At 38.6% G+C, this 72089-nt stretch overlaps 1 protein-coding gene across 1 annotated transcript; it reads right to left on the bottom strand.

The window, feature by feature from the left end:
- Positions 1-29557: 29557 nt before the first annotated feature.
- Positions 29558-45919, bottom strand: stc1 (stanniocalcin 1). The gene is made up of 4 exons (XM_081348994.1): positions 45635-45919; positions 31823-31965; positions 31090-31301; positions 29558-30231 (listed from the first exon to the last, which is right to left on the bottom strand). Exons 1-4 carry the CDS (start codon positions 45747-45749, stop codon positions 29949-29951), a joined length of 753 nt encoding a protein of 250 aa, XP_081205120.1. The 5' UTR covers positions 45750-45919; the 3' UTR covers positions 29558-29948.
- Positions 45920-72089: the final 26170 nt, after the last annotated feature.

The following is a 72089-nucleotide window of genomic DNA, read 5'->3' as shown; positions in this document are numbered from 1 at the left end:
TAATTCACTATCAACAAACAATGAGCAATATATTTTATTTAACCTTTGTTCATTTTAGTCAATAAAAATGTTCATGATAGGTCACGGTGCATTAATTACTGTTAACAGATACAACATTTGATCTTAAAATTGTATTAGTTTACGCTGAAATTAACATTACCTAAGATTAATAAATGATTGATAAGTATTGTTTATTGTTCGTTCGTGTTAAACAATGCAGTTAACTAATATGAACAAATTTACAAAAATCATTGTTGCCAAATAAAAAATAGAAATATTAAATGGGATCTACGCTACATTTGACAATCCAAAAGCTTTTTTTTCTTGACAATCTTGTCTTAGCTGTGGAAAATATGAACAAAATTAATTTTAAACCATGTATTAGGGATACTTGCATGAAATGACGCACTGTGGTATACTTTTATGAGTTTAAAACATGACTCCTGCTGGTGAGAAGAAAATGCGCTGAAACTGCTAAAGATAAAGATGTGTGAAAACCTTACATTCCTGTACTTTTTTTTCTGAACTCAATGATAAAAACAAAAACTTTCTTCCAAAAAGGTTCTATAGTAGGAGAAATGTCTTACATAATTGTTTAAGGTTATTTAAGTATGTTTACAGGCTGTATAATTCATAAAATGTATTTAAAATTAAACAGATTATTAAAACAAAATTAATTAAAGTTACACAATGTAACAGCCAAACTTCAAGCATTCTTGCGGAAGAACACTGTTTTAGATGTGCTTCGGCTCTGTATGACTGTGAAGATGAATATGACCCTTCACAATAGATAATGCTTTACAATGAACTCTGTTAGAGATACTACATATAACAATATCTGTTCAATAACACACCTAACTCTCCTGTTGAGTAATAAAAACACCATCATCTCTGTGTCGCTTTTACAACATTTCAAATCCCTCAGTTCTTGCAATCTCTCAAAGGCCAAGCTGATGTTGATTCTTGTTTTATTACGAGCTCTGTCTCGTTCCCTTTTCTCCTGCAGACTCTCCTGTGTTCGTGTTTGTTTAAAACGGGTGATTCTCCGGAGGTTGGAGATTTAACTGCTCCATGTCAACCTTTCTCACTCATTGTGACGACTAACCTCTGCCACACACACACACACACACACACACACACACACACACACACACACACACACACACACACACACACACACACACAATCAACTAATCCTGCCACTCTCACACCAGACACACATCAAAGTAGCTGGAGCAACTTTTCTCTATTTACATATATGACGAGACACGCACGGGCGAGTGACGTTTGTTTGCAATTTCCTGGCAAAAACCATCCTAGATCTGTACATAAATTTTTTCACAATTTAAAGGGATACTCCACTTTTTTTGGAAATAGGCTCATTTTACACCTCCCCCAGAGTTAAACAGTTGAGTTTTACCGTTTTTGAATCCATTCAGCCGAACTCCGGGTCTGGCGGTACCACTTTTAGCATAGCTTAGCATAGATCATTGAATCAGACAAGACCATTAGCATCTCTCTCAAAAAAATGACCAAAGAGTTTCAATATTTTTCCTATTTAAAACTTGACTCTTCTGAAGTTACATCGTGTACTAAGACCGACAGAAAATGAAAAGTTGCGATTTTCTAGGCTGATATGGCTAGGAACTATACTCTCATTCCTGCGTAATAATCAAGAAACTTTGCTGCCGTACCATGAGTGAAGCAGGAGTAATGATCATTACGTGTCATATCAAAAAGTGGAGTATCCCTTTAAATAGATAATTGTCATGTTACTAAGAGAAACAATGTGAAGTTGACCGTTTAGTCTCTGGCTTGATTTGCTGATGCATGAACAGCAATAAATGATTTTGAGACAAAGAACATCTGACTGTACAATAATCATTAAATCACTGGTCACAGATCAGGCATTAGAATTAACAAAGTTACTTACAATATATTACTGTCGAGTCCATATCTTACAGTAAAAGTCAAAGCATGCACCGAAATTGCGACTAATTTACCAAAGAATTCACAGCTGAAATGTACGGAACAAACAAATAATGTTCTACTGAGACGTTCACATAGCTGAAAATAAATCACCTCTTTCATAGCATTAGGATCCTTTGGAAGGTAATGTTATTCTTAGTCCAGTGATCCTGTCTCTCTCTTCTCTTCTTCTCATCTCACTAATGCTCCAGTGGGCGGCGCCAAACATGTGATGATGTCGAAGTAGGCGTTGATTTTCGATTGCAGAGGTGGTCTTTCGTCGCTCTATAACATCATAATATGACAAAATCCAAAACTAGCCGTTTTCTGAGCTTGGTTTCAATAAAAGCTGTTTTTGGACTAAAGAGGATTTTTGAGTTTTGAGTTTTGAAACTTACTGGATGTTTTTATTGTACAATGACCTTGTACATGTCAAAAGATCCATGGAAATTTGATTTCTCAACTCATGTCCCCTTTTTTTTCTACGAATGTGCTGTATTATGTATTGTTACAACATATTTCAAGCTGCATAACCGCATTCTGCATAGATCAGATCATTGCCTAGAGCTGCAGTGACTCTAGCTTGTGTCTTAACCACTGACAGCAGTTTGTCTCTTAACCACTGACAAGACATTCTTGCAGAGATTAACCACAAGCACGATACACACCACACTATTCACCACAGTAAAGAGACAGAGTGTGGCAAAACATAATATCATAATTTAAAGTCAATGTGGACTGACATAATGTGACATAAACTAACGTTCTAACATTCAATACATATAATATAACCTTTTCCACAAAAATATGAAGCAGCACAACTGTTTTCAAACTGATAAAATGTTTCATCAGATCATCATATTAGAATGATTTCTGAAGGATCATGTGACACTGAAGACTGGAGTAATGATGATGGAAATTCAGCTTTGATCACAGGAATAAATTACATTTAAAGGGTAACTAAACCCCTGGTCAGAGCCTGACTCCACCCACTGGCAAATTTGAAAAATGCTAGAAAAGTAGGCAGAGCCCAGTGGAGAGGGGGCGTGTATCTGAGACGTATCTCTTTGCAGGCAAGGGCGTGGTTAGCTGGTACCCTCTGACATCACCGGCCACCATAACTTCCAATAGGAAAATTCAACTGCAGTAGCCACTGTTCAACCTGAAGAGGGCAGCACTCAGACGTTTTTACACCATATTTTGTAAAATTAAAACACTTTAAACACAAATGTCAAAAAAATTACTTGAATCAATGAACAGCACTAATAAAGCCCCATTCTTACAGATCATTAACTAAAAAAAGTTGGTTTAGGCTTTAGTTACCCTTTAATGTTATTTTAATATCATTGAGATACTATTATAGTTTTTATTCATATTTTGAGTTAGTTTATGTTTTATGTTGTAATTTTAGTTAATACATTTTGTCTATATAGTTTTATTTTTTATTAAACAATATTGGTGTTTTTACTCTTTTTTTATCAAATAAATGCATAAAAGACTTATTTCAAAAACAAATCAAACAGAAAAAAGTTGTTGAATTTCTGAGTGAAACACATGGATATTCAATGAAAAAATGTTTCAAGACTTAATTTTATCCATCAGAATTGTATTACATTGGAAAAGGTGAGCATTCTCATCCTTTTTGAGCCACGGCAACAAAATGTCAAAATTGGTTATAACTTTACACAGAAAAGTGTTTTTTACAGTAAAATCAGGTTGTTCAGGTCTTTTATTGAAACAACGAGTATTGTAATGTTTACCTTTTAAAGTGCCTCAACAATGTAACCCAGGATTTTGCTTTCTTGAAAGAAAAGGAGGGACAAGTTGAATTTCTATTTTATTTATTTATTTAATTTGCTGGTAATCAACATTATGTCACACATGCTGTTGATTGAGCTCACCTTATTGAACTTGCATTTAAAAACTGCTGAAAGATTGGATCACCGTTCATATTTCGAGGGATTCTTTTACGGTTGTTTGCAGCTTTGTAATGCTTTATGTTTGTGAAGATTTTCAGTAAATACAACCCCAAAACGCCCTCACTTATTCTTAAGAACTTAACACATTTGCATTGTTTATGCACCGTCCTCAGCACTCAAAGCCCTTTCACTTACTGGTGTTAGTGCTCTAATTTAGTGCTGTAAGAGCCACAAGCACAGATTAAGTGTGGCATTGTCATGAGTTTAAGCCAAGCTGAGATGCTTGCCAGTGTTACAGAAAGTATAACGTGTCAAAAAAAGAGAGCAATTGAGGAGATAAGGAGAACGCTTGAGAAATCCTCTCTCCAGTTTCAGGCAGATGCCAGTGATTTAGCAGATAACAAAACATTATCTCTCATTACGGTTCTTGTCTGTCTCCCCTGCGGCTGACTCCTCATTGCTGCGGATCTGCCTCCATTTACATTACAATATCTGTGCAGACGGACTCTTAGTCATGTTGCTGCAACCATATATGTCACACCTCTTTTTATTTTCGTTTTTTGAGGCTGCATCCTCACCCGTTCAGTCTGAAAAGGCATGACACTTCTGGTTGCAGTTGTGTGAATTATGGAGGTCTCGTCAATATCTCAATTGGGTAAGCCTTTAGTTTAGGGTTTAATTCTCACTAGTTGCTAATTATGATGCATATTACGATGCATATTACTAGGATATCGGCTGTTTATTAGTACTTATAAAGCACATATTAATGCCTTATTCTGCATGATCATATTCTACATCCCTTAATCCTACACAATACCTAAACTTAACCACAACCTATCTATTAATAAGCAGAAATCAGGAGTTTATTGATGCAAAAGTCATAGTTAATAGTGCGAATTGTACCGTAAACTAAAGTGTGACTCAATTGTTTATCCTAGACAGCAATAGGATTAAATGGGGGTATTGCTTGCGTCTCCTGGTTCTCAGATTTTTCTGATAAGAGATTGAGATCTTAACAGTGTCTCAGACTGTGATCAGATTTGCTAAGACACTAAACCCAAGCTAACAAAATTTTTTTCTAACATTCCTATTAAGTTACGAAAATGTTATTTCTGAATGTTCCTTGGACGTTTGAAAACTTCCAGTTTTTTCTTGGTTATAGAAATGTTAAGAAAACACTCCAATTTATTTTTTCTGTAAACACTATGGGAACATTACTGTTGAACTTTCTATAAACGTTCTAAAACAAACGTTTCATGAACATAACTTTGAGAGAATCTTGCCAGAAAGTTAAACAAACGCTCAAACTTTTCAGGAAAAAAAACTTTCCATGAACGATTTTTTTGTGATAACATTTTGAGAGAAACCTTTGAATGAACGTACCATTAATGTTACAGAAAGAATGTTTGTTCATAACAGAGAACCTTGTCGGAACGTAAGCCAGAGTTCTGAGGATGTTCCCATGTTAACTGGGAAATTTAGAAATTTTGAACTCAAACATTTCTCATCAAATTCTTCTAAGAGCCAAATGATTTGACCTTTGCCATCTACAATCATTTTAAACGTTTACATTTAAAGGGATAGTTCACCCAAAAATTACAATTCTGTCATCATTTACTCACATTCATGTCACTTCAAACCTGTATGATTTTCTTCCTTATGTGAAAAAATTAGCATTTTTGGGTGAACTATCCCAAAAAGCAGTTGCTTGTATCAAAAGCTACTCACAAAATGTTTTAGTTGTATTTTAGCATAGACATTTTTTACTGTACAAATACAAACGCTAGTACAATTCATAGTTTTCACGTGACGTCACATCCACATGGGGGGGAAAATACAAGACTTCTCTATTGTCCGATGGTTATCTTTCCCAGCTTGTACTAAGTAATTTAGTAAGACAATGATTTTAAAAGACACATTATTAACAATGCAGACTATGTACAGGCGAGCAGATGATCCTAGAAGATAAACGCAACACGTGGTTTCTCATTAAGCGCTTTCCCGTAGAAAACCATTATAAAGAAATCGTAAACCTTTCAGCGGGTTGCGTTCATATATTGGGCTCATCTGTTCGCCTGTATATGATGTGCATCATCAATAAGATGTATATTGTAATGATGTATTCACTGGAGGCAAGCTGGTTGAGAACCCAAATGCAACTTTAATAACAATTCAAAAACAAGATCAAACATAAAACAAAAGCATGGCGTGGCATAGCATAAAACTAGAAAACAGGAAACTGGAACCGAGACATAGAACAAACAATACTCGACAAAGACACAGGGCAAACATGAGGGCTTAAATACATAGACTAATTACAAGACAAGGAACACCTGTGAACAATGATCAAACGATTAACCAACGACAAGACACATGACAAACAATGAATCACATGACAAGACACAGAAACATGACAATGACAAGAAAACCCAAACCGTGACACAGGCCCGTGCAGCGGAAGAGGGCCTGGAGACTGCGGCAGGACGGGAGGCCAGGGCGGAGCAGGTGGCCAGGGCGGTGCAGGTAGTGCAGGCGGCCAGGGCGGAGACGGCCCTTCAGGTGGCCAGGGCGGAGCAGACGGTTCAGGAGACCATGGCGGCACGGCCTCCATGGTCCTATCAAGGGACCTCCTGCCCCCCCCAAAAATTTTCTTGGGGGCGGCTATGAGGTTATGGTCAGGAACAGACAGCGGCTCAGGAACAGGAACAGACACCGTGGTCGGGCCATTTTTGCTGAGGGCTCAGGTTCAGGCTTGGTGGCGGCCATCTCTGCTGAGGGCTCAGGTTCAGGCATGGCGGCGGCCATCTCTGCTGAGGGCTCAGGCGACGTGGCGGCGGCCATCTTGTCCAGAGACACTGGCTGGGCGGCGGCCATCTTGTCTGGAGACACTGGCTGGGCAGAGGCCATCTTGTCCGGAGACTCTGGCTCGGCAGACGCGACGTGAACAGTCTCTGGCTCGACAGACGTGACATGAACAGTCTTTGGCTCGGCAGACGTGACGTGAAGAAGCTCAGGCTGAGGGGATGCTGTGAGCTCGTGGGACCCCTCATCCACAACACCCACACGCCACTTATCCGAAGGGCGATGTCAATATATTGGCTTAAGGTCCATTGAGGGGTGTTATCAGGCATGAGGTAATCAAGAATGTCCGTAAGCCCATAGCGGAACATGTCCTTTAAGACACTCTCATTAAAGTCCACCCCCTGGCAGAGCTCACAAAACTCCTCCACATTCCTCTCAATAGGGCGGTCACCTTGGCTGAGACGGAACAGGCGAATTGCTGGGTCCATGTTTGGTCGAGTATTCTGTTATGATGTATTCACTGGAGGCAAGCTGGTTGAGAGCCCAAACGCAACTTTAATAACAAAACAATTCAAAAACAAGATCAAACATAAAACAAAAGCATGGCGTGGCATAGCATTAAACTAGAAAACAGGAAACTGGAACCAAGACATAGAACAAACAATACTCGACAAAGACATAGGGCAAACATGAGGGCTTAAATACATAGACTATACAAGACAAGGAACACCTGTGAACAATGATCAAACGATTAACCAATGACAAGACACATGACAAACAGGGAATCACATGACAAGACACAGAAACATGACAATGACAAGAAAACCCAAACCGTGACAATATACTAAATTTGATCTTTTAATATCACTGTTTTAGTACATTAAAGCATTTTATGTGTTTTTCACGTTATGTGTTTTAGAACGTCCTTCTGTTTTTAGTGTTTGAAATGCTGCATTTTGTTCATCTGTTGAGATGAGAAAATTGACAGGCCTGTGCTGCAGTTATGGATGTCACATGACTGAAAACTATGAATAGGCCTAATAGATACGATACAACCTAGCCAACGTAAGATTATTTTGTCCTGCAGGAGGAACCGGCATGTCTTGACTGTGGTTAGTGAGTGGGGTGCAAATGACAGCTTGTTGTCCAGTGTGACACCAAGGTTTTTGGCTTTCTGTGTGGGTGAAATGGTTGAGTTGTCTATTGAAATGACAAGGTCTTGGCAAGGCTAGTTCTTGGCTGGAATGAGCGGTTGTTGATATTTTCCGCTTCAGGTGATGCCTGTTCATCCAGGCAGAGATGTTTGCCATACCGGGATTTGTGATTATACCTAGTTGTCAGAAGTTGGAAAGGAAAATATCCGCAATAGTCAATGATGCTGCTTAATGTTTTACTGTTTGTCAATAATTATCACATTTTTGTCTATTTTTATTTGGAATTTTAGGATAAATATATAAGAAATTGGCCAATGCTTTTATGACACATAACTGGGAACTAAAAAACAGTATGTTGTTCCATGAGTAATTGCTCGCTGACCCATGAAGGTCTGAAACTGAGACATCAGAAGCAGTAAGAGTCACAATAATGAAGGCTGCCCTCGACTAAAGATTTCTCTATGTGTAATGTAATGTGTGCTGTATGTGTGAAACTTTTAGGAGTCTTATCCAAGATGTTGGCTACTCAATACTGGTCAGTCGTATCCGACATGAAGGATCAGCGAATGAAACTTTGACCACAAACACCGTTGACTTGAGTGAATAAAAGGCAATAATCAGCAATGTGCAAAATAACTTTATTTAAATGGTTCAATATGCGTTGACATGAATGACTTTATTCGAATGTATCATTGATATAACATGACACTGAGCTGTTAGAAAAGAAATGCGTAGTGACATCAAACAGTTCAGCTATGTAATATTCCTTAAATAGGAAGAAATGTCCTATTACAGGCATTTCAACACCTGTGAATTGCATCATTCCTACACTACAAACTTTTCTCAGTTACAGTCCCAAGAACAGAGAAATAACAAAATAATGTACTTGCTGTTTTTCCGGTATTAAATGTATTTGTTTGTGGAGACATGCCAGTGTGGACACAGATCACAGCTTGTGCGTATGTAGGCTATGTTGTTTTTGGAGTTGGGTTCAGTTACTGGAGAGAGCATCACATGGCCTCTGCAATATGTAATACTACAGGAGCCGTCACATTAGATTTGGACAGCTGAGGACCAAGAGCTTTTGTTTAGACAGTTTAACCACAAATAGCAGTGTGGTAATGATGGTCCAGTCAGGAACTGTGACTGCACCCTGGACTGAACTACTACTGCCCTCCATGCATTCTTCCTTTCTCTTTATAAATCACGGCTTGTGCTGTTGCCAATTTTAGCCTTTTTGTTTTGAATAGAGCAACTCACTTCCCTTGAAATGGCGCATGAGAGACGATGTAGACATACAGTGCTGAAATGAAGATTAAACCACTTGTGTGCATTAGCTTTGTGTTGTATTAATACAAAGCTGTAATAACGTGGTAAATTAAAGTTTATGTCCGCCTCTTCGTCTCTCAGGCACACGCGTCCAAACCACTGTAGCCTTCTTTTCCTCATCAGATCTTGTATTGGCATTACTTACAGGGTGTTGGCTGTTATTGCATTATTATAATTCATCTGCTAAGAAAGTACATTCTGTTCAAACCCTGGCCTGGCCTCTTTTCTTATAATTAGGAACATATTTTGTGCTGATTGAAGAGGAACTGCTCTTTTATGTGTCTTTGTTAAATGTCTTAGCTAGTTCTATTTGCAGTTCATTCTTATCAACTCAAATTTGATTTCCAATCAAACAATAATTGGTGTTTTCTCAGCAATACCACCCCTGAATCACTAGGGGGTTGCAGACCCCCTTTTTAAAGACCGCAGAAATAATGCAATGCTGAGGTCATGGGTTCGATTCTCAGGGAAAGCAAGAATTGATAAGAATGTAAATGTGTACCTTGAAATGCAATGTAAGTCGCTTTGGATAAAAGCATCTGCCAAATGCATGAATGTAAATGCAACCCCAGAAATAATATTTAGTTGTAACTTTTAATATCAAGTGGTCAGTTGTCATCTTAAATATTCACCTAAAATAAGATGTACGCAGTCGGCCATGTTTATCTCCTCACCAGAGCATTTAAAAGCAGAATTCAAGAAATGTATTCTTATTAAAGCTACTAAAGTTATTCACTCAAGAGCAGTGAGTGATTTTCTGTTTTTCTTTTGTTGTTTGATTCATATTGACAGCATATGGTACTTTTAGATCTGAGTGCTGCCTTTGATACGATAGACCACAATGTTCTTTTGTCCTGCTGGCTCAGGTGGTGGGCATAAGTGGTTCTGCCCTAAGCTGGTTTCAATCGTACCTTACAAACTTCAGTCAATATTGGGCAGTTTCACTCTGGTTCTCTTCCTTTGACTTGCGGTGTCCCCCAAGGTTATATTCTAGGCCCCATTCTGTTCTCTCTCTATATGCTTCCACTTGGTGCTATCTTTGAGAAGTATGGTATATGTTACCATTGTTATGCAGATGACACAACTGTCTCTTCCTTTGAAACACAAGAATGTTTTACACCCCATGGCAGTTTTTGGGGCAATAAACAAAACATATCTCAAGAGCGATTTTTGAAGGGGACACTAATACAGCCAAAATTTGACTTGTAGCTTAAGAGATAGTTGTTTAAATATGAGTTAGGTTCATAGTTTCACCACATGGTCATGTTATAATTATCTTGTGTCCTCCAGATAGTATTTTAGGTTTGTCTGGGACAGACAAGCCCACTTATCTTCCACTTAACATCATATTGAGCAAATCCCAACACAACCGTATACACTCTTAAGAAAAATGGTTCTGAACTGTACCAAATTAGGGTTCTTCGGCTTGTAACAATATCAGAACCCTTTTTGGTGCTAAGTAGAACCCTTTTTATAAGCTTCCATAAAGAACCATGCTTTAAATTTGCTATATAGGACCTTAATGGAGTTATAAATAACCTTTTCAGCAATATTTATTTTCATTAATATTAGTATATAGTATCTTCACATTATTATTATTAATATTATTTTATAAATTATTTATTAATATAGTTTTTTTAGTCTTCTATGCCTGGTCTCATACAACGCTATCTCACGACCAATTCGTACGAATTCGTACGAGTGATAAAAAAGTGGCTAATTCGTACGAATTTGTACGACCTCACTCGTACGAATTTGTACGATTTGTCTAAACCCACGTGATGGGTAGGTTTAGGGGCGGGGTCAGGGGTAGGTCATTCGTATGAATTCATACGAATTGGGCAATTCGTAAAATATGTACGATTTAGCAAAAATCGTACGAATTCGTACGAGTGAGGTCGTATGAATTCCTACGAATTAGCCACCTCGTAGAATTCGTACGAATTGTCGTTAGATCAGGGCCGGGTTTCCCGATAACGATGTATCTTAGCTCTTAAGAGCGCTTTCTACGTGCAAGATTACGAACGCTCGCAGCAATTCCACGAGCGTTTCCCAAAAATGCACTTAACATGAACGCGCGAGAACGCGCTCTACGTGCTACTTAAGAGTCGCTGTCCATTCGCGAAGTTCTGAAACATAACCTTATATGGAATCGTATTCTGAACGTTTAACCTAATAATTGTCATCTGTTGTGGATTAGCAATCAAGACAAGTCTATATAAAGCACCTACAGGCGGAGGCACTGACAAAATGGCTGAAAAAAACACACACGAAAAGATACCTTTCAAAAAGATGAAATTAATGTCCTTTTAGAGGAGATAGAGCGAAACAAAGATGCAATTTTTAGCAGATTTAAAGGATTTCTTTTATTTATTTTTTTGTTCATTCATTTAATTTTGATTAAAATTATTAGATTAAATTTTTTCTATTTTTTTGTTTTGTTTTCTGACCTTTTTAATTATTTAATTTATACATTCATTTAACCAACAACAAAAAAGAGTAATAAAGTGTACAATAAAGTACAATCAAAACCTTATATTATAATCGCATTGCATTTGAATAAAGTTAAAGGTGTAATCTGCCGGTTGTCCTGCAGGTGTCCTCATAAATCTGTCTTCTTACGATGAACTTGAGGATGTACGATTACTCCAGAGCACTCGTAGATCTACGAAGATCTTCAAGTGCAACTTAAGCTACGATGCTTTTGGGAAACAGACCGTAATATTAAGATCAGTCGTACGATCGTTTTTACGATCAACTTAGTCTTACGATGCTTTTGGGAAACGCAGCCCTGGCTGTCTCATATCTTCTTGCCTCTACTTGGGTTTTACATAAAAAAAAAAAGTGATAAAGTCAGAGGATAGCTTAAATATTTTTTGTGACTGGGTATGTTTAGGTATAAAGTCATAATTTAAAAATATCATACATTTTATATCTCTGTTACTTTCTTTGTGGAGAAGAGAAGATGAGTATCCTTAACTGAACAGTGCTCACACTTACATGTTAAACTAAAAACAGAAAAAGACATGATTGTTAGGAAGTGATTGTTACAATTTTAACAATGAAAGTTATAATTTATAGACATTTTAAGAAATAAATCATTTACCTGTTGAGAGTATTCTGACATGTGTAGTAACTGTACCTGTGTCTATGTTAAGCCTAATGTGAAAAATGGAGTCCTACTGGACAGTGCTCTAAAACTTGACAGACAAGTTAATCAGGTTGTAAAATCAAGCTTCCATCAATTGTGAGTCCTGGTGAAAATGAAGTCTTTTCACTCTTTTAAGAATTTTGAAAAAGTGATCCATGCTTTTATCACCACTAGGCTTGACTACTGCAACTCTCTGTACTTGGGAATTAGCCAGTCTTCTTTAAACCACCTTTAGATGATCCAAAATGCGGCTGCCAGAGTTTTAATGGGGGCTTGAAAGCGTGAGCATTTTACCTCTGTTCTATCATTCTATCAATCTTTACATTGTCTATACCTGCTGTAAAATACATATTTACGGTGATCTTATTGGTTTTTAAGTCTCTAAATGGATTAGCACCCTCAAACTTCTCTGATCTGTTGATAGATCATCACCCAGTGAGAGCTCTTTGGTCTGCCAATCAGAGGCTTTTAGTTGCTCCAAAAACCAGGCTAAAGTCTCGGGGCGATCAGGCATTTGCCGCAGCCACTCCTAAACTTTGGGACAGCCTGCCAATTCAAATCAGAACTGCCCCTACATTACCCACTTTTAAATCTAAGTCATAGTTTCTATTTGATCTGGCTTACAATCTGTGATGTGATACCTCTCTCTTTTATGCTCTTTTTGTCCACTTGTGCACTTTGTGCCTGCCTGAATGCATTTCATGGTTATGTTTGTTAATTATGTCCTCTTGTACAGAACATTTGTCAATGGCAGTTGTTTTTAATTTTGCTTTATAAATAAATTAAACAGAAAGCTTCATTTGCTTTCATTTTTGCAGCTTTTCTAAAAATATCAATCATTGACCTTTTGATTTTCTTACTTTCCCTTCAGTTCTATAAACCATGAATTCAGTTAATGCAAACCATACCTATGATGTCAGATTCACATAAATATATAAAATGTCGGATTTAGATAGTAATTAGCAGAGTCATATATAGTATTCAAAATGTCAGATTTAGGTATATAGAAATTGTCAGATTCACATACAGTATATAAAAAATGTCCGATTTAAATATGAAAAGCCAGATTGATATATAGAAAATATCAGATTTGCATACAGTATAAAAATGTCAGGTTCACATATATACAAAATGTGAGTTTCAGTTATATAGAAATTGTCAGATTCACATAAAAAATGTCAGGTTCAGATACATAGAAATTGTCTGATTCAGACATTCAAAAATTGTCAGATTCACATACAGTATATAGAAAATGTCTGATTTAAATAGGAAATGTCAGATTCAGATACAAAAAATGTTAGATTCAGGTATGTAGAAATTGTCCGATTCAGCCAAATAGAAATTGCCAGATTCACATATAATGCATAGAAAATGTCAGTTCACATACACAATCATTTTGTCAAATTTAAATATGAGATGTCAGATTGATATATAGAAAATGTCAGATTCACGTATATAAAAAATAGCAGGTTCAGATATATAAAAATTCAGACCTACAGAAATGGTCAGATTCACACACAGTATATATACTGTATGTGAATCTGACAATTTTTGTAGGTGTGAATCAGACAATTTCTATATATATGTACAGATTTATGTACTATATACTGTTTCTTATAGAAAATGTAAGATTTAAATAGGAAATGTCAGATTAAATTATACAGAAAATGTCATATTCGCATAAAGTATAAAAAATATCAGATTCCCATATATATGAAATGTTAGTTTCAGATATATAGAAATGGTCAGATTCATGTATATAAAAAATTGTCAGGTTCACATATTTAAAAATAGTCAGATTCACATACATAAAGTCAGATTCAGATGGTCAGATTCAGAAATATATAGAAAATACCAGATTCGTATACAGTATACTGTCTAAAAAAAGTCAAGATTTTTTTTATCTTTTCAATAAATTGTCTGGACTGCCTGGAGAATGCACTCTCCATTTTGAACAAAGTATAAAAGAGCAAGGGTAAATCTTTTGTGAAAAACATGTCCGTTTTTAAAACCATTGACGACCCCCTGCCAGCTCTTCACTTCACCTGACAAGAGCGTCCACTTCTCACCCAACTTTCTGGTTTCACTGATCCTCACTTAACCCTAGAAGCAGCATATAAGTGGCCAATTAAAGTGTGTGTGTGCAAGGCCATTGCTAGTCCATGTGTGTGGTATGTACTAGATACAGCGTTTATTTTTCTCTGTGAGTGTTTGGTACGTTCTTAAGCACTGGCTTGCAGATCCAGATGTGTTCTCCTTATAAGAAAATATCTGTTTCCCGGGTACTGTTGACTAGAAATACAAAAGGACACTGGTTCTCAACTGCTGTTTTTTTCAGATCCTAGACATTATAATTGGACATAAAGCTAAAGCGGCAACCAATTATCATACAAAAGCAATATTATTGAAATAAAACATTCAAAACAGCAAAGTGAAATAATCTGATGTTGCAGCAAGAAAGGCAGAGCAGGAGAGGCTACAGGCTCATCTCAATCATGTGATGTTTTCTTCGACCAACAGAGGGCGCTGCTTGCCATTGCAGCTTCAAAACATCCATCCTCTTCCTCTACTTATTACTTTCTTGTGCTAGTTTTCCCATTGAAAACCAGACTAGAGTGAACAATGATTTCATTTAGTTTCATTATGTAGTACAGTACGTTATCTATCCGTGCTCACTTGTTTTATTGGACTATAGCATTAGTTTGGGGAGAACAAGAGTGTTGGAAGTTTTTACAGTTCATTACATTTAAGTGTGTTGATGATGTGTAAATGTTATTTAGAGTAGTAAAACAAAGTATGAATTACCATAGTTTATAAAACAATGTAGTATATTTACCATGGTAAAATAACCGTAATTGTCCCCCATATTTAATAACAATGTGGGTATCATGGATGGATGTATGGATATTCATTGCTGAAGAAATGCCCCATTTTTCATTTAAGCTTCTTAAAAATATCATTATCATTGAACTTTAAATTTCATTTTCTCTTGCTTCAGTTGTTTACAAGCAAACCAGGTTCATGATGTCACATTCACACATATAGAAAATGTCAGATTCACAATGAGGCCTAACACGAATGGATATCTAACTGTCACACTAGAATAAAACTCTTGTGATATTTTAATAACAATTAGAAAATAATAGAATAATTCATGTTTCATTACCTTTTGGAACTGGGAAGGGTTCAATTTGAGCAGATTTTTTTTTTTATTTATTTTTTTTTTTTTTTTTAACCATCATCACTGTCCTCATCAGAGCTCATTTCACAGTACATTCATATTCGTCATCTCAACCATATTCTTAAAACTATAGTTTTCAACATCTTCAAAATCAGTATTTTGATCACTGACAGCTTCTTCACCAGATCCACCATCAAGTGACAGTGAGACTAATACTTGATTGCGTTCAGTACTGGCTCTGCAGTAAATCGCTGAGCCATGTCAAGTTTTGCTGATGATATTTGTGTATTCTTTCGTTTGTGGTAATTACGAGTGAAATATCACGTCATCATTGTGCATCGCTTCACTTCAGAAGACCTTTATTAACCCCTGCAGCTCCGTGTTGAGCACTTTAATCATGAATAGATGCGCTTTAATGTACTTCCAAAGTCAAACAGCCATTAACTCTCATTATCAAGCTTGGAAGATCCAGGGCATTTTGTAATATAACTCTGATTGTATTGGTCTGAAAGAAGAATGTCATATACACCTAGGATGGCTTCAGGGTGAGTAAATGGACTAATTTTCATTTTTGGGTGAACAATTCCTTGAAGTCATGTGACCCTGGTGGAGTTTGTTTATAGCCTACATTATTCAGCTTTTTACTTTTGCAGATTGTATTTAGGCTTCAGTTGGCTTGGTTCTTTTGGTCCAGACAAAAAACAAGGAATGCTTGAGCATTTTGTCCTTTTTAGAGTCGCATCTTGTGACATCATGTCCTGTTTTTGGTTCGTTTACATGTCTTTGGTCCGTGTTGCGTTCAGATTTCATTCGAACTGCACCAGAGTTCATTTGTAAGCGGAGACTCATCTTTTCAGCGGTCTCAGTTCGCTTGTTTGGTGGCATCAGGATTCAGATGGCAGCGTTCACACTTATTCAAATGAACCGCACTAACAGAGCAATCGCACCAGAGTTCGTTTTCATCCAACCAAACATGCCAAGTGTGAACACACCCTAATAAAAGTTATGTTCATTTGTGACCCTGAACCACAAAACCAGTCACATGGGTCAATTTTATGAAATTTAGATTTATACATCACCTGAAAGCTGAATGAATAAGCTTTCTATTGATGTATGGTTTGTTAGGATAGGACAATATTTGGCCGAGATACAACTATTTGAACATCTGGAATCTGAGGGAGCAAAAAAATCGAAACATTGAGAAAATCTCCTTTAAAGTTGTTCATTTATGTTCACGATTGTGCAGCATTCACTCACAAAAATAAATGTTTTATATATTTGCGGTAGGAAATTGACTAAATATCTTCATGGAACATGATCTTTACTTAATATCCTAATGATTTTTGGCATAAAAGAAAAATTGATCATTTTGACCCATACAATGTATTGTTGGCTATTGCCACAATGTCACAATGCCCAATTGTCACTGGTTTTGTGATCCAGGGTCACATTTGTGAAGATTATCATGATGAACCAAACGTGTAAGAATCATAAACCTTTTATGGTCACAGAGCTTATTTTTTTTAGCGATAATCCAAAAGCCATTATTTTTTTGAGGGGACCTGATGCTGACTACAAAAATATGTCATCATTGCAATGCCCTATAGTTGTCACATAGACAACCACCTGTCAAGTTACTGAATTAGCACAATCACATGTTAAAGGGGTGGTTGAATATGATTTCTCTTTTGTAATTTTAGTTAGTGTGTAATGTTGCTGTTTGAGCATAAACAACATCTGCAAAGTTACAACGCTCATAGTTCAAAGCAAAGGGAGATATTTGCTTTTAAAGAAATCGCTTTTTTAAGGACTACAACAAACGGCTGGTAGAGACTACACAATATTCCTCCCGGGTTAGTGACATCACTAACCTTAAAATTTACATAAACCTCGACCCCGGGAACGCGATTTATAGATTATGATGACAGAATATGGTAATCAATGACTAGAAGATAACTACACATCAGCTACATAAATTCACCAACTAACAATTCAGAACTGTTGTCTACATGTTGTCACTTCTTCTTGAGTCTCTCCATCTTTCTGACTTCGGTTTGAACATAAAAGGCTAAAGGTTTTTGAAATTTCCAGTGCGTGTCTGTGTGAGGTAAAAGGACAAGCTCTTGAAGCTCCTCCCTCTGTGCCGGGAGCAGCAGCTCATTTGCATTTAAAGGAACAGACACAAAAACGGTGCGTTTTTGCTCACCCTCAAAAAGTGGCAACTTTAACATGCTAAATAAAAATATCTGTGGGGTATTTTGAGCTAAAACTTCACATACACACTCTGGGGACATCAAAGACTTATTTTACATCTTGTGAATTATACCACCCCTTTAAGATGTTAATGGGTTTGACATCAATATTTGATGATGGACAAACACAAACCAAAGTTTTCATTTCAGCAATGTGGACTCCAATTTTTGCGTCATGACCCACTAGTTGAGACTGCAATACACATACGCTGTAATGAAAGTCAGTGCTGGCGGGGTTAAAAGTCGACCATATTCCAGCTGGAAGAACATCCGTGATCCTGAAAATCAAATGCATGCAGCAGCTTTCATGATGCTTGAGTCGCTGCTAACAGTTGTCGCTCCTGGCATGATAATCTACTTGGGGCGTTTGCAAGTGAGTGAGTTGAGTGAATGACTAAATAAGTGGAACATGACTGAATCAATGTTGAGCCCGAGCTGCCGCATCACCTACTCCTGAGCTTGTGCAGAAAATGAGAAAAACCCTTCAGGACTCGTCCAAATTACCATGAAATTATCTCCCTCCCCACTGCTAGAGATAGCTCTGCCTCGCTTCAGCTCGTCTCCCTCGCACGACTCACTTCCTTTCCTCAGGCCTCTTTACAGAACAGAACCCAACCACTTTGCAGTTTCAGCGTGTTTGTGAAGTGAGTTTAAGAAAGTTCATATCTGAAGGCATGAACGCCCCTTGTCTCTCTTTGGGGACAAGGGCCCTGTTGCAGATTGGTCACACTCAAGCATGTATTTTAAGCATCTTTAGGACTGTCAAGCTGAAGATCATTCCATAACTTCCATAAAGCATGACTCTGTTCATCTATTTATCCTACTCTACATGGACACCAGACCAATATGTCCTTGTTGAACATTTCATTTAAAAACCAAATCTATTAATCCTTCCCTTAATCATTATAACAGCTTCCAGTCTTCTGAAAAGGCTTTCCAGATCCTTTTCAGATCTCGGCTTTGCGCAGGCCAGTCAAGTTCTTCCACAATAAATCATTTCTATATGAATCTCGCTTTGTGCACAGGGGTATAATTGCCCTACTGGAAAAGAAAAGTGCCCTTTTTTCAAATTGTTGCCGGGACAAAATAATCATAAGCCTATAGAGACAATTGGTCCCAATGGTTTCTAGAATCTACTCAGGCTTACACATATTAATGCAATACCCACATGCAAAGACTCAACCTCTTTTGCCATGAGCACATTTTTATTTTCTAAATTAAAATGTATCAAAAGGATGAAAATCTTGAAAATTCCCTTTTTTTCCTTTTTCAAAGTCTTGATTTTTTATGCTTGATTTTAAAAAAAAGAAGCATTTTTTCCCCACATATTTGACATTGTTGCAACACCTCTCTTCTCAGTCTGTCAGAAACGCTCTGGGTTGCGTTTCTCAAAAGCACCAATGCACTTATGATGAACTAAGCTCACTATGTTTTGAGAACATTGAGCAGTGCTCTTTATGCTGTTAGGAAGACAAAAAGGTTTAAAAGTTAAATTTTCTGTCTCAGTGGTCCGCCTGTGCTTCTCAATGCCAAAATGATTGAGATGGCCAATCAAATCAAAGTAGGCAGATTGTGAATTCCAGCATGAAGCGTCAGTTTGATGCTGAAAAAGAGTGAGGTAAGATGTAAATAGCGAAACATGTAATACACGCCAACCGTTTTGCGACAGAAATCTTAACCAGCTGAAGACAAATTTTTTATCTTTTAATATATTTTCATTATTTAATATTATGTATCTGTATTAGTATTCTTAATCAGTTGTATTATCTTATGAAGCTTAAAATGCATGAGTTAGACTATAGATTGCATGGACACGTGTTTAAGGATCATATTTTAGACACAAGGATGGGAGCTGGGAGAGTTATATATATTTTGCTTAGAGGTATGTGTGCAATGCAACGTTCACTGAGCAGAGATGTTCCAATGATGATGATACATCAAATGTGTGCAATTGGCATGTTCTTTACAAGGAAAGGAATGTTTTTCAACTGATGCAAATGTACTACAAATGTATACACTGAGAAATATTTTTTAAAGATGGAAAGTGGATTGTACCATGTCAAATCAAATCAAATCAAGTTTATTTATATAGTGCTTTTCACAATACAGATTGTATCAAAGCAGCTTCACAGTATTAAATTAAAATAATACATCAAAGTTTGTTTCTAGTGGAAAACGTCCACGTTTGGTAATGCTGATCAATAGTATTGTTGATTGATTAATTCAATTAAATATCCCCAAATATCCCCAACTGAGCAAGCCAACAGTGGCAAGGAACTGAAAAAAACTCCATCAGGTGACCTAATGGAGAAAAGTCGGGGGCCAGTTCTCCTCTGGCATTTATGAACTAGAGGTCAGATTTAACTGTAAGATTAAAAGTATTATATGAATGCCTGGCTGAAGAGATGTGTCTTTAATCTAGTTTTAAACTGGGAGAGCGAGTCTGAGCAACGAACAGTATCAGGAAGACTATTCCAGAGTTTTGGAGCTAAATGTGAAAATGCTCTCCCTACTTTGGTGGACCTAGATATCCTAGATATGACCAAAAGCCTCGAATTTAGTGATCTTAAAGAGCGCGATGGATTATAGGGCGATAGAAGATCCGTTAAATAGACTGGAGCTAAGCCGTTTAGGGCTTTATAAGTCAGTAGCAATACCTTGTAATTAATACGGAACTTTATAGGTAACCAATGTAGTGATGATACAATTGGTGTTATATGATCATATTTTCTTGATCTAGTAAGAACTCTAGCGGCGGCATTTTGGACTAACTGTAGCTTGTTTATTGAGGATGCAGGACAACCAACTAATAAAGCATTACAGTAATCTAGTCTCGAGGTCATGAATGCATGAACTAACTTTTCTGCATCAGAAACTGATAGTATGTTACGTAGCTTAGCAATGTTTCTAAGGTGGAAAAAGGCTGTTCTTGTAACATATGAAATAAGATTTTCAAAAGACAGGTTGCAGTCTAGTATAACACCCAGGTCTTTTACTGTAGAGGATAAAGTAACAGGACATCCTACTATGTTAAAGTTGTATTGTGAGAGGTTTTGTGGGCGGTTTTTTGAACCGATGATTAGTACCTCTGTCTTGTCTGGATTTAATAAAAGAAAATTGCACGTCATCCAATCTTTTATTTCTTTAACACACTCTGTCAATTTGGATAATTTAGCGTTTTCATCTGGCCGTGATGAAATATAGATTTGAGTGTCATCAGCATAACAATGGAAACTAATTCCATGTTTCCTTATAATATTTCCAAGTGGCAGCATATATATTGAGAATAACAGAGGGCCTAACACAGATCCCTGCGGCACTCCATAGTTTACTGGAGTTATGATAGATTTTTCTCCATTTAAATAGACAAAATGGTAGCGGTCAGATAAGTATGATCTGAACCAGCTTAATCCTTGTCCTTGAACACCAGTATAATTTTGTAGTCGATCTAAGAGTATTGTGTGATCTATAGTATCGAACGCAGCACTAAGATCAAGTAAAACTAGTATTGAGATACAGCCTTGGTCAGAAGCTAATAGTAAATCATTTGTGATTTTAACAAGCGCAGTTTCAGTGCTATGATGCGGTCTGAATCCAGACTGAAACTTTTCATAGATGTAATTTTCTTGCAAGAAAGAGCCCAGTTGGGCGGATACAACTTTTTCTATTATTTTAGACATAAAAGGAAGATTTGAAATGGGTCTATAATTAGATTATGTGGGTCTAATTGTGGTTTCTTAATGAGAGGTTTTATAACTGCCAGTTTAAATGTTCTTGGAACATGACCTAAAGATAAAGATGAGTTAATAATATTGAGGAGAGGCTCTTCCACTATAGGTAACACTTCTTTCAGTAGTTTAGTGGGTATAGGATCTAATAAACATGTTGTTGTTTTAGATGAAGTGATAAGTTTGTTTAACTCTTTTTGTTCTATAGTTGTAAAGCACTGTAATTGTTCTTGTGGGGTGATAATTGAGGCTGAATTATAAGGCACGATTGAGGATAGAATGTTTACAATTGTGGTTCTGATGTTTTCTATTTTCTCAGTGAAGAACTTCATGAAATCATTACTACTAAACTGAAACGGAATATTTTGTTCAGGTGACATCTGTTTATTTGTTAGTCTAGCCACGGTGTTAAATAAAAACCTAGTATTGTTTTGGTTGTTTTCTATTAGTTTGCGGAGGTGCTCAGCCCTGGCCGCTTTTAGGGCCTTTTTATAACGTGACATACTGTCTTTCCACGCGATTCTAAAGACCTCTAAATTAGTTTGTTTCCATTTACGCTCTAAATTACGGGTTTCTCTCTTTAGAACATGCGTAGTATTGTTGTACCATGGTGCTTTACTTTTCTCTCTGACCTTTTTTAATCTAATGGGTGCAACAATATCCAATTTTCCAGAGAGAATGGTGCTCATACTGCTAGTTAATTCCTCTAGTTCATCTGTTTGTTTGGGTTCACTGAGCAGCTGAGACAAATCAAATAAGCAATTTGAAAAATGATCTATGGTGGATGGAAGGATTGTTCTGCCTGATCGATAACGTGGCGCAGCATGACATATCACAGGAGTACGTAATATGCAAGTTACCATGTAATGGTCAGTGACATCACTTTGTGGAATGATATCTATATCGGTTGGATCGGTTCCATGTGATATAATTAAATCGAGTGTATGATTAAAACGATGAGTTGGTCCGGTAACGTTTTGCTTGACCCCAAAGGAGTTTAATAAATCTGTAAACGCACCCCCTAACGCATCATTTGGATTATCTACGTGTATGTTAAAATCTCCAACAATTAATGCTTTATCGACAATGACTAATAGGTCTGAGAGAAAATCTGCAAACTCTTTTAGGAAATCAGCGTAAGGCCCAGGCGGTCTATATACGGTAGCCAAGGCTAGAGATAATAGGGATGTTTTTCTTACATCTGAGAGCGTAACATTTAGTACAAGTACTTCAAACGAAATAAACTTATAACCCGTTTTCTGAGTAACATTGAGAATATCTCTATAGATTGTTGCAACACCGCCGCCACGACCAATCAGACAGGGCTCATGTTTATTGGAGTATCCTGATGGAGTAGACTCATTTAGACCGAAATAATCATTTGGTTTAAGCCAGGTTTCAGTAAGGCAAAGTACATCGAAGCTATTATCTGTGACTATTTCATTTACAATAACTGCCTTAGGTGTGAGTGATCTAATGTTTAGAAGACCTAGCTTTAGAAATTGTTTTTGTTTACTAATAGCAACATTTTCTGTTTTAAAAACAATTAGATCTTCCTAGATCCTGCAGTAGATTTATTATTTGATCTCACTAAACGAGAAATAGACACAGTTTCTATGCAATGTTCTACACTAGTATTTGTATCAGTAAAATTGGTGCAGCAGAGACTATGATTTGGACTTTTGGTTACTAGTCAAAAGGTATTTAACATTTTGGAGATGTTATCCGACAGAAGATCCGCTCCGAATCTGCTTGGGTGTAAGCCATCAGCACGGAAAAGCCTAGGACGCTCCCAAAACAGATTCCAATTATTTACAAAGAGCAGTTTCTGCTCATTGCACCATAATATTAACCATTCTTTTAGCGCGAATAATCTACTAAACTTTTCATGTCCTAGTCGGTATGTGGGAAGCGGTCCTGACACAATGATCGTTGTTTCAGGCGATGTGCTGTGTACCGTATCTATCAGATTCCTGAAGTCTTTCTTCAGAACCTCCGTCTGGCGCAGCCTGATGTCATTCACTCCCGCGTGCAGGACCACAGTTCCGACGCGCTCGCCACCGTTCAGAATCTCGGGAACGCGAGCAGCGATTTCAGAAACACGAGCACCAGGAAAGCAGTGACTGTGCACCTTACTTTTACCTAACGTAGCGTGTATGTGCCGAACGATGGAATCGCTGATGATCACAGCATCGCGTTCTGTTTCGCGAAGAGGGGAGAAGCGGTTTTTGGTGGATATCTCGAAAACCAGGAGGGTCGGAGAGGGTCTTGGTCTAGACCTGACTCGCGTCTTCCGCTGCGGAACCATCCAGGCATCGTGGTGGCGTGTTGGAGCCGGAGTGAACGAGACCATGGCTGATCGCAACCTTGGCGCTCGGGACCGATGCTGAGAAACGCACGGAGTAGACGAGGTTGGAGTCAGCGGGTTAGTAACGTTAATCTCTGATTTGTGTGCATCGGCGCGTGATGTTTCAAGAGCTAAACGCCGGTCTCTCAGCTCGGCTTGTCTCACTAAAAGGTCGTGGATCTGTTTCTCAACAGCTTCCAGCTCAGACTGCAGTGCGTGCAGCTCAAATGTGTCCTCACCTGCACCAAAAGGTAGACTACTTACATCTGATATATTCGCCATTTTAACAGATGGACAGTAAGTTAGCAACGAGCTACCAGTGATGCTATCAATATTAATACTAATTTATGACTGAAGTCTTGGATATAATCCGTCTTTTTAGTGGTACGTGTGTAGAGTAGACGCACGATAGGCGAAAAAATGTTTGTAAGTGAGTGTGGAGAAGACGCGTTCAAAACACACCCATTACTCATTAAAAGAAAAGGGACAACCCTTTTTGACCATGCGCCAGGTGCGGCGACCATTTTTCCCGTCGTTAAACTAGCAAAAATGGATTCGGACACCCTGAGTGCATTTGCGTCGCACAATGCTTAGATCGTTAAAATAGGGCCCATAATGATGCAAACTGCTCAACTTTTTTCTCAAATATGGCCGTTTAAATTGAAATATGTATTTACGGGATATATGTAATTCCTAATTGACTGTGACGAGACAAGAAACGTTTTACGTTTCCGACATTTTAAGCATACAAATGTGTGCTTGTTGGCCTTGTTGTGACGTGTTTGTTCCTGGAAGAAAACTCAAGAAGTAAGTCCCGCTGCAGGGACTTTGTGCAGACTTTTTTCATGATCAAACAGCAACATTACCCATTAAAGAAAGTTATATATATAATATATATATAAAGGCCTACAATATTTGCATATGATTCAGCAGTTTATTGTCATAAATATCAAAAATCTAAAAGGTGTGCATCATACATGAGACCTGGGTGAACAATGTACAATTGGTTTTATGACTGTAAGTCATTGTCTTCAAATGCTATCGAAGTTAGAAACGTTTATGCCAATGTCGCATGTAATTTTGAGACGGTCCCTAAATATGCGTGCGACAAAAAAAGTCTAAGAATGCGCTTATCTTTATAACGTACCCATGTCTTAATGCCAAAGACCGCACTATATCTTTATATGACATTCCTAATTTAAAGTAAAATGTTATTTCTTCTGTCATCTCCATCTCTGCTGTAGCCCAGTCTATGGTACGGTTACAGTATTAATTGGCCGCTGTGGCTCCCTCAACGCGTGGCCACTACATAATGATGTCGTTACCTCAACAAAATGATCTCGTGGCCACGAGAAAAATATATCGTTCCCTCAACATATGATCTTGAGGCCACGACTTTGCATCGCGTGGCCACGACATAATGATGTCGTTACCTCAACAAAATGATCTTGTGGCCACGACTTAATATGACGTTCCCACGAGATATTATGACGTTCCCACGACTTAATATCACGTTCCCACGAGTTTATGTTGTGGCCACGACAAAAATAAGTGAACCGAACATGTCCCCTCCCGGTCACCGTAAAAAACACATTAAAACAGTAAATTATATTATGGAGACGACTGTAAAATGTCAAGTAAAATGTTATTACTTATTACTTATTGGGTACAATACATTTTGAGAGTCATTAAATTGATTCTTCCGATTTTCAGTGTATTTTAATGTTGATTTTTAAAAGATTCTCCTTTATTGTGGACACTTGTATTTGTCATTGACCCTGCCACAAATCTGAAAGCATAGAATTCTATAGAATGTTAACATTTGTTAATAGGAATTACTGGAATATCCAAATTCATTAATTTTAAGGGGTGTTCACATACTTTTGGCCATATCTGTATGTTCATAATGCTTGTTTGGAAAACAGCGTCGGACCAGCAAAATTGGTGTTGATCCTTTATTTATTGCCCAATGGTTTATTAAGATTGTTCTAGGATTATGCTATATTATTACATGAGTGAATTCATTGTACCCAAGTCCAAGTTTTCAATATTGCACAATTTTTAATATATAAGTTATAATATAGGAGCTCCATATTGAGCGTATTCAGTTTCATGAGGATATTTAACTCATAACATAACATAACAGCACCACTGAAATGGTTAATATAAACACAAATAAGAGACCATATGCGAGATCTGATCAGTTTATTATTACACAGTAAAAGACACATAGTTGATGTATTTGTATCTTTTTTTGACCTCTCAGCACAGAAAGAAACCCCACACATATACACAGGTATATATGTATATGGGTTCAGTATAAAGTGCAAATCAATCACAAATTTCCATCAGGTGTAACATTAGGGAAAAAATGAATTGAATAGAATGCCTTGCAAAACAATCTTTTCCTATTTTGGTTTCATACTGCATTTTAAAAGAAAAAAAACAAAACAAACATTGAATCTTAAGATTTGAACATAAACAGGAATATGAGTGATATAAGTGGATTCAAGTTTTGAGAGGAGAGAGTACCATACAGTTTAGTGGCTTGTGTAGCCTATAGTCCTCCGGGCCCTGGATCAAAGAGGAGAAATCACCAGTTAATGGTGAATCAGAAACAACGAAGGACCTGTTTAAACAGATCGCTTCTATTGCAGTGCATCCTGATCTCTCTGGTTATGACGTAAAATGACAATATTAACTAAGCGCTAAACTAACCTGAAACATGTCTGGGACAATCTGATCACACAGAACGTCAATTTCCAATCATTCCCGCTCACTACATTCTAAAGTATTTCTATTGCGCAGGCAAAGAACGTCCGATTCGATTCTAAGTCTTGAAGTCTAGATGAGTCCTTGAGGCAGTGGTTATATAAACTTTAAATTTGGCAACAAGAAGGGTCAGTCTCCAAGCTCTGCTAATCCACCATAAATCGTGATAAGGACACAATGCTGTTCAAGTTCAAATGACCAGAGGGCTGCACTAAACTTTCAGCGCCGTAGGCACCCCTTTGCACCAAATACAGACATTTGATAAAATATACATTCTCTGAAGTTGTACAAAATCCATTAGAACTTTGAAAATTCTCTGAATCACAATGGTAAGCTACATGACAGAGGCTTTGAATGAGAATCAAGCCTTATATCCACAGCAGTCGAACAAATGCAATGTAATAATTTAACAAAATAACACACATTTACACTAACATTTCCCTTTGATTCAGTAACGGAAGAAGTGAACAAGTGGTTTGTACAAGAGTGGCCAGACCTTCCGAACAGCGTTGCAGCGTCGCCGTAAATCAAACTTTAATGCTACTTAAGAGTAGGTCACGAGCATATTTTTAAAGATGAAATCCGATGTCTTTGAATTGGCTTGAGGCGAACGTCTGCACTCGCTGCTGTTTCTCTGGAGATGGTATGGACACCTTGTTGCTGAGATACCAGAACTGCGGTTGAAAATGGTAATGCATAATTGAGTCACTGGTCATGCTCATCATGAGTCGATGGGGTTTTAAATGAAAAACAGCTTTAACATTAACACAGTGGGGTTGGAAATCAGTTTAGCAGCTTTGCTTGGTACAGGTATGGTGTTTAATAGATTGCGATATTATCATACCATATTTCCCCAAAGAAAGAAATCCTCACTTATATGCCACTACATCCCTGCCTGTTCAACAAGAATACAGCAGCTATTCTGGTGTGTTTGAGCAGAATCTGATTATGCTTCAATGCCCTTTAATAGTGGTCCTATGAAACAGAAAGTGCATATATTATTATAACCACACACGCACGCACGCACGCACGCACGCACACACACACACACACACACACTTAACCATTTTGGCCAGAAACGGGGAAGTCAAATAAAGAAATCAGAAAAATAAAGGGGGGGACTGGGGATCTGATTTCATATGGGTGAAGAAGAAGAAGAAAAAAAAAGCTACTGTTTAAGTCTCAAAACTTAAAAGGCCCCTTTTCCGCTTGGGGCTCGATAGCATGGATTTTAGTTTGAAACCTTTCTATAGCGATTATTGCATAGTTTGGTGAATTACTTTTAGGTTTGCAGATCATTTGGTTTAAGAAAAAAACAGTCATTCTGCCCCTCCGGTTCTTCTCTCTCATTACTCTTTGGGTCCAATTCAATCAAACTGCTGTATTATCACCACAGTACCAATATGGCGCCAGCGTTAGTTCACCATAAAACAAGCCGTTTAATGGCCAGGCTGTGTTTTTCAAAAGAATTAAGGGATGCAGATTGGTCATTTTAACGGTTAAAACGCTCAGTGGTGAAATGGCTTCTTTGCTAAGGAATTTATTTTTGGACGGGACTAGTCGAAAAGTGGTTTTGCGGTAGTTTGATTGGATTTGGCCCTCGCTCCTCAGTCATTCCCAAGCCAAACGCTGCCCTCCACTCCTTGCAAATCTGAACTTCCCCAAGAAGCACTTACAAAAGAGATCTTCCCCATTCACCCTGGGAGAAATAGGCCTTTCCGAAACGTTGTGTATTGCATAGTGTCTAGAATGGCTCGGGAAAACACTTTGCCCTAAATTAACCGCTCGCGCATCACGTACGACGGCTGAACCGCATCGCCCTCCAGCGCTATGAAATACTGGATGTCAGTTACTCCGTTAAAGCTAACGATATACTCTATATAGCTGATTAACCCTGAAACTATACACAGCATGTGGCAATGCTCAATAAACTTTTGACAAAGTTTGTATTATAGTGGTCCCATATAACATTCGCCTGACTCATATGACCAGCGTGTTCCCCCATGACCAGCACAGAGTCATTACATGGGTCTTGTACAGTCAACTCAGAATGACTAAATAAAGTGATTGATTAAATAAATTTAAAACAGCTCCCAAAAACGGACGCCTAAGCAATTAAAAAGCACAATATCTGTAAACCGATGCTTGCCGAATGAACTAATATTGCCCACAGAAACGTAATAAAATAAACATTTAAATAATATAGTAAGAAAATAAATATTAATAAGTCAATTAATACGTTTTTAAATAGACATTTAGATTTTTTTTTTCTTTTTGTTTTGTTTGTCGTCTCAGCAATGCTGGGAACAGCGCGCTTGAACTCACTTCTGCATGTCATATTCACCAGGGAGTAATTTGTTCATCTGTCCAATAAGTTGGCCAAAAGATGTGTTTAGACGTAGCGCTAACAGGGCTTCGAACTGAATTTCCTCTCAGAGTTTATTTGTACTACTTGAACAGATCATAAGTAGAGAGACGACCTAAGAGTCAAGAAAATGTGGGGAAAAAAGCTAAAGAAACGAAGCCGAAGGAATGTGAAGAGAGGTTACCTCTCCCTTCCTGTGCATGTCTAACTCATTTTATAAAAAATGACTTGTCGTCCAGTGTGGATCGCTGACATCTACTGTTGCTGTACTCGATGCTTATGATTTACGGCGTTTGAAGTGAGCTTCAGTTTTTTGGTATTTTAATGAATTCCTGCACATAGATCTTTAAAGATAGCTCTCACCAAATGGGAGAGTTTCACAAAAAGGCTAGTGGCAATTTGAGATTAACAGCTAGAGTAGTAGTAAAATATCTGTTAATAAATAAATAGTACACTCTTATTTCTATAACACATGCCAACTATTTCACATCAACGCTAGATTCAGTTTATATACAGATACATTTTCGTTGCTGTAATCTCTGTAAGATATATTTCATATACAAAAGGCTATTTATCTTTTTTTTTCTTTCGTTTCTAGAGATATTTTCATGGAAATAAGTCTATCTAAGAGCTCTCTACATTATGGCCAGGATGACTCCCGCTAGATTTCACGACGACACACGGATCGGTCTGTAAACCAGGCCGAGTTCCCCTCGAAATAATGCGTAAATGCTTTTCATCGAAAATGAAATGATAAACATAGAATTTGACATTCGAGATGTTTTCGCACTGGTGCATGCCTTTTTCCAGTTGAGAAGGAATGTGTCCCTGTATAGCCTTTGAAAATAAACCACTGTTTTGTCTTGCTTTCTTTTTGTGTGTGTGTGTGTGTGTGTGTGTGTGTGTGTGTGTGTGTTTTCACTCTGCGTTTGTGTATGTGTGCTCGATGGCTAAGTTTGGACTGGCAAATTGGTCTGAAGTTAAGAGCTGTCACCAATGTTGCGTTTCTTGCCAAAGAGATTGGAGGCATCTCTGTTGCGTAGATTTGGCTGGTGCTTGTATTCATGGGGACTGACAGACCACCGCCACCCACCACGAGTCTCCATTCCAGTAGGAACTGCAGCAGACGGACACGGCTTGTTCTGCAGTAGCTGGAAGAGCATGGTGATCTCGGGCCCTAATCGGGTCAACAGATTTGCCCTCACCAGGTCCACTGTCTCATCGTCACACTCCATCAGACTCTGCAGTAGTTTCCCATAAAACCTGCGGCGAGACAGAGAAAACTCACACTGAGCCGGGTGCGTCAACAAATTTGATGGTTAAGCTACATTAGAAAGCTGCATAATGTAGGGAATCTGAAACGAAAGAAAGTGCTAAAATCGTTTTCAAATGACACCAATTATAATTTTTTTTAATACTGGTTGCTGCCACAAAATCAATGAATTTTTCTAGCAAGCTCATGACAGATAACGATGAAAGCTACTATCTACCTCATTGTATTTTGAATTTGCAAATTCCAGTTAAATGTTCATGTTATATAATTTGGTTGCATGCATATGTAAGTTAATCTGACTGGTTGTGTAAAATAGGCACATAATATTGTGATATCGATCAATATACCCTTGAATCTAAGCAAATCGTAATCGTATAGTGGCTAAGAGAATTGTATCGTGACAAAACGACAGATTTACACCCTTATCCCTTATCTGTTCACCACTGCTAAATCATACACAAGCAACTCAATTAGGCCTTGGTCAATAATCCTTGTGAAAAACAAATACACTTGAGCATACTCATTGTACTTAAGTAGTGCACATTGTACTTAAGTGTGTTAAGAAACATGCAAGTGTACTCTCTTTTTTAGTTCACTTAAGTGGCCTTTAATTTGATTAATATTATATTATCTGCAAGTACAGCTTTTTTAAAAATATACTTTTAAGATTTGAAGTACAGTACAAGTGCACATTCATTACAAGTAAAAGTACTTTTGCACAAGGGAATCCACCTAACTGATTCTTTAATTCCCAAATTTAGCATAATGGTAAGGTCAACAATCCTGAAACCCCTTCTGTGTTTTTGTATATACCATAAGAATCTTTTCATTCTGTTCAAGAGTCTTACCTGTTGGGAAAGTGGCTGGGTAGCTGAGCCACCTCCGCAATGGCTTCTGGGTTTGATTTGGCCACTTTACAAATGTTCAACTTGCTGTAACACTCCTCTTGAACCTCCGATATCATCCTCTGGAAGGTGGAACACCGTCTGACTGTTAGAAAGATCTTGGAAGTGATGCCATTGGCGATGCACTTCAAGCTTTCTTTCACAAAAGCCTTTCCCTGCAGAATGAACAGGAAACCACGTCAAGCACAGGCTTGAACGGTGACTCCAACCCATCTCACGAAACTGGAGAGGTTTTAGTTTTAATTAAGTGGAACCTTGGGCAGTAACAAGTAGAAACGATTCTCAAACAAGTCATTCTTTTGAACCAGTTATTTTTGAGGAATCAGTTCATAAAGTAATTTGGTAATAAGAACTTTTCTTGAGGTGGGTGACAAACTAAGGCAACATTTAGTGTGGCATATTCTATATAAGACTAATCAATTAAGAATGCCGTTATAAATCACTCTGTAGTAAAAACATTTGAAGATAATAGCTCCCATCAGGCCTTTCAGAGTACAGTGCCATCTCTGTGGGATTCAGCAGCATTCATTTGACAGGATTCATCCAATCCTAGTGCTTCTTAGGTTCTTCCTGTCTGCTGAATAGGCGTCTTTGACATCAATAGGATATTGTGTTTCCATCGATGAACTGATATATTGCTATTGTACTTTGCCATGAATTGTATACAAACACATACCTGAGTGTCGAATTTAGCAGCACTGTAGAGAAAGGACTTGCAGATGTCATGCATGCCATCTGTGTCACACGTTGAGTTTTCAAGACAGGCGAAGGCACCGCAGCCCACCTGGAGTGCACTGTTCAGGCAGCGTGCCACATCCGCTGCAAAAAGAAAACCACTGTTACATTACAAGAACCTAAAAGCATTCTTGACCACATTTATCCTTATTGTATTGTCAGTGGATCAAATCATAAATGACTGCAAAATATTTGGCAAGTCAAAACCAGAAATAATTGGGAATACACATATGTACTCCATCCATGTATCCAACCATGTATCCATCCATCCATGTATCCATCCATCCATGAGTAATTCTCTTTGCAGTCAATGAAATACACTAACATCCTTCTATTACATGGATAGTTCAGCTTGTACACTCTCAAAGAACAGATACCTGGAGAAAAGCCATTTGGGGTTGTTGAGGGAGCAGTCTTTGGAGACTGTTTGGACTTCTAGTGTGGAAGTATGGGGCAGTTAATGCTGGAACATATTCTCATGGGAAATTATTTAAGTAGAAACACATTGTGTGTAGTACCGATGAACTTGTAAAACCATTTAGGCAAGATAATTAATTCCTCACCTTGCTTACAAGTGAACATGGGATCATTTTTAAGGGGACACGTTCTCATTATCACCTTCCAGCCCACGGGATGTTTAAATACCATTCAGTCTGAGGGAACAGTTGTACAAACGGGAACGCTCCAAGAGTACTAGGGTTTTATGTGTGACATGGTGTGAGTTTCCATTCAGTTCTGATATCAAGCCAAATTTCGTCTTAAAAGGACAAATAACAACAAGCTTGACTAACCACTTGACAACCTGAAATGTACAATAACTGAGCCAAGCATTGGCGTCATTTCTCCACTCCACTCTCTGCCATAAATTTTATGGGTATTCCAGCCATTTTTCTGTTCTTGGAACTGTGACCCAATGAATGAAGAATACCCACAAGCAGGCCTTGAGGGGTTCTTGTAGTAGTCTGTGCGTTCTGTGCCCTGTGTTTGCCCCCGTCGTCAGGGAGTGAGAGAGAGGGGTGTAGGGCATGTGTGCCACTCTATATTAGGTTCTGCTGACTGTCTCTTTTGGCACAAGACCCATTGTTTCCATTACCCTTACATGTGACAAGACAATAACGTTCAGCGGGGTGACTAAAAGGCCCAAAACCACCACCTCCAACAGTTCCGCGCCAAAGACTATAAACATTTTGCCGCACAAATTCATAGCCTGCGGGGCCGGGATCCCATGCCACGCAGAGAAAGAACCTCAAGGGTGTGTGTGTGTGTGTGTGTGTGTGTGTGTGTGTGTGTGTGTCAGAGAGACTGGTGTTGCTACACACTCACTTTTGTATCTGAAGAAAAAATAGGCTGTGTGTTGCTGTGTCAATGCTCCTGGCAAAAGGCAGACTTCTGAAATAACCAGAAACCCCCCAAATGTCATGCAGTGAATATGTCTATTGTCCAGAGGAGCAGGTTAGGGCAAGATCTCAGAAGTACATTCTGTTAAGGCCATTTGCTCAATCTGCACATTGATAGAATATTCCGGGTTCAATGTGAGCTAAACTCAATTGACAGCACTTGCGACAATGCTGATTACCACGAAAACTAAAATCAGGGTAACATTGAGATAATTACAATGAAGATCAATTTGTAAACAGTAAAGCGCCACTATTATGTCAATTTAAGGGTTTAATCATCCAAGGGAATTTAAGGAGAAGCATCCAAGACAAAGATGATACTTCAACGAAACACAACTGAGAACTCTATTTAGTCTCCTGAGCTATGACAGAGTCACAAAAATGATAAACATCTTCGTTTTAATATCAAATACAGTTGTATCACTTTCCTACATTTGCTGTTGGTGTCAGGTCAAGTGATGATGAAATGTTTCCATGACTGGCCTCTCTTATCAATGGAACAGTTGTCCTTGTGAATACATGACTAAAAGCCTCAAATTGTGCTGTGCTGTGCATAAACTCATATGATCTAACCTGAGGTGTCTTGCTGACCCATGTCTTATAGCCTTTGGGGTGCTTTTAGACTAGTTACCCATGTGAAAAAGAAGTGCACTTAAAATCTTAAAAGTAGCCTATATATATTTTTACTTACTGTACTAACTGTACTTGTAGATTAATACAGAGTGTCTATTTACACTAGTCAAGTCAAGTCACCTTCATTTATATAGCTCTTCTAACAATATAGATTGTTTCAAAGCAGCTTTACAGTGATTATAGGAAATTAATGTAACAGAGATTATTTTGTCTTTACAGCAGCTCTAGAATAAAGTTATTGTCCAGCTAAAGTTAGTTTTGATTGATTCACTTCCATTGCAAAGATCATTAGTTATTAACTTAGGGGCTGCTTACACGACACCGTTTTAACTGAAAACAGTTCAAAAAACTTTAAAAACATTATTATCTCCGTGTAAACTTCAAAAACGTGAATCTGTGAAAACTGTGACGGCGTGCACATGGATATTATGTGTTTAGTCTAGGTATGCGCGTTTGAATATATATGTGCGCAGGCGCGTAGTCTTTCTTTACAAATTGACATTGCCAAATTACCTGTCTGGCCAGATTCCCTGTCTACCTGTCTGGCCAGCATAATACATAATCTTTTGTCATTTGTCATCCATGTGAACTGGAATCATTTTGATAATGTTTTATCTGGGGAAGTGAAGGGAAGGAGGCCTTCACAGGGGAGAGTCTAGTTGACACTTCAGGGCTGCATTGTCATGTCTAGGCGCAGGTCCTTCATCAGATCTGGATACGGCCTGGATCCGGCGGACTGCGGTAAATCTCGGGATAAACAGAGAGACTAATATTAGCGTAGACGCCATTCTTCTTATGATGTAACGACTCCGAGTACATCAGGTGTAATGAGAAGTGTTCCCGGTTCCGGCTGACCTAATTAGCTAAACCATTAAGCTAAACCATTTAGTGCTTTGTAAGTAATCAGCAATATTTTAAAATGTATATGATGTTTAATAAGGAGCCAATGCAGTGTTGACAGAACTGGGCTAATACAGTCATACTTCCTTGTTCTGGTAAGAACTCGAGCTGCTGCGTTTTGGACCAGCTGTAGTTTGTTTATTAAGCGTGCAGGGCAACCACCCATTAGATCATTACAATAATCTAGTCTTGAGGTCATGAGCGCATGAACTAACTGTTCCGCATTTGTCATTGAGAGCATATGCCATAATTTAGATATATTCTTAAGATGAATGAATGTGTTTTTACAGATGCTAGAAACGTGGTTTTCAAATGAAAGATTGGTATCAAAGAGCACACCCAGGTTCCTAACCTACGACGAAGACTTGACAGAACATCCATCAATATTCTAGGTATGACGTGCAGAGTTTTTTGGTCCAATAATTAGTATCTCTGTTTTTTCAGAATTAAGTAGTAGGAAATGACTGGTCATCCAGTTTTTTATATCAGCTATGCATTCCGTTAATTTTGTGAATTGGTAAGTTTTGTCAGGGCGCAAAGCAATATACAGCTAAGTATCATTAGCATAACAGTGAAAACTAATGCCATGCTACCTAATGATATCTCCCAAGGGTTGCATGTACAGGGAGAACAGCAACGGTCCTAGTACTGAGCCTTGTGGTACGCCATACTGAACTTGTGATTGATATGACATCTCTTCGTTTACTATTATAAACTGATAACGGTCAGATAAGTATGATTTGAACCATGCCAATGCTATTCCACTACTACCAACATAATTTTCGAGTCTATTCAAAAGAATGTTGTGGTCGATGGTGTCAAATGCAGCAATAAGATCCAGTAACACTAATAGAGAGATACAACCACATTCGGATGATAAGAGCAAATAATTTGTAACTGTAATGAGAGCTGTCTCAGTACTATGGTACGGTCTAAATCCTCATTTAATAATTTTAATAAATGTAATAATTTACACTCTATGTTATTACTGCATACCATTTAATGTACAACAACACTGAGGTGCAAATAGTGTCTGCCACTATTTCTAAGTATAAATAGCATCTAACTACTATTTACACTTATTGCAAAGAAAATGCTGCTTTAGTGAAAGTACAATCTATTGCTATTTTCACTTAGTGCAAATAGCAACTGACCAGATATTATATTACTGAAATAAAATGGCACTAATATGAGAGTAATAGAGTAAACTTTCATGACTGTTTAACACTCTTAAGTACACTTTTAAAAAGTGCACTTTGTAATCATGTCAAAACAAGTTTTACCTTAAAGTACAATTTAAATCATTATGTTTTAATACTCATTTGTTGTGCAATTTAAATCATTATGTTTTAATACTCATTTGTTGTGCTTTTAAAGAAGTACACTTATTTTGTTGACTAACATACTAAAGCACATGTAAATCACTTGATTATAATTTTAACTGTTGTGTTATTCAGTATTAGATTTAAAGTTATTATATTTTAAATGTACTAAATTACAACTTCACTATTACAAAGGTGTAATTAAAATTATATTCAAATTAAGGCTGCGCGATTAATCGAAAGGGTGCGATTATTTTATGCACAGCTTGTCAGTGAAGTACAGCTCTGTGCTCAGTAGTAAATGCTGCTCCATCTGAAAGCCAGAGGGCGCTCTCAAGCAGAAACTCCAAATATGCCCGCCACAGAAGTAGTAGTCAGGTCCGAATCTTCAAGATTGTGTAACCCTGTAGGCATTTTTGAGGAAAAGTTGTTATACCACATTTTTAGAAAGTTCAATGTCTCCTGAATAAGGATCCACCGTATAACATTGAAATAAGGGTCCCATTTTCTTGTAATTGTTATCGAAACAATAGGTGCATTATTCACAGCCGAAACACTACAGGTGGATAGGGTAAATTTTTTAAGTTATAGATATCACCATAAAACCTTTCCAGTTTTTCACTTACATAGAGACAGACATTTTTTGTATTACAAGTTTTCTAAAATGTCATGTTTACATATGCAAATGAGGCATACCAGTATGTATATATATATATATATATATATATATATATATATATATATATATATATATTTAAATATATATATATATATATATATATATATATATATATATATATATATATATATATATATATATAAATATATAATTTGAGGGGCAGGCATACCAGTACGCAGTTCTCCCTTTCGGGCTAGCCCTGTCTCCTCGCGTCTTCACGAGGGTTGTCGAAGCAGCCCTTGTTCCTCTCGACGACTGGCTGATCCTAGCTCACTCTCGAGACAAGGTTTGTGAACACAGGGACCTAGTGCTCCGGCACCTAGCTTGTCTGGGCCTTCGGGTCGACTGGGAGAAGAGCAAACTCTGCTCCGTGCATGGTATGGAAATTGACTCGGTCGCCATGTGTGCGCAGCTTACGAGCGAGGGCATGGCAACACGGCACGCTCCGAGTCCCAGTGACTTCGACCTGCCGTCAGACCTTCACCCCGTGGACGAACCTCAGTTTTCCCAGCGCCTTTGGCATGTCAATTGCCTTGAGTTGCAGGCCGTACGTCTCGCCCTGCACCGCTTCTGTGCGTTGCTCACGGGTCAGCACGTATTAGTCCGATCAGACAATACCACGACAGTAGCGTACATCAACCGACAAGGTGGTCTGTGCTCCCGCTGTATGTCGCAACTTGCCCGCCACCTCCTCATATGGAGTCATTCTCTGACCAAGGACACGCTCGGCACGGATGCACTGGTGCACAGCTGGCCGCGGGGCCTCTGCAAGTATGCGTTTCCCCCAGTGAGCCTTCTTGCGCAGACTTTGCGCAAGATCAGGGAGGACGAGGAGCAGGTAATTTTGGTTGCCCCGTATTGGCACAACTGCACCTGGTTCCCAGAACTAGTACTCCTCGCGACAGCACCTCCCTGGCCAAATCCCCTGAGGAAGGACCTGCTCACCTTATGGCACCCTCGTCCCGATCAGGGGCGGACTTTACCATTAGGCAAAGGTCGGCAATTGCCTTGGGCCCCGAGCTACCTAGGGGCCCCCAAAATGCCCTATTAACTTATGCTTAAGTTTTTATTTTTTTATTATTTTTTTATTATATATTTCTAAAACTCCATTTGCGAAAAATGGCATCAATCATTAGTGTCGTAGACAGGAGGGGGCCCCCCCGCCTCACTACATTGGACTATTCCATTATCTCACTTTTTTTTTTACTGCGCATCTGCGAAAGTGACAAGGCTGTGCAAAAAGTGCGCCGCGCGAAAGATAAACAACACGCAGTAACAGGAGGACTGGGAAATAGAGCAATTGATCCCCAGAGCAAGACGAGTCTAAACGCGAAAATTTAAAGTTTCGAAGTTACCCAAGCGGCTCAAATAAAAGAAAACAAGTGAAAAGACGCTGATAAGTATTTGGGAACGCTGCCAAAGATGACAAACTTTTTTACGGCTACTGTTGGGGATACAGATCAGGAACAACAACGTCAAACGCACAGAAAAATCGTGAAGCAAAGAGGACACTGAGATCGACAGACAAAACTGAGCAGTTTATGAATCTTGATATTTAAAAAAATCTCAGCTCTCAGATTCTGTCAATTCTATTATGAAATTCAAACAATAAATACCGTTTTGCCGTTTGTATGTGACGTAACAGATTCCTATAGCGGCACGTGAACTGGTCATCTCTAGCTAATAGTAAATAAACACGAATTAACAATGTTGAAAGATACAGTATAACTTACCGAAATGTATATTCCTCATTCATAATATCGATCAATAAGTGTTTTTCAACCGCGGAAAGAGGTAAAACAGCTGGAGAACAATCGTCACATAACATTTAGGCTACCTCAGGAAAGCCATTTAATTGGCTAGAAAAAAAGAGCTATAGAGAGTATTTGGCTAAATATGTGTACTATATTACTTATTTTAACCTTAAATTATACCAGCTGAGAGGGCTTTTTTTTTTTTTTTTTGAGAAAAAGTAAAACTTGTCTTGTGAAACGTTACCTAATATTTATCCAAATGAGTCAATATTGAATCAAATCACAAGAATTGAATCGAAATGGTGAAATTTGCCAAGCAAAAAAAAAAAACATAGCTTACCAGAAATTGTACCATGTAAACATTGTAACATGTTTCTGTTTAGGAGTAAAGAAGTGTAGCCTATGCAGGGTTTAAAGGGGACGTTTTTTCTCTCCTCTCTAACCTTTACTTCCCCATAGATTAGCTTTACCTGCCTATCCACCATTCAGTCGGTAAATATTTTTTTCATTCTCTTTTAAAGATTGGATGGGTAGGGGCCCATAGCCTACCTTCGCCTTGGGCCCCCGATTTGCTAAATCCGCCACTGGTCCCGATCTTTGAAAACTCCACGTGTGGCTCCTGGACGGGACGAGGCAGGTTTGAGTACCCTACCACCTGCGGTGGTGGCTACCATCACTTCCGCTAGAGCATCGTCCACGAGACATCTCTATGCGTTGAAGTGGAACCTCTTCGTGAACTGGTGTTCTTCTAAACTTCAAGAACCCACGAAATGCCCGATCAGTGTCGTGCTTTCCTTCCTGCAAGAAGGGTTGGAGCGAACGCTGTCTCCCTCCACCCTGAAAGTGTATAGTGCCGCCATTGCCGCACATCACGACGCAGTTGATGGTAAGTCTCTAGGAAAGCACGACCTGATCACCAGGTTCCTGAGGGGAGCGAGGAGACTGAATCCTCCTCGCCCTCCTCTCGTTCCCTCTTAGGACCTCTCAGTGGTTCTAACTACCCTTCAGAGTGCTCCCTTTGAGCCTCTGCAATCAGTGGAGCTTAAGTTCCTGTCAATGAAGACAGCGCTCCTGGTTGCATTGGCCTCCATCAAGAGGGTAGGGGACCTGCAGGCATTTTCGGTTGACAGAGCGTGCCTGGAATTTGGACCGGTTAACTCTCACGTGATCCTGAGACCCTGGCCTGGATATGTGCCCAAGGTTCCCACCACACCCTTTCGAGATCAGGTGGTGAACCTGCAAGCGCTGCCCTTGGAGGACGCAGACCCAGCCTTGGCACTGCTCTGCCCAGTACGCACCCTCCGTGCTTACGTAGACAGAAAGCAGTGTTTCAGGACTTCAGACCAGCTCTTTGTCTGTCATGGTGGGAAGCTGAAGGGAAAGGCTCTCTCCAAACAAAGGTTGTCTCACTGGATAGTGGATGCCATTGCTTTGGCTTACCAGCAGCATGGTCGACCATGCCCCTTTGGTGTGATGGTCCACTCCACCCGGAGTGTGGCATCCTCTTGGGCTCTAGCGCATGGCACCTCGCTAACAGACATCTGTAGAGCTGCAGGCTGGGCGACACCTAACATGGCCTCTGTGCGACCTCCACTGTTAAGCCTCTCTGAGCATGTGTCTTTCCCTTGGCAAGCCACCTTGCCACCCCTGGGTTTGAAATATTCCACCTGCGGCTGGACACCCCAGTGATTCTCAATATGCAGCCCCCTGGGGTCATGTGTATTCCAAGTCCCCCCCTTCGGGCTGGGCATAACTGCATATTTCCACTGATATATGCTTCCCAGTGTACCTTGGTACCTTGGCATAATTCCAGCAGCCATTAAAAACTGTTAATGTTGTTTTTTCATTGTTTACATGTTTAAATATTCTGAGAATGCATAGTTTAGTTCTAATGTTTAATGTTTAAACTGCAATACATTTTTGCAGTTAATTTTGGCAGCCATTTTGTTTTTATTGTTTATGCCAAAACAGTGATGTTTACAACTTGTTATACGGCAGAAATGGATTCAGCACCTAAAAATCATATAGAAACAACACTTGAAGTACTTTTCCTCAAAAATGCCTACTGCATCTTATCCAGGGCTATTTATCTATTTTGGGACTTGACTATAGATGGGCATCATACTATAGCTGTAGCTGAATAAAAAGAAGATTGAAACTCTTTGAATTTTTATTTTTATTTGTTGTCCTTTGTTGGACAGGAGGTTCATAAATGCTTTTCATGTTTGGAAAGATGTTTGGCGTGTGTTGCTTTTTCAAATGCACGTTATAAGTGGCTTAAACTCGCAGTGCTTTCAGATGGTTTGCTACTGATCACAGAGCTGTCCGTCACTGACAAGCAGCAAATAAAAAATAATCGCAGCATTTGCGATTTCATAATTGCAACAAACCAAATCAGTTTAAGCGCGATTTCATGTTAATTGCGATGAATCGTGCAGCCCTAATTCAAATACATGACATACAGGTTTCAATAGAAAAATATATTTTAATATACTGTACCATAAATGCTTGACAGTACATTCAACAGTACACTTACAATGTCAAAACCATATTCCAAAGATGATATAAATAATTATGAAGTATAAAGATAAGTCCTATACTTAAGTGGATAAAAAAACACTTAAGTTCAACTAATTGCATTTAATATACATTTGCAAATAACATACATTTAAGTGTCCAAATCATTACATTCAGTTATAAGTACCCTCTTTAATAAGGAATTTTTAATTCAAATGCATGATGAAGCCAAATTACACTGCATCTCCCAGGAAAAATACAGGGACCGTCAAAAAACAAAGTTAAATTACTCGGATTTTGCTACTGTTGTTGGATTATAAGAGGGCCTTTTTTTATTATCAGACACCCCTCTAGACGTCATCAGTAACTTTACAGGGGAAAGTACGGTTACGGATGAATTGGGCCACAACGTTAAGGGGATGTCCCTTCACTTAAACTGCACATGGCTGGGAAGAGGTGTAAAATATGGGTTTGATATTGCATTTGATGCTTTCATAGAGCACTTATTGTATTGCAGTGGGAAAACAGGCATGATGATTAGATATATTGTGACTAATGAAACTTGAATACAGCTTGGCCTGCTCACTCTGATCATTTTGAGGGTACTGTGATGGGCCCTGACAGGTCAGGACTCATCTGAGATCCAGGAAAACACATCAATAGACAATGCGCAGTCTTGTGTTTGCTTTCTCTCTTACTCAGTCATGTATCATCAAGTGCTGTAAAACCTCAACTGGGTAAGTTATCAGAGCCCCTATGTACTGTTCTTGACAGGTGATATCACACACACAGACTAATAGGATGAATTGTTGGAATGAATAATTCATTTTCTACACTTGCATAGCTACCTGTTCAGATTTCAACTTGCACAGCGCGTGACCCTGACTTGAACTTGTGGCCCTGATTGTCAGTGTTCCACACCAGACTCAAATGCATGACTCAGCTGTACCTCGCACATTTGGAGACGGCATTGCAATTGTTTTAATATTTCAAGTAGAGTTCAATAGTTTACGAATGTTCTGTAAACTTACTGTAAATTTGCTTCATTGTTTTATGAACTTGATTCTTTTAATATAGACAAACTTAAATTGAACTGAAACTGGGCTGGGATTTCTATTTCCCAGCATGCTTTGTTTAATGTTTTGCTATGCTTAATTTAGACGAGTTTCTGTTATGTTGGGATTTTTGAAAGGGTTACCATCATGGTGACGAGTGGAGCATGAGCTTGGATTGAGAACAGATGTACATTAAATATTTTATCTTGTCATACTTATTCAGCAATCGCTATGCTATGCTAATTATCTCAAAACATTGTTACCAATTAGCAAGTTAACAATTACTGAATTTGCAAGTTAAAGCGGGCCAAGTTTCCACTACTAAAAATATTTAAGTTGAGATTACATGATAATTTTAAGTTAAATGTGTGAGTACAAAATAAAAATCTGCCGGTTCTTCTTATTCAGGTTTTAATCACTCAACTTAATCACTATTTGAAGATCCCATTGGTCGTTTCATCAACGGCACTGACACAGAGGAGCCTTAAAGTCCCCCTGTAGACGACAATTTTATCCCTTAAAACTCATCTTTGATCACCAAAATGACATATTTAAACATTGTTTTTTTTGCTTCATGCCTTAAAATAGATTGAATGTAACTCCACACCCTTGCCTCATTTAGTATATGCGGTTCTATGAATACGCAGATGAGCCCCGCCTCCATTCACTCACTCAGCTCAGAGATCCACTCGTTGACGATCACACGTTGATCTGATTGGTTACAAGGTAGTTTGTGACGTCAGAAACACCAGCGATTTCAAACTGCGTTTTTGAGACTGTCTTTGGTTCACTGCAGTTTTAAGGAGAAAATACTCAGCAATGGTGTCGACTTATGAATTTACACATGGTTTGTCTTAAAGCACATTAAAAACACCACATAGACATATAAACAACATTAAAAACTTAATAAATTGCAGTTGTAAAAAAATGAACTCTATAAAACAGATCTCAATAAATATTTGGCAAATAAATGAAACATATAAAAATAAAAAAAAACACCTTTTCTTTTTAGCCATACTCTTTTTTTTATTTTTTATATGCCCTACATATTATGTTTTGTAAAGTATATACTGTTCATTTTGCTCTTTTGGAATTATTGGTGCACCAGTGTCGCTTTGTCTCAAAAGCACTGAGTCAGTACATGTCTCCCTGGCAACTAAGTACAACAGGAAGTTATGCAAATACCAAGTGGAGTTTGACAAAGGTTTTCACGTCCTGACCAGAGACAGAACGGAACTGAGCGTCCCACACCACACACAGATCCACTATTTGACACTTGGACAAGCTTTTCTCTGCAGCATATTAATTACTGACAAAGCAAGAACCCTTTGAAACACTGACACCAGATCTTCAGTTTCAATATAATGAGCAGTAAGTCAGAACATTTAGTCATCTGCAATAGTGTTGGGTCCTTTCAGGTGCACACAATGTCACTTAAAGCATCCTACTCCATTAAAATTAGTGTAAGCGAACCGCACACCCTCCAATTCTCTACCTGCACAATCTTTACACCTGCTATGGGATGTTCTACACCTGTCATTTTCAAATAAACCAGAAGAGCTTGGTAAGCTGGTTCAGGTGTATTTGATGAGAGCTGGAACATGGATAGAATGACCTCACCGGGGAAAGCCTTTTATATAGTGAATCAGCCTTTCACAGAAAATTAGTAATGGAACAATGATGTATATCTATTTAGAAAGCACGGTAGAGATTAAATATGTAATGTTTGTGAAAATGTTCTTTTTTATTTTTTAAATGGTCCTTTATAGGAGGGTTTAATAGTATCACCCTTTGAGATTTCACTCTGGTTTGGTTTTGTCCATATTGAGATTTTGAATGTTCTACATTTTTTTGTTAAAAAAAGGTTCTTTATGGGATTGATTGTTCCTTTGAACCTTTCCATTCCACAAAAGGTTCTTTAGATTATTAAAATGGGTAGCACTTTATTTTACAGTCGTGTTCCCCATGTACATATGATGCACTTATTACAGTAATCGCAACAACTGGGTAATAGGTACTAACCCTGAACCTACCCCTAAACCTAACCTTAACCCATGTACTTACCTTATATTACCCAGTATTTTGTCAGGTAAGTACACATAAGTGCACGTACTGTAAAATAAAGTGCAACCTTAGAATGTTCTTCACATTAAAACATGTTTTTTAAGAACTGTTCACTGAAAGGTTCTTTGGGGAACCAAAAAATGGTTCTTCTGTAGCAATCCTGTGAAAACCCCCTCTTTGGAACCTTTGTACATTGATAAATCTACCTGTCCAATTTGATGCCAAAAAACAAAAACAAAAAAAAACAACATTTTTTTGTTTTATAGTAACCTGGTAGCCAGAACTTAGTGTAAAACAATACAGTGATGATATACCATTAAATGATATAATGTCAATACCGACGTTAAGCTATTAAAATATTTGCTACTGTAAACTGTGCTAATACCATAATGGAAGATTACATGATGACTTTAAGATCATAAAAACGGAAGAACTGTGGCTAATAATAAACATTAAGACAGAACCAGTGTCACCCACACAAATGCAAAACACTATCAGAGTAACACACAAAATAATGCAATTATCACACAAGCAATAATGCTGTAATAGTGGATATCAGCATGACAAAGCCGTACTGATATTCAGTACATTGGATGATTATGAGGATGCAATTCTATAAATAAGAAGTAAATATTCACATTCCACACAGAATTTGGCCAGTTATGTTTTTACATGCCAAATGCATGTTGGAACCCAGTTCTGTTATATAAAATACCAGCACTCTTGACATGTTCGACCAATCCAGATTAAAGGAGTGGAAAATCTAAACAAATGTGATGGATTGCATGCAGTGAATTTGGTCATTAATCTTCATTAATAGTAAGGAGATTGATTCATTCATTGTGCCATTAAAGTCTATAATATAGTACTTTTTTCTGTAAATAATAAGGTGTGCGTTTATTGTATTGCCAAACTGAACTCATTTTTCTTCTACATAGCCTATAATAATGCAATTCATACTTTTTACTTAAAAGATACACGATTTTAAAAGTGTATGTATTGCATATTCTTTTAAATTATAGGGTAGCCTAATTCATAGATTTTACTTTTAATTTTACAGTAAAAGCTGTTGTCTTTTTTTTTTTTTTTTGCAGTAGCATTTCCCCCCCAATGTAGAAACTCCTGCTTTTGAGGCTAAAAGCGACGGCGGAATCATCACCATCATCATTCACATTCAATCATCGCGCTCAATGCATCAAAAGCAGCTCATCATGAGATATGATGAGTCCTCGTATGCGGGTCAGAGGATGATGAACATGATATAGCTAATACATCTGTCACAGAGCAGGTCAATAGATGCATTGGATGAGAGCTCATCAAAGACGAGATGACAGCTCTCATATGATCTGACTACCCTATACACCAAGCAAAAGCCCAATGCACGCGCATCAGCACACAACCGGCTCATTATTCCCGAACGCTTCCTACTTACAGGGGCTGTTGTGGGTGAAGCGTGCTCTCCTGGGCGAGTAGGATTCGTTCAGATCCAGTTCATACGCGGAGGCGATGAGCACGGCGAGCAGCAAAAGTCCGGTCCTTGGCGGCATCTCTCACTAAATGACACTGGGGGCTTCTATGAAGGGCAATAAAAGAGGGCTTCCTTTAGGTGTTGCGCGGTGTGCGGTTGAGGAAATGCGTGTGATGTGGGCAGTATCATGAAGGCTCCGTCTGTCTGTCCGGCTGATCTCTTCAGCAGTTTCTTCTTCCAGCCGCGTGCATGACAGGAGCGCAGGTCGCGCTTTATATGTGCCCGAGCATCACGAGCTCGCCGCTCAGCCCAATCACATCACAGCAGGCGCTCTTACACAGCCACAGCTCAAACTTTCATTCATTGATCCGTAGCATTTAAATGGGCTTCTCGTATGGCGTAAAGTTTGCTGTTCCTTATGACTTGGGGAAAACGCACACATCCTCGCGCACTGTTGTTATATACAAATAGACATAGCTACTTCAAAGACACAGACCTGAGCTTGTCTCATATATAACAGAGCTTATGTTTGATTTAGCTCAACTTTACCCTACTGAAAAAAGAAAGAAATGCTTCTCTCCCAGTGCAAAACCCATCTAAAACCAGCAAACAGACAACAGAATAGTAGATTAGATTGTGCAACTTTATCATATGCTTCTAAACGCAGCAACTATGTTCCATACAAAAAAAAAGAAAAAAAAAAGTCTTAGATGGTTTGCTGGTTTTGGCTCGTTTATCATGCCAGACAAGCCCAAAAGTGACCAAACTCCTTTAAAACCAGCAACGAACCAGCGTCTGACACATCCTCATAATGTATCAAAAAAGATAGTTAAAATTGAGATTTAAAATTGCATAACATGGCATCCATATAACCCCCTTCCTGTTATTGTAATGCAATTCTAAATCTCATTACTCGCTTTGAACAATGAGAGCTTGTTTTTCTTTATCTTTTTGTTTCATTCAGTAATCCATCTAGCCTATTATATTTCAACTGTCTGCACAAGCTTTGGCACTGTGTGATTACCAGGATCGCGTTTTAGTCAAATGTATTGCGTTCTTTGTTTTTCTTAACTGTCTTTGAGAAATAACATTTGAAGTTATTCAAATGACTCGCATTTTTATCGCTTTGGCATTTTGATGGACCCTTTACTATAATGGCGCTATTGTCGGTGAAGCAGACGGAATTTTCTCTAGCTGAGAGATAAACTGCGTAGTTATTGACACAAATCCTGTGGCTCATGGAAACCATCATTGTTGACTTTACGCGTCTCGTAACTCGCGGACTCAAGCTCGCGCACGGCGCACGTGCAGAAGCGCACGAGTGATGTTACACTGAAGTCTGCGCGTGAAGACTCGCCCAATCAGCACAGTCATGGTTTAGTGAAAAAAACTGCTTATTTTAAGCCTTGAAGGAAAATGAAAGAAAAGTGTTATATTCTGAACACCCTTTAATTTATCACTGGGGCTATTCGACCCACTTTCCCCCCACAATATAGCCTAGGTTCATTTGTGCATTTCTGTAAAGACACACACCTTGATTTGTAACTACAATAAGCTATTAAACATTTCCACCTTATTGCCAAGGGGAAAAAAAAATATAAACTTAGGACAAGTCATGCTGACTTGTGTTTTGCTTGTTCATGTCGTGACTCTATATGGGGTAAGCTGTCATATATTCAGGCATTTCAGCACAATTTAAAAAGCAATATTTGATTAAACAAAACAGCAAAAACAGACATTGTGCAAAATGGTCACACTTGTTTTGATACACTGGACCCTGTTTTTACAGTGACATAGGAACAAGGTTCACTCTGAACTTTATTAACATCACCGGTTATTATACCAGCCCTCAACAAACATTCTTCATTTGCTGAGTAACGCAGACTGCATCTGAGCTCTTTTCCCATCTGTGCGTGTGGTACTTCCAGCAGGTGTTTCCAAGTGAAAACACCATCAATGGATAGTGAGTCATGAATGGATTTGTGCCTCACCCCCTACTTACAGATCACCACATCCTCTGCAACGCCATCAGATGATTCACTAGGTCTTATCTACTATTTTGCCTTGGCAAAACTGTTTGACCGGAGCACAGAGAAACAGACCTCAGCCGCTTCATTTATCAAATCACATCACTGCAATATTACCTCTTTAAAATGCACCAGTGGTCCTGATATATTCAGCCTTTAACTTTGTGGTTAGACAGTGATTGTACATGATGCAACATTTACTTGCTAATACAAGTGAAACCCTAAACGCTTCATCAAGACTGAATGCACTTCTTTTCTTACACTAATTTCACTAGTAATGGTGAAAAATACAATAGGGGTTAGGAAAGGTCAATCTCTTTTCACTCAGATTTAGCCAAAAACAGATGAGATTCGAAGTTCAGTAACTTGCCAATAAGAAATTGTTAGATTGTAGTATTTTTTTCTTCTTTACAGATTCCATTAAATTGGTGGGCTGGATTCCTCCCAAGCTTCTTTGGTCTATAACAAGCTTTTTAAATGATGTTTTTAAAGCCTTTAGTGTTCAGTGGTTTGATTTGTAGATGTGTTTTATGGTAGATCTCTAGTTTAATTTATTGCGACAACTTTATTACGAATGTATCGGACTTCTCAACTTCTAGTGGCCTGCTTCATTTGTCAAATATATTGACAGCTTTAAAGTCCCCCTGCAGTCAATCATTTTATCCCTTAAAACCTATCTTTGATCACCAAAACGACATGAAAAAAAGATTCTTCATGCCTTAAAGTAGCTTGAATGTAACTTTACACCCTTGCCTCATTTAGTATACATATTCTATGAATATGCAAATGAGCCCCACCTCCACTCACTCACTTAGCTCAGAGATCCACTGGTTGACGATCACACGTTGATCTGATTGGTTACAAGGTAGTTTGTGACGTCAGAAACACCAGCGATTTCAAAGCGTGTTTTTGAGACTGTCTTTGGTTCACTGCAGTTTTAAGGAGAAAATACTCAGCAATGGTGTCGACTTGTGATTTTACACATGGTTTGTCTTAAAGCACATTAAACACACCACATAGACATATAAACAACATTAAACGCTCGATTTTCACCACAGGTGGACAACACACAGCAGAAAAAATCAAGCAGATATCGTGTCTGCTACTCCAAAAAGGTTCATTCTTGTATTCTTTCAGCAACTTATTGCAAGTCTTTTGGCCAATAAACGGCAGTATGATGCAAAACTGTGATTGATTTCACCCCTATGCTAGTCTGTTGTTAACTGAGCAACTAGAACATCAAAATTCATTCCATAATTTAGTTCTACAACATTTTACATTATCAACAAGGTGAAGAAAGCATTACAACAACAAACAGGATGGAGTATTGGGGCTTTTCCTTATCACCTATAGGGCCATTTTCCTGGGATGCGTTCCACTCCGAATTGTTATGCCCTTCACTCGCTAACTTCCCTCCGTCTCGTGGACTATGATGTGCGTCATTGATGTTACCACTGGCGGAACTCGTGCATGAGGTTTAAATGGAACACACTAAGCCCTTGATCACTTGGAATTCACTATTTAAACCCCTTTTTTACTTTTGAATTTGTTTTATGCACCATTCTATATGCAAATACTGTATGTTGTTGGAGAAAATATATAAAGTCCTATAGGTATATGAGCTGTTGGAGAAATATAAAATTGCACTAAAAAATATATATTTATCAATAGTATAAACTTTGACTGTGAACATAGGGTAGCTACAAGTACTATGCGATTAAATCTCAAAATAATTACATTTTTCCCCTGTGGTGAAAATCAAGTTTTTAATGTTGTTTATATGTCTATGTGGTGTTTTTAATGCGCTTTAAGACAAACCATGTGTAAATTCATAAGTCAACAGCATTGCTGAGTATTTTCTCCTTAAAACTGCAGTGAAAAAAAGACAGTGTCAAAAAGGAGTTTCTGACTTCACAAACTACCCTGTAACCAATCAGAACAATGTGTCGGCGGGCTTTAGCATATCATTCACAGCGAACTAGCAGGGGAGTCTCAAGAGATGCCGGGTCATCCCAGTATTTTTTTTGTTGATATGAAAAATCAGGTAGATTTAGCAATATTGTGGGTGTATGATGTATATTACGATGTTATGATGAACTACATGCCTTTCTCCACTGATGTTCTGAGATATTTAGAGTGTTTCTGATGATTGTTAGAAGGCAGATTGAGATGGCGAACGGGAACATAGTTTGTGTAACATTAGCAACACATTATTAGCTGTTGATACAAGCTAAAAGCTAATCATTTTAATTATCGTTATGTGTCCTACGTTGTAAAGAGCGATACCATTGTGCAGCGTTTACCTCAGTAAGTTGGCTGAGTGGATCTCTGAGCTGGTGTGAGTGAGTGGAGGCAGGGCTAATCAGCATATTTGTGGATCCGCGTATACTAAATGAAGCAAGGGTGTAAAGTTGCATTCAAGCTATTTTAAAGCATGAAGATTATTTTTCACAGGAAAAAAAACATTTAAATGTCATTTTGGTGATCAAAGATGAGTTTTAAGTCATAAAATGATTGACTACAGGGGGACTTTAATATATCATATGGTTAAGAGCGATCTGCTGTGACGTCACAATCAAGTTGAATTGCTGGATATATAGAGCTGCTTGAAGTGTACATATTGAGTAGACTCGCTCCCTCGATCAAAATCAAGGGGACGAGGGCCTGTCCATATAAACTTCCCTCGCCCATTTGACAAAGTGGAACGCACTTGGGATGGTGGCAGGGAGTCCCCCGAGGGGAAGTGCTTAGGGAATTTCTCGAGTTTATGTCTAAAAGCCCAGGTTGCATTCACACTGCCAGTAGACACTCTGAAGTGACATAAGCCGGCTGAAAGCGTCGTAACTTAAGCACGCCATTCAACAACGTCAACATCTTTGGGATGGAGGATTGAGAAGTGCCTGGACTTTGGCGTCTGTTCATCTATTGCTTTTTTCATGGAGTAAAACAGTGTGTTTACACTGTTTTTTAAAGATTGGCGGGTACCGGTGTTTCGCATGGCATGTGTTTGGCTAGTCGACGTACAATTACATCACTGGTAGTTCCTATTGTGCTGGGTTAGACCTTACTCTGAAGTAGAAGCTAATTTAGTTCCCCCAATAGGCGACCCTATAACTAAAATCGTTCTCATTTGGGAACAGCGGGATCGCCAATCGTTTGGCGAACACGCCAAAAAGCGAGTACTTCCGCCAATAGTTATGGGAACTATGAAAACAGTGCGAAAAGCTTCTTATGATAACAGAGGTGCCAGTCCAGTCACACATCACGTCAGTCAATCAATGCCTCACTGCATGTGTGCACTAGACCTGCCAAAGCACGAGGAAATGACTTTTAGATTACATTAGTGCTTGCTGTTCTCATACGAGGAACCTGTGCGTAGTTCTGAAAGACCACATTTTGGGGCAACCATACATGTGTATGTCATCCAGAGCTTGCATAATGATGCAGGTGTAAAATCAAACTTGGTTTGAGTAATTGCAAACCTTTTAGTCCAAACAATGTGTCTAGAATGCTTTCAGAAACGTGTTCACATAGTTCCAGGAGTTGCATTTCACACCGTTTTTAAACATTTAGTCACCAGGGAGCTCTTCTATAAAATGGGGATTTCTTGACTGCTCTCATACCGAATGCTACCATATTTTTTGAGTGCTTTTTGACTGTTACTAAGACATTCATTCTGTGCAAATGTTGGAAGACAAATTTACCCCAGCAAAAATGAAGAAAATGGTATTATAAAATCCAATTTTCTGCAAGAGTGACTCACGCAGTGTTTAGATTGTGGCAAGGATTTCAATCCAGCTGTTCTGGGAAAGTTATCAGAATTATTATTATCATTAAAACGGCTCCCTAGGGGCACATTCAACGAGTTGAGGAAAAATAAAAAATATATTTTTTCGATGTATTTTTACCTTTGAGAGCACTCTTTGGAAGTTCTCAGAACAAGCATACATAGCAAAACTGTTCTCCACTTTTTGAGTTCTAGTCCTGATTTAATTTTTCAGAACATAGCCAGCACACAAGGATAAATGATGTGTAGCAATGTGTTTCTTCATCTCAGCCTAGCTTTGGCATCCTCAACCAGCAACCGACTTTTCGGTCATGGTTTTAATGCATTACACCATGTCGTTTATTTAGTGCAAAAATAAATAAATAATACTAATAAAATCTAATCCAGACTGTACCTTTTCATTCATTTGAGGGAGTACCCAGAAAAGACCTAAAGATTCAACAGCTGCGCTCACATATGGACTGAATTCATCTTTGGCTAGTTACAGAGGTAAGCCAAATTCAGGTGGTCTTCCACCACAAATAAATTCAACCCTGGGGAATAGTGATATATCAGGCAAATGAAGTCTCCTCCTATGAGTGGTTAATCAGGGACGTGTTACTATGAGAAATAGAAACATCTGGACGTTGGACATGGGGAATTGTAAACCCCTGTCATTGTGAAGTCACTAATCTATCGCAAACTCCTAAAAGTGTGTATGTGGGAAAGAAACGAGTGTTTAGATGTGTGTATGCTGGGCAAGGGTTCAAAGACAGGGCATGATGGCAACCAAAAGTGAGCATTCTGCTTTGCCTGATACCACACATGGCACATTTGCATTGCTTTGCATGAAAGCAGTTTAACTGATTCTAAGATTACTCTCCATTTGCATTCTGTCCTTTCTGCCAAGAGGTCAGCTGCAACCCTGCACTCGCTCCTACGGCATCGTGGGGCTTGCATGTCCATGAATTACAAGCTCTGGTTTCTGCTTAATGAACGGTTAGATAAATAGACACAACAGCAAATAATCTGGCACCGATGTGCAATTGATAACTTAAAGGCCCACTGAAGTGCCTTGGACCGCGTAGCTTTATATGATGCGTTGAAGTAATTTCCACTGAAACAGGAAGCTGAGGTGGGACATATTGAATGGCTCCTCCCCCTTTTCAAATTGCCAATAGCGTTTAGTTTACCTCACAGACTGCAAGTCGTACTTGACAGGACCATGGAAGCGAATCCGAGCGCCGATGATACGTTAGATTCAATAATAGAGGTGTGAATAAATTCTAGCCATTTCATTCTTAACCAACATACAGTTGGAAAACGTAATAAAACTTGTGCGTTTGAGTAACTGAACAGTCATCTCCAACCCATATTGCTCAGTGATGTGTCAACGGTCGCTTTGGCCATGTGGTGTTTATAGCATAGGGGGCGGAGCTTCAGATTCTAGAGAGCATTTGATTGGACAGAAGATGTGATGAGAAGCTGAAGTCTGCGGTGAAGTCATACAAATCTGTGATCCATTTTAGCGGAAGTGAGAGATTGTAAGTTTTGAACGCTTATATATCCCATAAACGCGAATTTTGTCATTGTTTTGGAACAAACTGACCAGCTTATTCATAATATATAAGGCTATAAGGCTAACATATTCATACTAAAAGCTAAAAAACTAAATTTTTGATTTCAGGGGGCCTTTAAGGAGGTTTTTCTACATGATGTTTTACTTAAAAATTATTTTGGTTGTCAGAATTATTCAGTGATTTTAGTGTAAATAATTGACATGTATTTGAAAAAATATTCACAATGTATAGAAAAGTTCATTGAAATTACCACTTGACACACAAAACAAACTCTTGACAAAACAAAGGTTATAGTTTTAGAAAATATAGCATTGTACTCACAACTGAATATAGACAAATGAAGACAAAAACCAGCACATACTTGCTTCATTTTATTCCCATTGATTTAAAAATATCCATAAAAAAGTACATTTTGGTCCATTTTTCAATCCAAATACTTATCACTGAAGATCATCATTACAACTAAGCTTTCAAATCTTTCAGTTTTATTGTAACAAACCATCTGCATTGTCCTAAAGTGCTCATCTCAAAGGTTCATTTGGAAAGGCCTGTTGTATCATCAGCTCAGATCTAAGAATGAGCCTATTAGTGTCCTGTAGTTCCTGTACTGTCCACTAGAGGGTCTTTGTGGAATGTGCATTGAGAACCTACAGGTAAAGGATGCTCGGTTAGCCTGCATTACAACTGGATGACAGAGTGCATTCACTGTGAAGTCCTTTTGTGGACTTCATCAGTTTAGTGAAAATCTCATTTAAAAAAAACCGGAAAGTTTACTTGCCAGATGTTGCAGAAGAGCAGCAATACCATTTATGTCCAAATCTTTTAACTTCAGGCCTTTCAGGTTTTCCAGCAGACGTCTATAGGAACGTTGGCCCAAAGAAAGTCACGAGGTTGCCAACAGCATTAAATCTTCAGTGTTGACTTTTAGGTCAATAAAGTAAGAAGCAGGTCGGGAATGTGTGAACTGAGGTTTAATAGTCTATATATTTCCATAAAAAAAGCACTGCATGAATCACTTAGTGTAAGTATATTACAGTGTGCTGAGGCATATCATTGCATTTTTGGCCTGGCAAAGAGGTTGGCTCATTTATGACGGAGATATATTCATTTCTACATGCACTGCCTTATAATGGCTGCATGCTTTCTCCCCCTTATTTCCATTAAAGTGTAGCGATTTTCAATGTATTCATGGCAATCATGAAAATGATTCCTCAAGTGAGAATACATGAACAAAAAATGTTGGAAAATGGCAATTGCAAACTCTGGATGCAAAATTCCTCAAAGTATAATGGAAATTTATTCTAATAATTTTCTTATTCTAATAGGTATTCATGTATGAATGCTTGATTCTATTGGGCAATTCAAGTTTGAAATTTAAGCTTTAAAGTTCGCCATTTTAGATTTTTAGGATTACCTTGTCATGGTAATGATTTATATAATTGGAATTATAAGCAATTTTGTTGTTTAGTTGTTTCAAATACAACTACAGTGTTTGAGGGCGGGGCAAATGAGAAATGAGAAATGAGAAATGAGACTGGAATTACTGATGACTCGTTTTGACAGTTCAGAATCGATTATTTTTTATAGGAGACAATAACTTTATCTGCAGATTGATCTTTCAAAACTTCACAAACAGCTCTATTATTGCACACTACATATGTCATATCTGAAAATGCATAATAGGGGCAATATTTCATTATTTATTATATTTTCATTATATTACAGATGTTTGCTAGATTTCACACTGCCTTTCATATAGTTTAGGGTATTAGGGTTCCTTCACCTCCAGAATCCCAATATAACCTGTACTAAATGATACAAAAAAGTATTTATCTAGCAGAATGTCTAGTCACTTGTGCACAGTGACTATAAGTGCACTATAAGAGTTTTTTTTCTTCACAAATGATGATGTTTGCCAACCCCATCAATATTTACAGAGAGCTTTTAACCATGTTTAGTTACGTACATAAGAAAAGGTGCAGCGCTAAGCCTGCATGCATCACACCAAAACAAAGTTTACAATGGAGTTAGCAAGTTGAGTTAATATAAAATATGTCACACGCTCATTTGACGTCTCAGAGATGAGTAAATGTGCTACAGACGTCAACCCAAGACACATCACGCACACGTCTTACTTATCAAAACAGTCAAATGTTGTATACAAATATCACAGTGAACGTAAAACTGTTGTGGTTGTATTTACATGGTCACAGTCGGATCTGTACAGGACTGCGCCAGCCGGTCAGCATCCCAACCCTCTTTTTTCCCAACCCTCCAAATTTGTTTTAGACCATCCAATATTTACACATTTACCACAGTAATTCAGTCCACTCCACTCCAATGTCACACTCAAGCGCTGCTGTCCAAACAAGCCATTCTCCTGTCTTCTATCAAGGAAAATTGAAAGAAAAGCAAACAATGTCCACATTATTTATTCTTACTTTGTAAAATGTTTCAAATGAGAGAAAAACATGTTTTACTCCAGCCCTATCGGGTGGGACAAGTTTTCCTGGAGCACGTTAGTGAAATTTGTGTTTCACAAACGTTTTAATCGCGCCTGAACCTACCAAATCTTTGTTCCAGAGCAAATTTCCTACTGTTTTTTTTTGGCACACTCAACTGTCCTCTGAGAAACCTAATCTGGTCCAAATTTGAATGTCCGTGATGTCGTGATTGCATTATCCCAATGCTTCTCCTCATGTGTTTTTTGACTAGCCTGAGCGCAATAACCATCCACATGGTGGAAAAATTTGGCTGGAAAAAAGTAAATTGCAGAAACTGGCCATTTTAATATCACTGTCAGGAAGGGCTGTCCAAAAATATTTTGGAATTGACTCCGATTCCTGGTTCTGGAATCGATTCCTCACAGCTCATTTCAATTTTATTTGTGAAGATTGGTTAAACAAACCAGACAGCAACATAGTGTCGTCCCACATCTGGTACGCCCGGAATCCACATGTACCAGATGTGGCCCGGATCTGGGCCGAAACTCTTGCCCCCTTTCCACCAAGGCAGTTTGAGTGCTGGTTCAGAGCCAAAGCCTAGTTTCAAAACAGTTCTTTGTCTTTCGACACCCAAAGCACCAGCTGTGAACCAGGAAAACCATGACCAACAAGACAAACAAAAACTTGTGATGCCATTTTTGAAATATCAGGTAAAACCGATGGATGTGAAACCGTCTATACAAATTACGGTGAGCTGCACGAACACGTTGGATTTGCCGTGTTTGGATGACGATTTAGGTTTGCAAAGCCATGAGCATCAATAGTAACGCAGCGTCCGCCATTGTTGATGGTGTGTTTGTGTTTGGATTTTGTCTTTTCTGGATAAAATTGTAGACTTGCACAAGGCTGTGATGGGCTTCAGGACAATAGGCAAGCAGCTTGGTGAGAAGGCAACAACTGTTGGCGCAATTATTAGAAAATGGAAGAAGTTCTAGGTGACGGTCAATCTCCCTCGGTCTGGGGCACCATGCAAGATCTCACCTTGTGGGGCATCAATGATCATGAAGAAGGTGAGGGATCAGCCCAGAACTACACGGCATGACTCTGAAGAGAGCTGGGACCACAGTCTCAAAGAAAACCATTAGTAACACACCACGCCGTCATGGATTAAAATCCTGCAGCGCAGGCAAGGTCCTCCTGCTCAAGCCAGCGCATGTCCAGGGCCGTCTGAAGTTTACCAATGACCATCTGGATGATCCAGAAGAGGAATGAGAGAAGGTCATGTGGTCTGATGAGACAAAAATAGAGCTTTTTGCTTTAAACTCCACTCCACAAGAAGGATGAGTACAACTCCAAAAACACCATCCCAACCGTGAAGCATGGAGGTGGAAACATCATTTTTTGGGGATGCTTTTCTGCAAAGGGGACAGGATGACTGCACCGTATTGAGGGAGAATGGATGGGGCCATGTATCGCAAGATCTTGGCCAACAACCTCCTTCCCTCAGTAAGAGCATTGAAGATGGGTCGTGGCTGGGTCTTCCAGCATGACAACGACCCGAAACACACAGCCAGGGCAACTAATGAGTAGCTCCGTAAGAAGCATCTTAAGTTCCTGGAGTGGCCTAGCAAGCCCCCAGACCTGAACCCAATAGAAAATCTTCTGAGGGAGCTGAAAAACCGTATTGCCCAGCGACAGCCCTGAAACCTGAAGGATCTGGAGAAAGGTCTGTATGGAGGAGTGGGCCAGAATCCCTGCTGCAGTGTGTGCAAACCTGGTCAAGGACTACAGGAAACGTATGATCTCTGTAATTGCAAACAAAGGTTTCTGTACCAAAGTTCTGCTTTTCTGATGTATCAAATACTTATGTCATGCAATAAAATGCAAATTAATTACTTAAAAATCATACAATGTGATTTTCTGGATTTCTGTTTTAGATTCTGTCACTCACAGTTTGTAGAGTCAACTTTAGAGATCAAAATTACAGACTTCTACATGCTTTGTAAGTGGGAAAACCTGAAAAATCGGCAGTGTATCAAATACTTGTTCTCCCCACTGTAGATGTCTCATGTGTATTGAGAGTAGCATTGTAGTTGTTACAGTAAATTAACAGGGTAAGGCCACATGAACATGTCCCATTGACCTCCATTCATTTTGTCTATAGGACAAATGAATGGACAATCTTGAAAGTTGAATTCTGAGAAATGCCCAAGTTGCCCAAAGGGTTCAAACAAACAACTTTTACTTTGATAACCCTATAGAACATGTTACTGTATAAAAGTTCACTGTACTCAACATTTCCAGGTCAACCTTTTGGCAATTAGACTAAAAATTGCACATTTTTTGAAATTTCGCCAAAGTTCATGTGTTAGGTGGCACCCCTAAATCTCAATGGAATCCCTCAAAACTTTGCAAAAGTCATTTTTATGTTAATTGGAACAAAATGCAATGCCAGCCAAATTGATATTTTGAAATTAAAATTTCCCATTCAAATTTGAGGCACCCTAATATATATGTATATATATCGCTTTGTTAGTTTGTGAAAATGTTCAAATTCTTGCAGTGGCTTGCAACTTTTTAAAAACGCGCTGGCGGGGAAAGAGTTAACTGATTCATTGAAACAAATCGTTCAAATCTAACCATCCACCATCACTAATAATGAGCAACCAAAAGGCGAATTAATGATTATCTCCACTAAACTGAAAAAGGCTGTTAAAGAGGAGTCGATTCCCTTTGATGTCGTCGGATGATAGGAATTGTAACGCAAAAGTTGAAAATGGCTTATGCACTCATTTTATGCACCTACATGTACAGAAGACATTAGAACATCTCTGCCTCTCCTGGCAGTGGACCAGTGTTAACCCTGAATAGATTCACATCCTAAATGTATTAACTTAGCATTATCTCAATCCCAGAGGAAACTGCGCAGGTAATCACTTTATGACTAATCGAGTTAATGAGTAAGAGAAAAGGGATATCGTCAGCTCATTGTATCAGAACCACAGGCATTTCATAAAAGCCCAACAATGAGCAGCTACAGCTTTAATCTGTTTGGATTACAAGAGATGTTCCTTCTACTTTTACATTTTGGAATGAGCAAAGTAGTGTGTGTGAAATTGAAGCGACCTTTGCTGATTTCTGGGCCCTGCATTAAGCATCGTGGGAGGTGAGTTTGACGCACAGCCAAGATGCAAATCCCTGTCACTGAGAGAAGAACCAGTTCAACATACAACATGGAGTCTGACAGGTTGTCAGGTTGAGACTGAGAAGGCACAGATATCTGTTGTTCTTTACATAGACAGTCTGGAAAGATAATCTGAAGGAACCTTCGGTAGAACAAATGTAGGGTACACCAGGGTTAAAGGGCTACAGGAAATGTTTTTTTTATTTTTTTGCTAGGCCAAATGTATGACAGAAAATAAATAATGTTTCATAAAACATTTAGGCTTACCAGTTTAGATGGATAGGATCTCAAACGGACTATCTGAGGACGTTAAAAAAGACGATTATGCTGAAAGTGAAATCCAGCACAGCACTACAAAAACCATAATGAAATAACCCCAAATACATAATGCTTTACTGTGAACTATGTTAGAGAGAGCTACATGGAAATTTATCAGTGCAATAAAATAAATTATGTTTGTTATGCTCACTTAGCATTAAAAAGGTTTTTTTTTTTTTTTTTTTTTTTTTTTCAGGCTACACCAGCCAATGCGCCTGCACAGCTTCTACGGCAGCTGCAGTGATTCAATGACTTTACCAATCGCCGATTGGCTCTTAATCAGAAATGTTTCTTGAGCAGCAAATCATCATATTAGAAGGATTTCTGAATGATCTTATGACACTGAAGACTGGAGTAATGATGCTGAAAATTCAGCTTTGATCACAAGAATAAATTACATTTTAAAATAGGCCTATATTAAAATAGAAAACAGATATTTTAAATGGTCATATTTCACAGTGTTGCTTGTAGCATTGCTGAGCACAAAAGACTCATTTCAAAACATTAAAAATGCATATGCAAAGACTAAAAAGCCCCACAGTTCGAGGCAAAAGACCCTCAAGGCCAGGGCCGTGCACAGGGGGGTGGCCCGGTGGCTAGAGCCACTGCCCCTCTGCCCTCATCGACTGAGGTGCCCCTCTTCCCCACCCCCCACCGCTCCGCTCAAAGCATTTCGCTGATTCCGCTAATCTGCTCCAGGTTTTCCCGCTCGCTCCGCAGCATCACTCACAGTATACAACAGTTCACGAGTGCTAACAACTTGTACAACCAGGGCTGGACTGGCCATCGGACATACCGCACACTTTCCAGGTGGGCCGACGTGCTTTTTGGGCCGATACATCTCATACTCATACATTATTTTTCTTTTTCACGGCCCATAAAATTTGTACATCGGCGGCCCATTCGTTTTGTTTTGCTTAATTGGCTGTGCTGGGTTTGTGCCAGTGTATGCATCAGAAAAAGTCAGCGTTAGGTTTTTTTTTTCTTCTGACAGACCAGTCCATGAAACACGTAGATCAAAGGCCCAAGTATAGAAATTGGTACAAAACTAATTATGAAAGTTTCCTTTATTGTTTTACAAAATATGGCTATTACTGTCATGTGATTAATATTATAACTATTATAGGTGTAACGTAAATAGACACTGTAACTAAAAGAGTTTTGAAATTTTCGTTTAAATTGCACATTGAATATGGGTTGGAGCTTTTAATTTTGAACTCTCAAAGTGCACCAGATTGATGAATTTAACATTAAAATGCACAAAATTTTCTTACGGGGGGGCATGCCCCCGAACCCCCCTAGAGGACCCGAGGTCCACCCGCCGCAGTTTTACCAAAAATCCTGTAAGAAACAATGGTATTTATATGCCAGTGCAGCTTATTGCTTGTTTTAGGATTCATCGCTGTATTAATAAATGTCAAATTTTTACTTATTTCATCTGTTAACTCTCACTCGTTCCTATACTGACTCATAACATGGCACTAGTAGTTTTAAGGAATTGGAGTTTATGATCATATAGTGGGCTAGTCTGGAACAAAATGCCAGGGCCGATTTTTTTTTTACACTTTGTAGTGTGCCAACCCCCCCAAAAATAGTGCCCCTTTTTTGGTTTAGGCCACTGCCCCTTAAAATGTCTGTGCACGGCCCTGCTCAAGGCTATAAGTGATATCAATGTAGAGGCAATTTCGCCATTTTAATGCAATACTTTTGATATAGCAAGTCACTGTATAAGAAACATTTAATTACACACTTATTCATAACAACCACTTCAGCAAATGGCAGAAAAATGTTCTGTTCATTGAATCATTTTTAGCATTTCATAACGTATTTTATAAGGACTCGTTATTATTCTGCTTTGAGTATAGCACAGAGAACATCCTGGAGCTACAATGCCAGTACAGGCATATTTCACAAATTAATCTCCATTGTGATTGGAACTTTAGCCTACTTTGCACACTCTGTACCTCATAACAAATGTATTACTTACCAGTAATAGAAAACTAAGTTGCAATAGATATTTCATCCTTTGGCCACCTAAGAGTTTTTAGTCACTGTGGGACTTTTGACGTTTCACGTCATCTATGAACACATGGAAGTCCAATTATTATTTTTTTTAACCGTAATCTGAGCATGTAAGTTTATTACTGTTGTTTTGACTAATTGGACACACTGATATTTTTTAATTAATGACATTACTAACATAATGACATAAGTTGTTATCATGACTCATTGCCAGTCTGACATGGTCTAACGTTGCAATTTTTCATAACTGATATCCTGGCCAAAGAGAGCTTACTGCTCATAAAACATTTAGGCTTAAGAGATATAACCAGTTTAGAAGGAAAGGCTCTCAAGCGGACTATCTGAAGACATTAAAAAAAGACGATTACGTTGAAAGTAAAAACCAGCACATCACTAAAAAAACAATAATGAAATAACCCCAAATACATAATGCTTTACTGAACTATGTTAGAGAGAGCAACATGGCAATTTATCAGTTCAATAAAACAAATTACTCGCCAGTTGAGTAATAAAAACGGCATCTTTGAATCACTTTTTACAACATGTCAAATCCCTCAGTTCTTACCATGTCCGAAAAGTCAAGCAAATTTTTACTCTGGTTTTGTTACGAGCTCTGTCGTGTTCTCTTTTTGCCAGCAGATTCTCCTCTGTTTGGCTTTTTATTTTCTTAAACGGGTGATTCCCCGGAGGTTCGAGATAGCTAGCCTGACGTCGTCATACTCAGATTCTAGTCAGAATGTGACTCTCATTCTCCATTGGGCTGTGATTATGGGGCGTGTTTCAACCGAACCATGAAGGAAAATGCCTCAGTTTGCACCAAGGGGGTAAAAAAAACTTTTAAAAACTGAAGCTTCCCCGGGGGCCGCCATTGATTAGCAGACCATCATCTGCTGTTATCATTCCATTGACTCCTATTCGAATAACGAATAACTTTACATCTGAGGCGTTTAAAGACTCCATTTGTCCATTATTTATTTATAAAGAAACTCGAAAATGTATAAAAGGCTCCATTACCTTGTAGCTTATGTTATGGCCCCGTAGAAGCAGTTTTTGTAAAAATAGGCTAACGATTGCATCATAACCACGTGACTCTCTGTCGCACAGTAGAGAGATTACCGTACGGACAGGAGGAGAAGCTTGCGGGCAATCGGGGGGACGTGGAGGCAAAATGACAAAATAATTAATCAGAATACATTGCAAAAGTTTCTCCTGCTGCTAGCTCATGGACAGCTCCTACTCACACTCTCCGGCTCTGCAAGTTTCGGAAGGGAATGATTCAGATTTATCTTGGCACAGCTACTAGAAGACAGACGGGTTGCTCACGTCACATCTACGTCGTAAAGCTCAGTTTGAGTCTGCGCAGTACGCTCAGCCATCAGGAAGTGAGTGCTTCTAATTGACTGCACTCAATTTGATAGACCTACAACCAATCAGAGACAGTACGCCAAATATTCATTTATTCTATCTGAATTATTTGTAAGTGTGAAGTTTCAATTCTCCAGCGGCAGTCATCTTTGTTGTAAACAAATTCAACCCAATCGCTCTTTGGTGACGTGGATGATTACATTACTGTTGATCATCTGTCCATCATCATATAAAGCCCGCCCTGACAATTTGATTGGTCCGAACAGCTCTGTTTCGGGCATAATAGCTCCACAACGGATCAAGCCCAGTCCTAAAAATGTTGTGGGTGGGGCTAAGTTCGGCTGGCATACAGGCTACGAGATAGCATGCTCCGTGTCAAACTTTATCGCTCGTAGACCATAGATGTGTATACATAGATGCCTCATTAGTGTTTGTGTTTCTATAGAGACAGAGCATATTTAGGCCACGCCCACACCCGGGGGGGAAAACAGTCCAACGCTCTCCATTGACTTTGCATTGCGAGAGGCTGCCTCCTTGTCATTTCTTGCTTCTAACAAAAGACAGAAAAATGCCTAAAAGCTGCTATGTGACAAGGTGTACAGCAAACAAGCTAAAAAAAAAACAGAAATACGTTTTTATTAGCTCTCGACCCCAAAAAATGAGTGTTTAGGACATAAAAGTGGATAAAGGCAGTTGAGACAGAGCGTCACGTGTCTCATTACTCTGAGAATTAACGTACGCCCGCTGGAGGAGACCGTAATCGGCAACACAGGATAGTTTATCTTACTGAAATATAATATATAAAACTGACATTTGGATATTTGACTCACCAGTGACCAAATGTTTAACTTACTGCACACCTACATGTCGTGTATTTTTAGTGCATACTGAGTGTCAGGATCCCACAATTTACCAATTCGTTCCAGCCTGTATCCACTTTTATGTCGTCAAACGCTCGTTTTTTGGGTCGACAGCTTATGAAAACTTATTTCTGGGTTTCTTAGCTTGTTTGCTGTGTACACCTTGTCACATAGCAGCTTTTAGGCATTATTCTGTCTTTTGTTAGAAGCAAGAAATGACAAGGAGGCAGCCTCTCGCAATGCAAAGTCTATGGAGACCGTTGGACTGCCACCCCCCCCCCCCCGGTGGGCGTGGTCTTCAGATTATGACGCGTTGCGCTCTGTCTCTATGGGCTGCAAGCCATCTGCCATATTGGAACAGTCAAATCCGGTCCGTCAACACTCGAGAGCAGGTGTTCATCGGCAACCTAGTTATTTACATGTATTTTTCACAGCATTTAGTTTATCATTGATGTTAGAATTCCTGCCTGGTCTCATTGTTAATACGTAGGTAAGTAACATTTAGAGGTTCAAGACATACATGTTTGTATGTTTGGATAGTTGCTGAAATGTACAATATGGACATATTGACAACATATAAATGTAAACAACATATTTACAGCTGTAAAGTGTAATTTAAAACTATTTACAGTGTAACAATCATTAATTTATTGCAAACATTTCGATAAGCAGTAGCAAATGAAATCAAAATGAGGATGTGTCCTCTCTTGCGGTATACAGAATAATAGTTTTGTATGAAGTACAAAGCAGAATAAGTTATTAATTGCTGCAAATCTTATCTTGATTCACTCCATGAAGGTGCGCACTTCTCATTCACATGAGCAGCAAATCATCATATTAGAATGATTTCTGAAGGATCACGTGACACTGAAAACTGTAAAGATAAAGATGGTGAAAATTCACAGGAAAAAATTATTTAAGTATAAAACTATTGTTTAAAATTATAATAATATTCCACAATATTTGTCAGGGGTAGCTGTAAAAGGGGTAGCTGTCTTACGACACAGATGTAAACAAAACAGGAAATATACACAGGTTAACTGACGGAACTAAACAGGAACAGCTGAACCAAATGATAACTAATGTGTAGCCATGGAAGTCATGCAGACACGCCAACTAAACAGAACAGTTTTTACTGTATTTTTGATCAAAAAATGCAGCCTTTCTGTTTTCCGACCCCAAATTTGTGAATGGAAGTGAACCGTATTATTCGGTAGTTACTGAAGTACTATTGAACTATGAATTATGCAACATTTAAAAATGCTAGAATGCTAGATCAAATGAGCTCAAGATCAAGCTTTTCTTGCATGCAATGACCATATGGATCATGTCAATTGCGCAAGTACATACTGACAAACAGGTGTTCTCACAGCAAACTTGGCAGTGCTAATTCAACTCTGATAGTTTGATGTGCAGGAAATGAGTTTTGTTGCTATTTAGCACTTTGGGAGGGGAAGAAATTCAAAAGAACCTTTTACCTCGGGGGGCCTTTAGCCTCAGTGTACCCCTTTTAAATACACCGGAGCTGAAAGATTCCCCATTGTAAAGACTAGGAGAAAGGGTGGTCTTTCATAACCTAAGATGCCATAATGTTTTCTTTAACCTGGAAACATGCATGTTCTTTATCAGGGTTTTACAGACCCATAGTCTCTCCAGTCACCACAGGAACCCCCATGATAGAAAATGTTTTTCCAGGTAACCTTCAAAATGACTACATTATTACATAATGTTAAATTAACACAAACACATTACATTATGCTTCAAATTTCATCAGAGTGTTCGAAATGCAATGAACATGTAAAATATTTAAAGCTTTATATCATAAATCTTCTTCATGGACCCCCTGGGGTACTCAGAAGGATATCAGTGGTATTAGCCATGAGAGCGCAGCGGTTCTGTGCATGCCATGATCCTTTTATAAAGAGTTTAATGGTGCTTTAGAGGCAATAACTTGGTTTTATTAAACCGGATCCAGGGTGAAAGAGTTTCTGAGCTCTGCACTGTATCACATCCACCTACTGCACTGGATTCACAGCGTTCAGCAGGGAGGGCATGAAACGGTCAGAGCACTTGCATATGTCACTCAAAGAGCCTTTTAAACTGCCTTTATGTGTCTAGTATTGGTTTTCTTTGACTTGTACAGTAACAAGCAAATTGCTGTCACTGAGTGTGGGGAATATGAGTCTTAATAAATGTTTACGTAGATAAAGGCCGGATTTCTTATACGGTGACAGCACTTCATTCACAACATTTAGGACCCTATTTTAACTATCTAAGCGCATCGCGCGGCGCAAGTGCACTTAGGGCGTGTCCGAATCCACTTTTGCTAGTTTAACGACGGGAAAAATGGTAGGCCCACCCAGCGCATGGTGTAAAAGGGTTGTCCCTATTTTCTTATTGAGAAATGGGTGTGTTTTCGGCGTAACGTGCAATAAACCAATCAGAGTCTCATCTCCCATTCCCTTTAAAAGCCAGTTGCGTTGTGCTATGGCGGATTCGTTATTTACATGCCGGTATTTGCAAGCGGAAAAACTGAACGCTTTTCTAGGGAAGAAAACGGATCTGTTGTGCGCAGGTTAAAGTGCACGAGCAGACCATCTACGGGACAAATAGCAACGCGCCAACAATGCATCTGAACACACCTGGTTTTCAGACCAGCAGCCCATGGGCGCACAAATGGGCACAAATACATTTGGCATTTAAACAACGTGGCGCAGAATGTGAAAATGAAAACTGCGTCGGGCTGAAACTTGCAAAAAACACTTGCGTCGCGCCTGGGTGCACAGGGAGTATGATAGGGCCCAATGACTTTAAATTATATTACGTTTCCTTTTGCACTTTAAAAGTGAAATGTCCAGGGAGTGGCGCTAAAACCATGTTCAAATTTCTCTGAAACAGATTAACATCAATGTGGCAACATTTCATTACTTTGGTTGTTGTACGTATAGCGGCAAATGAAATGTACGTATAGCTCTCCAACTCTTTCCCCGCCATTGACGGAAATTTCAGGCTTTTCATGTTTTTACTGTTATACGGTAGGGTTTTAAATAAATGTTTTACTATTATGCATCTTCTGAAAGAGTACAGAATCTCCTGATCAAAAGACATGCGAAGAAGAAGCAGAAACAAGCCATAGCATAGTAGATAAGCAGATGCATATATAAAATAACGCGATCATCAACATTAAAAAGCATATAAATCGAAACTGCCTAATGTTACTGAATGAAATGTCGACCCAGGATGAGCTTTAGGACTGTGAATTTCAATCTACTCCATCTATATTTAAATCATCGTTCTGAATCCGATCTGGATGTAGTCTTTAACAAAACATTTTTGTTCCAAATGTTGCTTTTTTAATGAAACTTACCCACATTTAAGTGTTGAAAAAAGAAAGAAGCTAGAATAAAACTTTCCTATGGACAAAATCAAGTTCAGACCTATATTTTTTTCTTGTTAGATATGCCGTTTCACTGGGATATACATCACAAAAGAGAAGAAAAGACTATCACAACTTCTGTTTCATGCCAACTTTAATGCTCTATCGTATCGTCTTTGACAATAGCATGCCACCTACACTAAACCATACCTAAACCAAACCAATTGTGTTTGATGTGAATGATAGTGAGATAGTGTTTTGAACATGAGATGAAAAATGAAGCAACCATGCCATTTTAGATTGCTTCTACAAGTCTTTGAGCTCTTTCATTGAGTGTCTTGAATCACAAGACTCATACCCGAGCACTTCCATCTCGAGTGCAGTAAATTTCAGTTGTATGTGCAGTACACATCCTCCAGGCCTTATAGATCGACTAAACCAGGGATTTTTACCTAATATGTACAAAGTCTTGGAAACTCCCCCAATCGGCAGGGGTGAGTGAGAATTGGCCTAGTCAAGGTTGTCATTTGGACATGTGCGTTCACATCTGAGCTCCAGATGAATATCACATAGAAGCATGTCTTTCCTTCACTGGGCGGAAATGTCGACGCTGTTTAGACCTGCAGACTGAGAAAGAATCAAATCCTCTTGACAAATTTGGTTTGAGGCCCTTGCATTTCTATTACAGAGCCTGGCTGCCCGCTGACTCAATCTGCGCACCTGTACTAAAAAGGCTACCGTTAAATTTTATGGCTTGGCTGCTGTGATGCTTCTGAACTTTTTTTAATATAAAAGGTATAAAGGTATATAGCAAAGCAGTAAGAATCATTAAATAAAAATCTAATAAGAATAATCTAATAAAAAACGTTTTTTGAACAAGTATACTGTTATCAAAAATTATGTTTACGATTTTCAAAAAACGAAACAAATCTAAATAAAATTTTGTTTACTTGGTTTAAAAAAGTAAAACCAAAGTCCAAGTAACTCCTGCAACCTGCTTAAGGGGTTAGTTCACCCAAAAATGAAAACTATCCCATACTTTACTCTCCCTCAAGCCATCCTAGGTGTATATGACTTTCTTCTTTCAGCCAAACACAATCAGAGTTATATTAAAAAAAAGGAGCGAGTAGCACCTGAGATTTTAGAGCCCAAAAAAGTGCATCCATCCATCATAAAAGTAATCAATATGGCTCAGGGGGTTAATAAAGGCCTTCTGAAGCAAAGTGAGGGTTTTTTGTAAGAAAATATTTGTAACTTTATAAACTATAATCACTGGCTTCCGGTAACGGCCGTATGCAAGTCCAGTTCCGGCGGAAACGTGACCTCTGACTCGAAGCTTGACGTAGGATGTCGGAGTAGCGTAAGCTTAGGTGAGAGTAGACGCCTAGGGCTAGGGCTTTCAAACAAATAGAGCTGAGCAACAAACTCAAGCTCCTCCCACATTTCTCTTTAAAAATTCTCATTTTAGAATTCTAATTCGCGACCAGTGTTTTGTTTTGCTCTATTCACATCCTCAGAACTCATAGTTACAACTTGAAAACTTAGAATATTCTGAGAGGTCTGACTTGTACCACCTGACTGCTGAAAATTCATTTTGGTGTTGATAGTGTTTCCATAGAAACGCATAATTCCGAACAGCTCAGGGTAGAATGTGATGTGTTGTCATCTTGTAATTACGGTAATTACTGGCGTGAAGCCGTGAACGCAGCAGATTATCAGTAGGTCCAGGCTGGAAGAGATTCACTTCAATTCAAAGTCCAAACACATTCATGAATAAATCTATTCTAAGAATAGTAATTTTGCAGAGGTACTGAAGATGTACACACAGCTACCTTGCCTCTCGCTTCTAGAATATGAGCAAGTGCATCTGTCTTTGTTTCTTCTGAATCTTTAGCTTGTCTTCATCTCCTCTCCAGTGGGCTCGGGTCCATGTTCCCTGCAGGCTATCGTGATACATCTTGATCAGTGTTTTCAATTGTTGCATTTGGGTCTTTCTGCTTTCCCTCACCACAACAGCTCAGACATATTAGGAACATATTTGATTTAATGCTAAACTGCATTAAAAGCTAAATAGTCAAAGCGAGCCAGGCTGTATTGCGTGAGCCTTTTGAGTTTAGATCTACTGTGTGTGGCATTTGAACTGCATTTAATGATTAAATATAAAGCCCCATGGGAAGGCTTGCCACCCTGCGAGATTTTAAACATCAGGTTAGCTGATGTACTTGATGTACATAATGGGAAGTTAGTTTGCTTTCAAGCCATCTGTGTGAAATGCTATCATGGGAACAGTTTAGTCTTAGAGAAATGAAAAACCATACATTATCAAATCAGCTGTTACAAACAGAAAAGTGCAGTTGCCTAGTTACTGAACAAAGTTCAGTACTCTCAAATTCTCCAAGTATATCTCTACATCTCTTATTTAATGTAGTGTTGTTCATAATCTTTATATTATATTATATTATATTATAATTAATTACATATATATGGCACTTTTCTCAACTCTCGAAGCGTTTTACATATGGATGGGTGGATCTCCTTAAGCACCACCAATGTGCAGCATCTACCTGGATGATGCGACGGCAGCCATATTGCGCCAGAACGCCCACCACACACCAGCTTACTGGTGGAGAGAGGAGACAGTGATGAAGCCAATCAGTATATATAGGGATGATTAGGAGGCCATGATGATGGATAGAGGCCAATGGGCAAATTGGGACATCCTGGATTTTTAATGACCACCGAGAGTCAGGACCTTGGTTTAAATATCTCATCCGAAGGACAGTGCTTTTTGACAGTATAGTGTCCCCATCACTACACTGGGGTGTTAGGACCCACACAGACCACAGGGTGAGCACCTCCTGCTGGCCACACTAACACCTCTTCCAGCAGCAACCTGGTTTTATCAGGAGGTCTCCAATCCAGGCACTGATAGGCTCAACCCTGCTTAGCTTCAGTGGGCAACCATATTGCTTGAATCTGATTGGTTGAGTAGCATCCAACTGCAACACTGGGGCTTTTCAGTGCTTGCATCACTCTGCTTGTCTGTGATTGCACTTTCCATACAGACCGTCAGTTTGTGCATTGCTAATGGAAATTTTACGTTTTTACATTGTTACACCAGTAGTTGGTGACAAGTTACTGTCTTTATGAATCATTATTCAACTGATTTGTTAAAAAACACAAATTAATTCAGGAACGAAACAAACATGCTATTCACTCCAATGAGTCATTGAATCATTAACTCATCTGATTCAACGACATAGGTATATTCAAACTTGAATAAATTGACTTTATTTATATAAGGACCACAGGGGCAGATCTAGAAAATTATAAATGGGGTGGAAAGAGGAATATGAGGGGTGGCACACTTACCATAATTCCTGTACACATTCATGTCCATAATATCTTACCTGTCACTGCTATTAGGTGGCTTTCGGAGTCAAATTCTTCAGATCAGATTCTTCTTGTTGATTTAATTTACCAAGGAGAAGCGTTGTGGAAAATAATAGTAGGCTATCCCACAATCACAGGCATTCCTATCTGGATATGATTAGATCAAAAATGGCCTTAGATTTCTATGAGAAGCTCTGAGTTATCCCAAAAAAGAAAAAAACTTGATATTGTTTATGGTTGCCTCAATCAATCAATCATTAAATAAATAAAATAAAAAAATGGACATCTTCGATTCACACAGCGTGAACATTTTTTTAATGGAATATTGCAGTATTTAGCCTATTCTAAAAGATTTATCTTTATTTATTTTTTTTTATTCATGTGCCCTCATAATCTTTAATCCCTCTTGCAGTGACTTCTCTTCTCTTCTCTTCTCTTCTCTTCTCTTCTCTTCTCTTCTCTTCTCTTCTCTTCTCTTCTCTTCTCTTCTCTTCTCTTCTCTTCTCTTCTCTTCTCTTCTCTTCTCTTCTCTTCTCTTCTCTTCGATCCACCAACAGCAAACCACAACCATCCAATCAAACCCCCATGGAAAAAATCTTATCGAGAAGCCGTTTCACTTGGATACACGTCACAATAGGGAAGAAAAGACTTTCGCAACTTCTGTTTCATACTAACTTTAAAACCACAAAGTTAGTCTGTGAACAATGAATTTCCCTTACCTCTTCAGGGGAAATGAGCTGCATCCGAATTGTGTCGTATAACACAACATATTAAATATCTGAGATTGGTGTGTAGGAGTAGGTTTATCATTTTTACCTAGTGAAAAATTTCACTGAAATCAGTTCTGAGCAAGTTTATTCAGTGAACTAAAACAGAACTGGTTCATACAAATCAATAATTTATGACCTGGACAACAGTGGGTGCACATAATGAAGAAATCATTTTCTTGCCATTACATTGCAAGTCATTATTTCAGTGGTATTAGATGGAACATTTAAATATTAATCTCTTGAGTCAAAATGTACTCAGCTGCCAATGACTATGGCCATCATTTTTATCTCAAGAAGATCAGCAATTAGTTAGTCTCATGAATTGGAAAGGATGTGTGCTGCTAAAGTTATCACAACAATATGGTATTTATTTATGGTCAGAACATAAATTCTTTGTGAATTATGATGAATATGATGAGTTGTCAACTTGTCATTTGTTATGGCTTTTGTCCATTACATCTGAGGAAACTATTGAAAGATGTACATTCCTTTTAGGTTATCGATCTCTGAAATGTTCATATGGACAAGTTTCCATATTGAACACATCTTTGACTCTCTGAAAGCAAAGCAAGTGTACGATCAACCTTTACCTGGCCTGTTCCTCGCACTAAAACGTCCCTCTTCTTCCATGGCCATCTGGTTTCAGTTCTAGGCTCATCTGGTTCTGTCTCCAGTGAAAGAATTTCAGGAATACGTCCTGGATACATGCCCACATCCGTTCACACAGACCAGTGTTTTCAATTACACTCCTTTTAAATGGCTCTGAGGAGCTTGCTGTGTGTAAGTGTGTGTGTGTCATCTGTTCACACAGAAGAGTGTTTTCAATTAGCCTCCTTTAAATGGCTACAAGGCCAGTGAGAAGTGAGCATCGGTGACTCGCTTGGCCACTTTATGCTATATTTTATGCTTAAAATATAAGCATAATGTGCATCACATTACCTATCAGCGCCTATGTGCGTGATAGTGAGGAAAATATCTTGACATATAAAGGACAGATTTAACTTTTTGTGCATTGTGTCCTTGTGTGCATTCCTTAATACAATAAATACATAGAAACTATTCAATACTGTCTTTTTTAATTTTTTTTATCAACTTCAGTTTTATACATCAACCAATTCCAAGAACACTGATATTCAACATTCAACAGCACTGGAATGCTTATCCGTTTGTATCATGCTTGTTTGTTCCAGATTATGTGAACGATGTTGATTGGAAACGCTGCAAAGAGCAGACTTTGCATGTAGCAAAGTTTTTTTTCTCACTCGACTCGAGCAAGTTGAGTAGAGCTGATTACTTTGTTCCACTCGTTTGATG

This window comes from Scardinius erythrophthalmus, assembly GCF_964197995.2.
Source record: "Scardinius erythrophthalmus genome assembly, chromosome: 20".
NCBI classification, from domain to species: Eukaryota; Metazoa; Chordata; class Actinopteri; order Cypriniformes; family Leuciscidae; genus Scardinius; species Scardinius erythrophthalmus.
This window is presented reverse-complemented; position numbering and strand designations above follow the sequence as displayed.

What these genes read in the sequence shown, in the direction of transcription:
- stc1 (XM_081348994.1), bottom strand. Translation starts at nt 45,749, where the DNA reads ATGCCGCCAAGGACCGGACTTTTGCTGCTCGCCGTGCTCATCGCCTCC. An exon ending in CTTCACCCACAACAGCCCCT is followed by an intron (nt 31,966 to 45,634) that starts GTAAGTAGGAAG and finishes TTCTTTTTGCAG; the next exon opens with CGGATGTGGCACGCTGCCTG. An exon ending in CTGCTAAATTCGACACTCAG is followed by an intron (nt 31,302 to 31,822) that starts GTATGTGTTTGT and finishes TTCATTCTGCAG; the next exon opens with GGAAAGGCTTTTGTGAAAGA.